The sequence below is a fragment of the Chlorocebus sabaeus genome, chromosome 2, assembly GCF_047675955.1.
Source record: "Chlorocebus sabaeus isolate Y175 chromosome 2, mChlSab1.0.hap1, whole genome shotgun sequence".
NCBI lineage: Eukaryota > Metazoa > Chordata > Mammalia > Primates > Cercopithecidae > Chlorocebus > Chlorocebus sabaeus.
In genome coordinates this window covers 25,718,321-25,774,983 of record NC_132905.1, presented here as the reverse complement: position 1 = coordinate 25,774,983, position 56,663 = coordinate 25,718,321, and the positions used below count along the sequence as shown (strand labels likewise).

General features: G+C 47.9%; 1 protein-coding gene across 1 annotated transcript; it reads left to right on the top strand.

The window, feature by feature from the left end:
* Nucleotides 1-8,006: 8,006 nt before the first annotated feature.
* LBP (lipopolysaccharide binding protein) lies at nt 8,007-44,375 on the top strand. The gene is made up of 15 exons (XM_073011679.1): nt 8,007-8,147; nt 11,364-11,478; nt 12,646-12,774; nt 16,054-16,209; nt 17,119-17,182; nt 28,435-28,498; nt 31,402-31,493; nt 32,001-32,177; nt 34,105-34,164; nt 36,311-36,478; nt 38,037-38,104; nt 38,578-38,620; nt 40,394-40,457; nt 41,263-41,339; nt 43,977-44,375. The coding sequence occupies exons 1-15, from the start codon at nt 8,024-8,026 to the stop codon at nt 44,019-44,021; spliced, it is 1,446 nt and encodes a 481-aa protein (XP_072867780.1). The 5' UTR covers nt 8,007-8,023; the 3' UTR covers nt 44,022-44,375.
* Nucleotides 44,376-56,663: the final 12,288 nt, after the last annotated feature.

Genomic DNA, 56,663 nt, shown 5'->3' with positions numbered 1-56,663 from the left:
TCATTGCAACCTCTGTCTCCCAGGTTCAAGCGATTCTCCTGCCTCAGCCTCCTGAGTAGCTGGGACTACAGGCATGTGCCATCATGCCTGGCTAATTTTTGTATTTTTAGTAGAGATGGGGTTTCATCATGTTGGCTGGGCAGGTCTCGAACTCCTGGCCTCAACTGATCTACCTGCCTTGGTCTCCCAAAGTGCTGGGATTACAGGGGTGAGCCACCAAGCCCAACTGTTCAAATGTTTTAAATTGAGTTACCCTTCCCTGATCACACAGCCAACAGGTGGCAGAACTGGAATTCCCACTTTATCTATTCCCACACATCAGAGCCCACACTCTTTTCGCTCCTCCCAGATGTCAAAATCTTGTCTGTTCTGGGGGAGTTGGCATGTTTAAAGCAGAACTTCTTTGCTCTGTGGCATAGGTCGTACACTGTGAAAAGGTACCAGGTTGAGGAAACAAAAGTCTTTCTCTAATTTGTCCACCAGGAGGATGCATCTTTTTCTCCACTAGCCAGGGGCTAGTGGAGGCCCTGAATAGAAAGAGAAGGGCAGCTGGCAAGGGTGGAAGGAAGAGAGAGAAGGGAAGCACAGTGTGGGATAGACTGGGAGGCCATGAGGACTGTTAAGGACTCTAGGTTTTGTTCCAAAAGATAAGGCAAGGCATTGGAGAGTTTTGAGCAGAAGAATGTCACGATCCAATTTTGCATTTGTAAAAGAGCCCTCTGGCTGCTGGGGAGACTTGCTGGTAAGTATGGAGACACACCTGCCATCCCCCATGCTCATTCTCTTTGGAGTTAGCCCCCTTCTACACCTGCCCTATACTTTCTGTAACATACAGGCAGCCCCTGCTCCATGCTCTATAGAAAACAAATGCAATTATTAGGTTGGTGCAAAAGTAATTGCGGTTTTTGTCACTACTTTTAATGCAAAAACCGCAATTACTTTTTTTTTTTTTTTTTTTTTTGAGACAGTGTCTCACTCTGTCACCCAGGCTGGAGTGCAGTGGTGCGATCTTGGCTCACTGCAACCTCCACCTCCCAGATTCAAGCCATTCTCCTGCCTCAGCCTCCCAAGTATCTGGGATTACAGGCGCACACCACTATGCTCAGCTAATTTTTTTGTATATACATATTTTTAAATATAGACAGGGTTTCTCCATGTTGGCCAGGCTGGTCTCAAACTGCTGACCTCAAGTGATCCACCCACCTTGGTCTCCCACGGTGCGGAGATGACAGGTGTGAGTCACGGAATCCAGTCTTGGCCGTTACTTTTAATGGCGAAAAAAAACCCATAATGACTTTTCCATCAACCTAAATATTGATGGGACCTGAAGATTGGTGCATTGTGCCTGGGAACTTCTTTCTAATGGTTGAGAAAAGACAGTTGCTTGGGGGTTAGGGTTTGAGCAGCAATCGCCAACACACTCCAAAGGTTCTGCCAAGTTGGCTATAGAACCACTATTTGAGCAGCTTCTCCCTTCAGGCTAAGCATTGTCTGCTGCAAATGACTGCAAATGTGTGTTCGGGGTTTCTTTGGGTGGTGTTGAAAATGTTCCAGAATTAAATTCTGGATTGTACACTTTAAATGGGTTAATTTTATGGTATATTAAATATATGTCAAAGTGGCAAAAAACAATTGAAGGAAAAAAAAGGAATTGCTCACTCCAAACCGCCTAAAAGCTCACCATCAGAGCAGCTTCCCTTCTGGGATAAGCATTGCCTTCTTGGGGTTCCTTTTGGAAATGCTGACTTATTAAATAAACATGAGGGAGGAGTACCCTATGCAAGGAGAGAAGGTGGGGAGGGGCACAGGAAGACTAAGCACTGTCTTCATCATTTTACCCCATCCCGCTAGCGGCCATAAGCAGCCCTGGCCCTGGGTCTGCCTCTTCAGGCTTATTATCCTATTTAATCCTCATGACAACTGCTAAAGGTAGACACATTGCCCTCCTTTTTCAGATGAGGAGCCTCTAGAAAAGTTGTGGGGCCTGCTAAGCTAACTGTTTTGAGTCGGGGCTCTGGAGTCACCTGGCAATGGTTTCAAACATAAATCCAGCCCCGCCCCAAGAGCTGTGTGACTTCACAAATGTTCCTTAACCTCTCTGGCCCTCTATTTCCTCCTTTGAAAAGGAGAGATAAAACCTTGCCCTCTTCTTTGGCATGAGGTTATTGGGAAGAATCAGAGGTATGATTGATAGGGTCATGGCACAGTGGTTAAGACTATGAACCATGATCCCAAATATCTTGGGTTTGAATTCCACCTCTGCTATTTGCCAACTGTGTGACTTTGGGCAGTATACTTAATTCTCAGGTTTTCTATTTCTCATCTATAAAGGGAACATCATAATAGTACCTACTTCATAAAGTTGTTATGAGAATCAAATATATGTCAAATCTGCAGTACAGGGGTTGACAAGAGTAATTCAAGTTTGCTCTAATTTGAATAAACACAGTTCTTCTTACTATACTGTAAAGGCTATATCTGACCAGGCGCAGGGGTTCACGCCTGTAATCCCAGCAATTTGGAAGTCTGAGGCAGGCAGATCACTTGAGCCCAGGAGTTCGAGACCAGCCTGGGCAACATGACGAAACCCTGTCTCCACTAAAAATACAGAAATTAGCCGGGCATGGTGACAGACACCTGTAGTCCCATCTTCTTGGGAGGCTGAGGCACAAGAATCACTTGAACCCAGAAGGCAGAGGTTGCAGTGAGCTGAGATCATGCCACTGCACTCCATCCAGCCTGGGTGATACAGTGAGACTCTGTCTCAAAAAAAAAAAAATACTCCGTCTGGCTTGCTACGGTAGTATTCCCAACACCTGCCACATAGTAGGTGATCAATAAGTGTTTATTTTTAAAATGATCTGGGATTTCAACCCACATCTGCATAACTCAAAACCATTATGCCAGTGATTCTCAAAGTATGATTCAGGGCTGTCTGCCTGAATGGGCCTGACCCCAAGAATCAGAGCCCCTGGCAGGCCAGAAGTCTGGGTTTATCCTCCCCAGTTCAGCAATAGGCTCACAGTGTGACCTGGGCCAGTTCTCCCTCTCTAGGTCTCAGTTTCCCCATCTGTAAAAGCAAGGCTCTCTGGGGTGAGGAGCTGTTTATCCACATGGCCAGTCCTGCTCCAGGGGGCCTCCTGGTGTCTCAAGACATGCAACCTTCAAGCCACAAAGGATCGTCACTGACATTACTACTTTTATTTTGTAAGCCTGCATGTCTCAGGGTCATGTGTGTGTGTCTGTGTGTGTGTGCACACAGGCACACATTCAGATCTGCAGGTGATGTGGCTTGGGGAGAGGCTGTCATAAATATTAAACTCCCAACTCCAAAGTACCCTGCAGAGATTCAGAACTGCAGGAATTCATAATATCGTTCTCTTTCAAGACTCAGTGTTCTCAGGAGTGTGGGCACCGTCATAGAAAACTATCGAAAAGGAGAGTGAAGAGTGAGAGAACTGCTGAGCTCGGAGGGAACTCAGAGCTCATTTAGTCCCTTGTTCCCAAAGCTTCAAGCATGATCCATGGTCAGCAGCATCACCCTCACCAGGGAGCTTGTTAAAATGCAGAGGCGTAGCCCCCAGAGGAACACGATGGATCAAGATTTGCATTTAAACAAGATCCCTGGGGGACTCGCCTGCACATCTTTGTTTCTGAAAAGTTGTCCTAGTCCCCAGCCCTCATCTGCATTTGGGGGAAATGTGAGGATCAGAGAGGGGTGGAGTTTGTTCCAGGTCCCCCAGTCCATTAGCAGCAGGGCCTTGACAAAAACCTGTGCAGACTCTGGAAAAGGATTCAAAGCTCTCTGCAACAGGCAGGCGTTTGCACAAAAGATGAGTAAGTGCAGAAGAAATGCACAGTGTTGCTAATTGTGTCCATCAGGGTTCAGGCAGGAAAAGAGAATCCAACTGCAATGGTTCTTGGGATTTGAATAAAGTGGCTATTTCTAGAGTTGGGGGACAAGCTTGAGGAAACCAACCAGGGACTGTTATCCCTAAGGCTCAAGCAGCAAAGAAAAGCATCTGGGTATCCCAGCCCAGGGAGATAATGGGAGCCACGGACAAGGGCTTATCAGGAAGGACACAGCCAACTGCCACACTTGTGATCAAGAGAAGACAGCAGGGAAAAGTGCCCTGACATCTGGCCTCCTGCCATGCCACCATCTGACTGAACCCAACTAGAGATGAGGAAACTGAGTCACAAAGTGCCCAAAGTCACCCCGTGGGGGAGTCAGGATTCAAATCCTGGCCATCTGGCCCCAGAGTCCATAAAGATAAACGTTAAGGTTTGTTTATTCCTTTGGCAATTATCTACTATTTGCTGCTCAGTATTCTAGACACTACGGATTCCAAATTCTGGGTTTTTCAAAATCTTTTCAGTAACACTTTTGTAGTCAGAATGGTATCGGCGGCGAGTCTGCAGCACTGCCAGCCCTTGTCTTCTCAGAGGAAAGAATTCAATTGAGAGATGGAGGCAAGTTTTAAAGCAGAGGCAAAGGTTTGTTGAAAGAAGCAAAGTTGGGCGCGGCGGCTCAAGCCTGTAATCCCAGCACTTTGGGAGGCCGAGACGGGCGGATCACGAGGTCAGGAGATCGAGACCATCCTGGCTAACACGGTGAAACCCCGTCTCTACTAAAAAATACAAAAAAAAAACTAGCCGGGCGAGGTAGCGGGCGCCTGTAGTCCCAGCTACTCGGGAGGCTGAGGCAGGAGAATGGCGTGAACCCAGGAGGTGGAGCTTGCAGTGAGCCGAGATCCGGCCACTGCCTAGGCGACAGAGCGAGACTCCGTCTCAAAAAAAAAAAAAAAGAAAGCAAAGTGCAATTGAGAGATCAAGTGCCCCGCTCAGCCTTTGGCTCGGGGTTTTTATACACTGGCTTGGTTCTGGGGTTCCTTCCTTGGGCGGGCTGTTACGCCATCCCTGCGTGCGCAGTGACCTGCCAACCCTTGGGAGGGGCCGCACGCGCAGTGTGTTTACTAAGGTTGTGCGCATGCTCACTTGGGGCGATTTTCCCCTACCGGTCTGCCGCAGCAAGAGAAAGATCATATACAAGTCAGACTCCTCCATTTGCCCTTCTGCTCATGGTTAAGACCTTACCAGGGAATTGTGGTTTGCTGGCTCCAGATGACGTCAACTATTTGTTAGGGAACTCCTCTCCCTCTCTGCGCCATTCGTGGCCACTTATGTCAAAGGGACAGTTTTATGATTGCCTGTCCATCATTTGATGCACTGCCATTTCTGGGGACCCTCTCCTGCACAAGAACACAATAAACATCCTTGTTAAAAGAGTCCCTATTTCACTGCAACAAGACTGAGTGGTGGCCAGAGTGGTAGCAGCTGTTGCTTTTGTGGAATTGGATGGACAGCCTGATAGGAGAAAGGCCCAGGGGTTCTGACCAGCACTGGGGTCATGCTGCTCTCTGAGGTCTCTGCTGGGTCCTGGGCCATCCGCAGGGACCTTAGCCAGGACTGGGAACCTGCAGGGGTGGAGGCTGGGCCTGGGCCACTTGGCAACTCTAAGGTGGCTGCTGTGGGAAATTCCCAACCCTGCAAATGACCCCTAGCCAGGGACATCCTTAAACTGTGGCCAGAGGAAGAGTGACATCTATGTCCCCATAAGATCCTTATGCTCCAGAATGTCCTCCCCCACTCTCCTCCGCTCCTGGGCAGGCTGAGGTCCAGGAAGCAAAAGCCCCTAGGCACACTGGGGATGCACCTGTGAGCCCTTCCCTGCTCCAAAGCCTCCCAAAGTCTGGCTCCTCACCCTGAGGCCTCTGCTCAGTTTGTTGCCTCCCAAAAGAAGCCTGCCCTGACCAGCATTTTGGAATGGCATCCCGCAGACCTGGACTTAAATTCCTGCTGGATGACTGCGGCCTACATCACTTCACCCTGCCAAACCTCAATTTCTTCATCTCAAGACAAGACTAAAATATGCACCTGGGGTTGCTGATGCAGGGATGAGAGGAGACGTGCAGCTTAACCAGCGCAGCACCTGCACATAGTAGGTGCTCAATAAATATCAGTTTCTTTTCAATTCCTGCCAGGTGCTGCAAGGATCTCAGGAAATGGAAGACTCAGCCCTGCCTGCAAGGAGCCACCAGACTGGTGGGGTGGGGGCTGAGGGGAGGGACAGAAGAGGACCCTAATAAACCTCAGCCCCAGTGACAGGAACAACACAGTACAAAGGAACAGAGAGGCCTGGACTGTGGGGTTCCCTGGGCTTAATGTGGGACGTCCTGATCTTAACCTCAGTGCCTGCCTGTGCTGTTTGTGACCTGTTGGGACTCACCCTGTTAATCCCACCACATTCGATTGGTTGAGGCCATCATGAAGACCTGCCCAATTTCAAGGGAAGGGGACAGAAACACAACCTTTTGATGGAAGGAGTATCAAACAATTCGTGGGCATATTTTTAAAGGACCACAATTACCAAAAAGCAGAGCGGTTCATGCTGTGGTGGGGAAAGTGCGAAGGGTTCTGGGACCTCAGGGGAGACCCTTTCTAGAATCCAGAGAAGCATGGGAGTGGTCAGGGAAGGCTTCCTGGGGGTGAGGGCAGAGCAGAACTCCCAAATGTAAGCAGGGCTGGGGCAAAACTCTAAAAATTAAGCACAGTCCGTACTATAAATTTTGTTTTCCAGAATGAAATTTTAGTATCTTTACTTACGACAAATATATGCCAGAGACCATACCCCCAAGAAAATAAAAATTTTAGAGGCTGGGCATGGTGGCCCAAGTCTATAATCCCAGTATTTTGGAAGGCCAAGCAGGAGGCTCACTTGAGCTCAGGAGTTCGACACCAGCCTGGGCAACATAGCAAGACCTCTTCTCTACTAAAATACAAAAAATTAGCTGGACATGGTGGCTCACGCCTGTAGTGCCAGCTACTCAGGGGGCTGTGGTGGGAGGATCACTTGAGCCGAGGGAGTTGAGGTTGCAGCGAGCGATGATCGTGCCACTGCACTTCTGCCTGAGCAACAGAGTAGACTTTGTCTCAAAAAATGAAAAAAGAAAAAAAATTTACATATCAACAAGCAAAACCTTTTTTTTTTTAACACTTATAATTCTACCTCCTAACCAGAGACAAGGCCTCATGACTCCTTTCTAAATATTTTCCAGATTGTTGAATATGGAAGCCTATTTTGAACCCCCCAAAATAGAACCTTACTCTATGGTGCCATTGGAAATGGATGCCTCATGAGACCCCTTTCCTTGCCAAGAAATACCTTTATTTCTGCAGCCTCACTTTAAAGTGTGTGTCATAATTCATTTAACCAATGACCTTCTGTTGGATACATGAGGTTGGGTCTCACTTCTCCTGTTTCACACAGCATAGCAATGGTATCTTAGAGCAGTGATTTACTGGCACACTGACGCAATTATGTGCTTAGGGGCAAGTCCTTGAAATTGAATTCCTGGGTCACAGGGCATGTAGCTGTTTAAACATTTGCCAATTGCCTTCCAGAAAATTTTATCACCAGCAAGGTTTGAGAGAGGCTTTTTCCCATGGGGGAAAACATTTATTTTTTAAATAAACAGAGCCGGTATATTAAAAAAAAAAAGAGAGAGAGAGAGAGTTTGGATGGCGCCAGACGTGGCTTCACTCTCAACCCTGCCGTCTGCTGGGTGTAAGATCTTAAGGGGACTATGTGGCTTCTTTGAGCCTCAGTTTCCTCATCTGCAAAACCAAGCCTTCCTAGCCGAGCTCTTAAGAGACTGGCTGAGATGAGGCAAGATGAATGGTGATGAATGTGGGTCTTTCTGTGGGGAGGGTGGACAGGGATGATCATAGAAGCCAGGCTTCCTCATCCACTGATCTGGGCAGTGAAAACTGGCTTCTAAGTATGACCTTATGACTTCAGTGATGTCGCAAGCAGGTTCCAGTCCCTGTGCCTCCCCTTCCCGCTCCCAGGAGCCCACCCACCCTCAGGAGCTGCCCCCAGCCATCAGACCTTGGCCACTTAAGGGACCTGGGCCCAATCCACAGCTGGGACAGTCCCAGCCCACTGCACTGGGAATCTAGGATGGGGGCCTTGGCCGGGGCCCTGCCGTCCATACTGCTGGCATTGCTGCTCACGTCCACCCCAGAGGCTCTGGGTGCCAACCCCGGCCTGGTCGCCAGGATCACCGACAAGGGACTGGAGTATGGTAAGAAGCCATGTCTGCTGGCTGGACTTGGCAAACCCAGGCCCCAGGCTGCTCTGTGTACAGTGGAGACAGGGAGTGGGGACACAGACCAGACCCTCTCCCTGGGGCAGTGCCACCTTCTGGGTCAGGCAGCTCTGGCTCCAATTCTGGCCTCACTGCCCACCAGCTGAGTGCCCTAGGCACGTTATTTGTGGTAATGAGGTCCACCACCAGCCAACAGAACACAGCTTTGCGTGCAAGTGGTTGATTTGAGAAATGATTCCAGGAAAAACTGTAGGGAATCGGTACTAAGATGAGGAAGGGAGGGCAGCCAGGAGAGAGTGTGCAATTAAACCAGCCACCACCTCTGACGATGGGAACCACCAAGCTGGGAAAATTCTGCATAAAGTTTGGAAACACATGCCTCTGAACTAGAAGTCAGAATTGTGGTCACCTCTAGAAGCAGGCAGAGACCCTGAAGGGCATGAGGGAGGGGAGCCTGCCGAGGTACTAGAAGGTGCCATATCTTGATCCAGGTGGTGATCACAGGGCTGTATAAACATTAAAAGCTGGGCATGGTGGTTCACACCTGTAATCCCAGCACTTTGGGAGGCCAAGGCGGGCAGAACACAAGGTCAGGAGATCAAGACCATCCTGACTAATACAGTGAAACCCCATCTCTACTAAAAGTAAAAATAAAAATAAATTAGCCAGGCGTGCTGGCGGGCACCTGTAGTCCCAGCTACTCGGGAGGCTGAGGCAGGAGAATGGCGTGAACCCATGAGGTGGAGCTTGCAGTGAGCTGAGATTGCACCACTGCACTCCAGCCTGGGCGACAGAGCGAGACTCTGTCTCAAAAAAAAAAAAATAAACAAAATAAACATTAAAAATTATTTAGCGATACCTTTAAAATTTGTGCCCGTTAGGTACTTTATGTATATTATTCCTCAGTTTTAAAGAATGGGCAGGCCAGGCGCAGTGGCTCACACCTATAATCCCAACACTTTGGGAGGCCGAGGTGGGTGAATAGCTTGAGGCCAGGAGTTCAAGGCAAGCCTGGCCAACATGGTGAAACCTCACCTCTACTAAAAATACAAAAATTAGCCAGTCATGATGACGGGCACCTGTAATCCCAGCTACTTGGGAGGCTGAGGCAGGAGAATCACTTGAACCTGGGAGGCAGAGGTTGTGGTGAGCCGAGATCATGCCACTGCGTTGCAGCCTGGGCAACAGAGGGAGACCGTCTCAAAAAAATAAATAAATAAAAATAAAACAAAGAATGAGCAAAAGTAGGAATATTTCTTTTAAAATGTTGAAACAAAGCCTCCAGACTATCCAGGTGGCAAGGGAACTGGGATATTTATACACCACAGTGATTCATTGAGGGTTTCTGGGCCGGGGGTTTGTCAGTGCCCCAGCACTTCTGTTGCATGTACCTGCTTTCTGCAGTTCCAGGACAAAGAGCCTCAGGACACACAGGCTCAGGGAGGCAGACACTGGCAGCTGGGAGTCAACTGTCACTTACTGGAAAGACTCAAGGATATGGACAGGCACTGACCACCTGTCTTCTCACATTCCTAGAGCCTGAATTGCCTTACCTATTAAATGAGATAACAACGTTCCCTTAAGTAGGGTTGTTGGGAGCCCAGAGTGGCTCGAGGCAGGGAGAGGGAAATCAGGGAAGGATCCAGGATAAAGTAAAATGGAAAAGACAGTGGGAATTACCCAGGGACAAGGGGTAGTGTTCCAGGCGGAGGGACTCCAACATTGGCGTTTGCTAGAGGGAGAAGAGCAAATTGGAAAGAGGTGAAAGGGGAGGCCGCTGGCCATCTGCGTACCCATGCCTGCCTTAGGGGCAGAAACGTGGGTCCCTCAGATCTCGGAACAGTGGGACCTGGTAACTGCTACTTGCATTGAAACCGTAAATCAGGAGAGTTTGTCTTTTGTTCCTTTGCACTGTGCACACACAGCATGTTTATGTAACCTGTCCTCTGAGGTTGGGCATTTTAGTCCTTTCCTTTTTTATGTTTATTTTTTATTTATTTATTTTTATTTATTTATTTTTTTGAAACGGGATCTCACTCTGTCACCAGGCTGGAGTGCAATGGCGCAATCTCAGCTCACTGCAACCTCCAACTCCCTGGTTCAAGTGATTATCCTGTCTCAGCCTCCCGAGTAGCTGGAATTACAGGCACGAGCCACCACACCCAGATAATTTTTGTATTTTTAATAGAGACAGGGTTTCACCATGTGAGCCAGGATGGTCTTGATGATCTGCCTGCCTCAGCCTCCCAAAGTCCTGGGATTACAGGCGTGAGCCACTGCACCCGGACCCTTTCCATATTTTTAATAATATAAACCCTGTTTGCTGTTCCAGGCATTTACTGAGTGCCTGCTGTATGCCAGGCACAAGTTAGGAATGCTTGTTATCCTCCCAGCCCTCTTCTTGCTTTGCAGTTTCGATGCCAACCCAATGAGGAAAGTTTTGTTTTGTTTTGTTTTGTTTGAGATGGAGTCTCACTCTGTCGCCCAGGCTGGAGTGTGGTGCGATCTCGGCTCACTGCAATCTCTGCCTCCTGGGTTCAAGCGATTCTCCTGCCTCAGCCTCCCAAGTAGCTGGGACTACAGGCGTGTGCCACCACACCAGGCTAATTTTTGTATTTTTTAGTAGAGATGGAGTTTCACCATATTGGCCGGGCTGGTCTCGAACTCCTGACCTCCGGTGATCCCCCTGCCTCAGCCTCCCAAAGTGCTGGGATTACAAGCGTGAGCCACCACGCCTAGCAAATGTATTGTTGTCATTGCTCTTTGACAGATGAACAAAGTGAAGGTTGTTTGGGGACTTTGTCAAAGTCACCCAGCTAGAAAGATGCCCGCTTTCTCTAGCCCCCAAATCCTTCCAATTTCTTCTACACAGACCAGATGCCATGGAGGACAAGAAGGAGGACCACCTGTCCAAGCGCACCGAACTTTTGCCCTCAGGGAGTTGTTGGCAAAGGCATTCCATTTCCTTGTCAGTAAAATGGGTATGAACCTAACAATGCCACAGAAATGCAGGGACGCCTCTGAGTGTCCCTCACGCTACCTGGCACGCAGAGGGGCTCATATCCTGTCAGTGTACTTAATGCTAATAACGATGTTGACCTCTCTCTTCAGGGCAGGTGGGAGCCACCGTAGGGGAGAGCAGGGGAGGAGGCAGGCAGATCAAGCTGACTCCCAGCTATTTCCTGTCCACAGCGGCCCAGGAGGGACTATTGGCTCTGCAGAGTGAGCTGCTCAGGATCACGCTGCCTGACTTCACCGGGGACGTCAGGATCCCCCACGCCGGCCGTGGGAGCTATGAGTTCCGCAGGTGGGGCTCTCCCTTCTGCTGGGGCTCCGAGGTGGCTGGAGCTGGCTGTGAGGGCAAATTGGAGAGTGAGGAAGAGAGAGCCTCAGGATTGGGCTGCGGAGGGACCTCTCTGGGGCAGACAGTGGGATAGTTCCCTGAAGAGTTCAGAAGGAAATTCTGGGAAGGAATTGAGCTCCTCCACTCATTCATGCAGCAAATATTAAGGAAGACCTTAATATCTGGCTGTGTGACCTGAGCCTTGGTTTCCTTACCTGTAAAATGGGGTTTATCTGCTTCCTCCTTCAGAGTGCTAATCCAAGATCCAATCTGGCCACTGGATGTAGTTTGGAAGAGAAGATAGACCTTACACTTTAAATCTAGTAGCCCAATGGTTAGAGCTGAAGTTTGTACTTGGGGGAGTCAGGGAAGGCTTCCCAGAGAAGATGGCATTTGAGCCAAGACTTCAAAAGATCACTAGACTTGAGCAGTTGATACTTTAAAATGGCGTCAACTGCTTTTCGAGGGTTGGGCAGTGAAGAAAGTACCATCAGGCCCGTAGCACATTGTACCCCTCCCCGCTCACTGCTACTGAGTGTTTCCTTCATTCCTGCCTTCTTTTATTCAGTCCATCAGCAAACATCTATTGAGCACCTACTATGTGCCAGGCAAATAAAACAGAACTTGACCATTCTTTTCCCACTGTTGGCAACCTTGCTGACCCTTTTGGGTCTTCTCTTAAGGCTGCCACCATATTCCCTGAATCTGTTTCCCGCCTACCTGGATGTATTGGGAGAGGGGAGGGTTAGCAGGAGCTGCGAACCCAAAGAGATATGTCTACGGACCTCCTGAGGATGCCACCTGGGGTCATTAGATTCATGGTTTCTGATGCTGACTGCAAAACTGCGGGTAATTGCATCCTTTCCTCAAGGTTCTATTTCCCCTTCTGTGGAAAAGAAACAGGAACAGTCCTGACTCCCTCAGTGTGGCCCAGATGGCATGAAGAATGTAATGTGCTTAGCATGGACACATGGTCGGTGCCTGGGACACACCTGGTGCTCACCTGGAGCAGATCCTGCTGATCTAGTCCCCACTGTGGAGAGGGGAGGCCTGCAAAGGTGGGAGCAAGGTCCCTGGTGAGGCTGGGTCCAGGCCCAGGGCTGACACCTCCTTCCATGTCTCTCCCTTCAGCCTGAACATCCACAGCTGTGAGCTGCGTCACTCTGCACTGAGGCCTGTCCCTGGCCAGGGCCTGAGTCTCAGCATCTCCGACTCCTTCATCCGGGTCCAGGGCAGGTGGAAGGTGCGCAAGTCATTCTTGTAAGTTAGCCCTGCTCCCAGGCCCTGGAGCTCTTGGCCTTGGCCTTCGCCCCATCCTTCTTAGGTCCAAGGTGTTCCTAGCTCATCAGAAAGGCCACGTGGTGGACAGATGGAGTCCAAGCCCAGAGGTGGCCTGGGGATTGAGTCCTGGCTCTTGGATGAGCGTCTTTCCCTCTCTGAGTCTCTACTTCCTCATCTCCCAAGGGGGACGGGCCTGCTTCCTTGATGGAGTCACGGGAGGGCTAAGTGCGATAATATCATGTCTCCTTGGTTTGCTTCCCACAGAAGCAGACCTTAGGGCAAGAATTCCAGTGCAATACTTTATCCTGGAAGTGATCTGAGGAAATCCACAGGGGAGTGGGGAAGTGAGGAAGGGAAGGGAAGGAAGTCAGCCTGGTGGGCAAGTGAAGCTCTGTCTAGCTGGGGGACTCAGGGACAGCAGAGAACACACCTCTGAGTTACTCCAGCCCCGCCCTGTCACCCTTCCTCCTGTTTGTCATTGGCCAAAAGCTGCTTCCAGGGGCTCTGGCTCTCAGGCACTTTGAACAGATCTCTGACCTCAGAGGCACTTGGATGGAAGGGGTATTCATGTGCTAGGGCTGCCATAACAAACATAGACTGGGTGGCTTAAGCAGAAATGTGTTTTCTCACAGTTCTGGAGGCTGGGGGCCAAGGTCAAGGTTTTGGCAGGCCTGGTTTCTTCTGAGGCCACTCTCCTTGGCTTGCAGATGGTTGCCCTTTGGCAATTGTCCTCACGTGGTCTTTCCTTTGTGCTTAAGAAATCCCATTTCTGAGGCCATGCACATTGGTTCACCCCTGTAATCCCAGCACTTTGGAAGGCTGAGGTGGGAAGATCACTTGAGGTCAGGAGTTCGAGATCAGCCTGGCCAACATGGCGAAACTCAGTCTCTACTAAAAATAAAAAATAAATTAAAACTTTAAAAACTAGCCAGGTGTGGTGGCAGGTACCTATAATCCCAATTACTCAGGAGGCTGAGACAGAAGAATTGTTTGAACCCTGGAGGCAGAGGTTGCAGTGAGCTGAGATCACGCCACTGCACTCCAGTCTGGGGGACAGAGCGAGACTTCATCTCTTTAAAAAAAAAAAAAAAAAGAAAAGGAAAAAGAAAAGAAACCCCGTTTCTCTCTGTATGTCTTAATCTCTTTTTATAAATACACCAGGCAGATTGGATTAGGGACCACCCTAATGGCCTCATTTAAATGTAATCACCTCTTCAAGGGGCCTATCTCCAAATACTGTGACATTCTCAGGTACTGGGGATCAGAGCTTCAACATTTGAATTTGGGAGGCAGGTGGTGACACAGAGCAGCCCATAACAGAAGGAACAGCCCAAATATGGTTGACATGGCCATATTTATACTTCAGACCTGCACTGCCCAAAATAGTAGCCACCAGCCATGCCTTTACTGAGTACTTGCAAAGTGCCTGGTAAAAGTTGAGATCTACTCTAAGTATGCAACACTGAATTTGAAGATTTAGTATTTAAAAAAAGAACAACAACAACAACAACAAAAAACACACACACAAACAAAAAAAAACACCGGCCAAGCATGGTGGCTCATGCCTGTAATCCCAGCACTTTGGGAGGCTGAGGCAGGTGGATCATTTGAGGTCAGGAGTGCAAGACCACCCTGGTCAACATGGTGAAACCCCATCTCTACTAAAAATACAAAAATTAGCTGGGCATAGTGGTACACACCTGTAATCTCAGCTACTTGGGAGGATGAGGCAGGAGAATTGCTTTAGCCTGGGAGGTGGAGGTTGTGGTGAGCCAAGATCACGCCACTGCACTCCAGTCTGGGCAAAAGAGTGAGACCCTGTCTCAAAATAGATAAATAAATAAATCTCATTAATAATTTTTATATTGATGACATGTTGAAATGATACTATGTATTACTAAAACCAATCTCAGCTCTTTCTTTTTATCTTTTTAATGTATCTTCTGGAAAATTTAAAATTACACGTGTGGCTCACATTCTATTGCTTTAGAAAGATGCCCAGTTTATATGTCACCTACACACGCACATTCTTTCTAGTTCCATGAAAGGAACCGGCCACACTCTCCTACCCTGTCTTTTGTCAGTGAAATATCTTAAATATCTCTTTATATGGGCATATGACAATCTACCTCAATTTCTTTTCACTTTTTTGAATGTGCTTTTAAAAATTGATATGAAATTCACAGAACATAAAATTGATTATTTGAAAGTATACCTTCAGTGGCATTTAATACATTCACAATATTGTGCAACATCCACCCCTATCTAACTCCAAAACATTTTCATCATCCCAAGAGAAAACTCCTTACCCATTAAACAATCATTCCCCATTTCCCTTCCCCCAGCTCCAGACAACCACCATTAGGGTTGGAGACCCCTGGAATAGACCACATTTTGACCTATTGTTTTCAAAGTCTGCATAACATGGGTGCCTACAACTTATTCAACCTGTCGCTGCTGGTGGACATGTCGGTTGCTTCCTTTTTTTTTTTCTACTGCCCATGATGCTTCAGTGAGCTGTCCCACACCTCACATATATCTTGGCAGGAAGAGCCACGGGATAAAGGCTTAGAAGTTAAATTACTGGGCCAAAGAGTATGTGTGTTAGAACGAGGACAGATCTCACTGATTTGTGTTTCAGAAAGCTTGAGCCAATGTACTCTCCCAGCCACAGTGTCTGGGACTTCTTTTTACTCATACATTCAATAGCCTTGGGTATTAAAACTTCAAAAGTTTTTTTGAATCTGATAAGTGAGAACTGGTGTCATTGCTATTTTAATGACTTTTATATGCTTATTTTATACTGCATTTCCTGTTCGTATCTTTTTTTTCCTTTTGAGTTGTTTTTCCTTTCCTTGTTGATTTGTATTGGCTTGCTCTTTGTGTATTAAGGAAATTAGCTCATATATTAAGGAAATTGGCTCTTTGGATGTCTCATACTGCAGTTTTGTTTTTTACTTTACATATGGCATTTTTTTTGGTCCACTGAAGTTTTAGTTTTCTATGCCGACAAGTTTATCAAGGATTTCCTTTATGGCTTATGAGTCTTGGATCTTGCCTAGAAAGGCCTTCGTCCAGCCCTGACTGTAAATACTGGATCCAGGTTTTCTTCTAGATCTTTTATGGCTTTATTTGTTATTCTTACATCTCTGCTCAGTTCCATCCATTTGGAGGTAAGAACTGAGACTTCTATTTTCCCCACAAATAGTGGCAGACCCTGGTCTAGGAACCAATCATGGCTTCTCTTATCTCCTCCAGGAAACTACAAGGCTCCTTTGATGTGAGTGTCAAGGGCATCAGCATTTCAGTCAACCTTCTGTTGGGCAGTGAGTCCTCAGGGAGGCCCACAGTTACTGCCTCCAGCTGCAGCAGCGACATCGATGACGTGGAGGTGGACATGTCGGGAGACTTGGGGTAGGTCTCCATCGGGGCACTGCCAGCTGGACTCCTGGTTGCAGCTCCTGGCCAATCCGGTGCTCAGCCTGGCCTCTGGTAATTGTAATGATCCAGGTGGCTTGCACAGGCACTTGAAGATCATTCTCTGGCAACGATGTTGAGATGAACAGACTTAAGCCAGGAATATTGGTGCATCATTGTCATTAAAAAAATAAACTTTCATTCACCTGACAAGGGGATCCCTGTCAGGTGAATGAAATCTGGCTATTGGAGGAACACCAAAACTTTGGTTGAAGGAGAGTTTGCGAAAAATATACAAGTCCTTGGACGAGTCATTTCATCCCTTCTAGTCTCTGTTTCCTCGATTAGAAAAGTGTGACCAGGTGTGGTGGCTCACGCCTGTAATCCTAGCAATTTGAGAGGCCAAGGCAGAAAATCACTTGAGCTCAGGAATTCAAGACCAGCCTGGGCAACATGATAACACCTGTCTCCACAAAAAATACAAACATTAGCCAGACGTGATGGCACATGCCTGTAGTCTCAGCTACTTCAGGGGCTGAGTTGGGAGGATGGCTTGAGGCCAGGCGACAGAGGTCGCAGTGAGCTGAGATTGTGCCACTGCACTCCAGCCTGGGTGACAGAGTGAGATCCTGTCCCTCGCTCCCTCCCAAAAAAGAAGAGAAAAATGTGGATTCTCAAGCTGCTTCCCCAAATCTACTGAATGTGATCATGCGATGATTGGGGTGCCACAGGGGCTGGGAAGCCAGACACACCGAATCAGGCTGGATGTACTGGGACACAGCAGGGCGCCAGGAGGGGGTGGAGAGGGCTTCCTTTGTGGACTAGCGTGGCCAGGGACCCGGGCCCAGCTTTCCCAGGAACCCGGCTGTCCCCATGTTCAGTGGCAGGCTGTGCTTCTCTCCGCAGGTGGCTGTTGAATCTCTTCCACAACCAGATCGAATCCAAGTTCCAGAAAATACTGAAGAGCAGGGTAAGAAGGTCCAAGCTTCTGGCCTCCCCCAAGCTTGGCGAGGGCTGAATGGAAGACCTCACTGACCACTGGCCCTGGACCAGGCCATGGGGGTTGGTTTGGATGTACTTGGGCCCAAGGCTGAGGGAGGACAAATCATTTGCCCAGGTCATGGAGCTGTTGTGGGGCACGCTGGGGGCAAAGCTCCAAGTCCATTCAGTCAGGGCAGAAAATGGTCAACTTCTTGGCCAAGAGTTAAACAGCAGGGGCTAAACAGAGACTCCAGCCCCTCTCTCTGCTCAGCCTTGCTCAGTGTCCCACACTGCCCTACATTCCACCAAGGTCCCAAAGGAAACCATTCCTCAGGTGCCTGCAGGAGACCAGGCAGGAAAGCTCAGCGAGGGCGTGGGCCAGGTGGGAACTGGGCAAGCTCGTGGGCACCAGCCCTGGATGGGGAGGCAGCAACACTGTCAGACTGGCCTGTTAAAAAAGAATATGTGAAATCTTCGGAGTTTGTCATCTTTAACTAAATCAAAAAGATGTTGTGTTAACTTTCAGTTCCTCTAAACACTCATTCATCCCCAAATCCCATTTCTGAGATACTAGCCAAAGGGTATCTGTAGCAATGACTGTGGGAAAGGAGAAAGTGATGAAGGAAGAAAGGGAAAAATACACACAAACACACACACACCCCACACACCACACCCCCACACACACCACACACACACCCTACACACTCCCCCTTCCACCACACACACACACCATACACACACTGTACATACACACACCACACAACTCCACACACACCCCCACACACCACCCACACACACTACACACATCCTACACACACACCCCACACAACACCCCCATACACACACCATATACACACCCTACACATATACCCCACACACCACACCCCCACACACACCCCTCATACACCACACACGCCTACACACTACCCCCTGACACTCTCCCCCCACACACACCTGCCACATACTCCCCTACACACACCCCACACACACCCACACACCACACCCTCCACATACCCACACATACCTACACACACACCCCACACACACACCCCACACACACCCACACACCACACCCTCCACATACCCACACACACATCCCCACACACCACACCCTCCACATACCCACACACACATCCCCACACTCACACCCCACACACACACCACCCTCCACATACCCACACACACATCCCCACACACCACACCCTCCACATACCCACACACACATCCCCACACACCACACCCTCCACATACCCACACACACCCACACACCACACCCTCCACATACCCACACATACCCACACTCACATCCCCACACACACACCCCACACACACCCACACACCACACCCTCCACATACCCACACATACCTACACACACACCCCACACACACACCCCACACACACCCACACACCACACCCTCCACATACCCACACACACATCCCCACACACCACACCCTCCACATACCCACACACACATCCCCACACTCACACCCCACACACACACCACCCTCCACATACCCACACACACATCCCCACACACCACACCCTCCACATACCCACACACACATCCCCACACACCACACCCTCCACATACCCACACACACCCACACACCACACCCTCCACATACCCACACATACCCACACTCACATCCCCACACACACACCCCACACACACCCACACACCACACCCTCCACATACCCACACACACATCCCCACACACCACACCCTCCACATACCCACACACACATCCCCACACACACCCACACACCACACCCTCCACATACCCACACATCCCCACACACACATCCCCACACTCACACCACCCTCCACATACCCACACATCCCCACACACACATCCCCACACACACCCACACACCACACCCTCCACATACCCACACATCCCCACACACACATCCCCACACACACCCACACACCACACCCTCCACATACCCACACATCCCCACACACACATCCTCACACTCACACCCCACACACACACCACCCTCCACATACCCACACATACCCACACACACATCCCCACACTCACACCCCACACACACACCACCCTCCACATACCCACACATCCCCACACACACATCCTCACACTCACACCCCACACACACACCACCCTCCACATACCCACACATACCCACACTCACATCCCACACACACACATCCCACACACACACCACCCTCCACATACCCACACATCCCCACACACACATCCCCACACTCACCCACACACCACACCCTCCACATACCCACACATCCCCACACACACATCCCCACACTCACACCACCCTTCACATACCCACACACACCCACACACCACACCCTCCACATCCCCACACACACATCCCCACACTCACACCACCCTTCACATCCCCACACACACCCACACACCACACCCTCCACATACCCACACATACCCACACACACATCCCCACACTCACACCACCCTCCACATACCCACACATCCCCACACACACATCCCCACACTCACCCACACACCACACCCTCCACATACCCACACATCCCCACACACCACACCCTCCACATACCCACACATACCCACACACCACACCCTCCACATACCCACACATACCCACACACACATCCCCACACTCACACCACCCTCCACATACCCACACATCCCCACACACACATCCCCACACTCACCCACACACCACACCCTCCACATACCCACACATCCCCACACACACATCCCCACACTCACCCACACACCACACCCTCCACATACCCACACATCCCCACACTCACATCCCCACACTCACCCACACACCACACCCTCCACATACCCACACATCCCCACACACACATCCTCACACTCACACCACCCTCCACATACCCACACATACCCACACTCACATCCCACACACACACATCCCACACACACACCACCCTCCACATACCCACACATCCCCACACACACATCCCCACACACACCCACACACACACCACCCTCCACATACCCACACATCCCCACACACACATCCCCACACTCACACCACCCTCCACATACCCACACATCCCCACACACACATCCCCACACTCACCCACACACCACACCCTCCACATACCCACACATCCCCACACACACATCCCCACACTCACCCACACACCACACCCTCCACATACCCACACATCCCCACACTCACATCCCCACACTCACCCACACACCACACCCTCCACATACCCACACATCCCCACACACACATCCTCACACTCACACCACCCTCCACATACCCACACATACCCACACTCACATCCCACACACACACATCCCACACACACACCACCCTCCACATACCCACACATCCCCACACACACATCCCCACACTCACACCCCACACACACACCACCCTCCACATACCCACACATACCCACACACACATCCCCACACTCACACCACCCTCCACATACCCACACATCCCCACACACACATCCCCACACTCACCCACACACCACACCCTCCACATACCCACACATCCCCACACTCACATCCCCACACTCACCCACACACCACACCCTCCACATACCCACACATCCCCACACACACATCCTCACACTCACACCACCCTCCACATACCCACACATACCCACACTCACATCCCACACACACACATCCCACACACACACCACCCTCCACATACCCACACATCCCCACACACACATCCCCACACTCACACCCCACACACACCCACACACCACACCCTCCACATACCCACACATACCCACACTCACACCCCCACACTCACACCCCACACACACACCACCCTCCACATACCCACACATACCCACACACACATCCCCACACTCACACCCCACACACACACCACCCTCCACATACCCACACATCCCCACACACACATCCCCACACACACCCCACACACACACCACCCTCCACATACCCACACATCCCCACACACACATCCCCACACACACATCCCCACACACACCCACACACCACACCCTCCACATACCCACACATACCCACACACACATCCCCACACTCACACCCCACACACACACCACCCTCCACATACCCACACATCCCCACACACACACCCCCACACTCACCCACACACCACACCCTCCACATACCCACACATACCCACACTCACATCCCCACACTCACACCCCACACACACACCACCCTCCACATACCCACACATACCCACACACACATCCCCACACTCACACCCCACACACACACCACCCTCCACATACCACACATACCCACACACACATCCCCACACACACACCCCACACACACACCACCCTCCACATACCCACACATACCCACACACACATCCCCACACTCACACCCCACACACACACCACCCTCCACATACCCACACATACCCACACACACATCCCCACACACACACCCCACACACACACCACCCTCCACATACCCACACATACCCACACACACATCCCCACACTCACACCCCACACACACACCACCCTCCACATACCCACACATCCCCACACACACATCCCCACACTCACACCCCACACACACACCACCCTTCACATACCCACACATACCCACACACACATCCCCACACTCACACCCCACACACACACCACCCTCCACATACCCACACATCCCCACACACACCCACACACCACACCCTCCACATACCCACACATACCCACACTCACATCCCCACACTCACACCCCACACACACACCACCCTCCACATACCACAACCCCACACACACATCCCCACACTCACACCCCACACACACACCACCCTCCACATACCCACACATACCCACACACACATCCCCACACACACCCACACACACACCACCCTCCACATACCCACACATACCCACACACACATCCCCACACTCACACCCCACACACACACCACCCTCCACATACCCACACATACCCACACACACATCCCCACACTCACACCCCACACACACACCACCCTCCACATACCCACACATCCCCACACTCACACCCCACACACACACCACCCTCCACATACCACAACCCCACACACACATCCCCACACTCACACCCCACACACACACCACCCTCCACATACCCACACATACCCACACACACATCCCCACACACACCCACACACACACCACCCTCCACATACCCACACATACCCACACACACATCCCCACACTCACACCCCACACACACACCACCCTCCACATACCCACACATACCCACACACACATCCCCACACTCACACCCCACACACACACCACCCTCCACATACCCACACATCCCCACACTCACACCCCACACACACACCACCCTCCACATACCACAACCCCACACACACATCCCCACACTCACACCCCACACACACACCACCCTCCACATACCCACACATACCCACACACACATCCCCACACACACCCACACACACACCACCCTCCACATACCCACACATACCCACACACACATCCCCACACTCACACCCCACACACACACCACCCTCCACATACCCACACATACCCACACACACATCCCCACACTCACACCCCACACACACACCACCCTCCACATACCACAACCCCACACACACATCCCCACACTCACACCCCACACACACACCACCCTCCACATACCCACACATACCCACACACACATCCCCACACTCACACCCCACACACACACCACCCTCCACATACCCACACATACCCACACACACATCCCCACACTCACACCCCACACACACACCACCCTCCACATACCACAACCCCACACACACATCCCCACACTCACACCCCACACACACACCACCCTCCACATACCCACACATACCCACACACACATCCCCACACTCACACCCCACACACACACCACCCTCCACATACCCACACATCCCCACACACACACCCCCACACTCACCCACACACCACACCCTCCACATACCCACACATACCCACACACACATCCCCACACTCACACCCCACACACACACCACCCTCCACATACCCACACATACCCACACACACATCCCCACACCCACACCCCACACACACACCACCCTCCACATACCCACACATACCCACACACACATCCCCACACTCACACCCCACACACACACCACCCTCCACATACCACAACCCCACACACACATCCCCACACTCACACCCCACACACACACCACCCTCCACATACCCACACATACCCACACACACATCCCCACACTCACACCCCACACACACACCACCCTCCACATACCCACACATACCCACACACACATCCCCACACTCACACCCCACACACACACCACCCTCCACATACCCACACATACCCACACACACATCCCCACACTCACACCCCACACACACACCACCCTCCACATACCCACACATACCCACACCACACATCCCCACACTCACACCCCACACACACACCACCCTCCACATACCACAACCCCACACACGTCCCACACACTCCCACACACCCCACACACACCCTCCCACACACACCTAACACACCACATCCCCCTACACACATCTCCACACACACCACACACCCCACACACACACCCTCCCACACACACCTAACACACCACAACCCCTACGCACATCCCCACACACACGGCACACACCACCTACACACACCCTACACATACACACCACACACACCCACCCCCCACACACACAACCCACACACCCTGCATCCCCCCGCCACACTCACCCCTCACACACCACACCTCCCCCCAACACACACCCCCACACACCCTCACACATGTACCACACCCCACACAAACACACACACCCCACATACCACACACACACCCTACACACACACCCCTACACACACACCACACACACCCTACACACACCCCCTACACACACACCACACACACACAAACACACCACCCACACACCCCCACACGCACACACCACACACACCACAGGCACCACACACATCCTACACACACAAACACACCACCCACACACACCACACACACACCACACACACATGCACACACACCCCCACCCCCGAAGTCTGTAGGTCCAACCTCTGGTTTGGCTTTGAGTGCGCCCTCGTGGTTGAAGCAGGAACCGCAGGCAAACCCTGCACTTTGGATGTGGCCAGTTGTGCTGTTTCTTTTCTGGTTCTGGGTCCCTGGGATTAAGTGACCTTAAGAAATATGCCAACCTACTCAGACACCCTGTTGCCATATTGCTGTGCCTAACAATAGTAATGTAGTACAATTATAATTATCATAGTAATCACGTACCATGATAATTATTGTTTTGATAAATGAATATAATTAATGCTGTACAGAATATATTATTGTATAACTATTCTGATTTATAACAAAAATGGCTGCTATTTCTTGAGGCTGTGGCCAGGGATAACAGGCTCAGCACTTCATGTGCACAGTCCCATTGGATTTTTTTTTTTTTTTGAGACAAGAGTCTCACTCTGCTGCCCAGACTGGAGTGTGGTGGCACGACCTTGGCTCACTGCAACCTCCACCTCCCGGGTTCAAGCAATTCTTCTGCCTCAGCCTCCCGAGTAGCTGGGACCACGGGCATGTGCCACCACACCCAGTTAGTTTGTTGTATTTTTAGTAGAGACAGGTCTTCACCATATTGACCAGGCTGGTCTTGAACTCCTGACCTCGTGATCCACCCACCTCAGTGTCCCAAAGTGCTGGGATTTCAAGTGTGAGCCACCACACCCGACCAGTCCCATTGGATCTTAACCTCAACCTTGGAAGGAGGCGCCATTTTCCACATGGACAGAGGAGGCTGAGGGGTGGAGTAGCTTTCCCAGTGTCACCTTGCTGGTGAGAGGCTGAATCAGGAATGGAGCTTTCTAGGATGTGGAGCAGCTCATATCAAACACCTTCTGGGGCTGGGTATCTTGGGAAAGATGGAGATCTTACCTGACCCCTGATCCTTAGAGATCTTCAAATTCTCTTCCCTCCAGAAAAACTAAGAGCCTGGTGCAGGCCTTTCTAATTCCCCACTCGGGGTGGGATGTGGCACCTGGACCAGCAGGGCTAAGGAGAACAAGCGCTCACAAATGCTTGCTCTCTGGGTGATATATACTCACTACCTCATTCCCCAGCTTCCCAAAATATTACCAGAAAGGGGTCCCGATCCGGAACCTCAAGAGAGGATTCTTGGATTTCGTGCAAGAAAGAATTTGGGGTGAGTTCATAAAGTGAAAGCAAGTTTATTAGAGAAGTAACAACAGAAAAGAATGGCTACTCCACAGGCAGAGCAGCTGCATGGGCCGCTCAGCGTATACTTGTGGTTATTTCTTGAGTCTGTGCTAAACAAGGAGTGGATTATTCATGAGTTTTCCTGGAAAGGGGCGAGGACTTCCCAGAACTGAGGGTTCCTTCCCCTTTTAGACCATATAGGGTAACTTCTGGACGTTGCCATGGCATTTGTAAACTGTCATGGCGCTGGTGGTCATGTCTTTTAGCATGCCAATGCATTTTAATTAACATATAATGAGCGGTGAGGATGACCAGAGGGCATCTTGGTTTTGGTTGGTTTGGCCAGCTTCATTACCACCTCCTGTTTTATCAGCAGGGTCTTTATGACCTGTATCTTGTGATACCAGTCCTGCTGACCTCCTAGCTCATCCTGTGACTAAGAATGCCTAACCTGGGAACGCAGCCCAGCAGGTCTCAGTCTCATTTTGCCCCTGTTCAAGATGGAGTCACTCTAGTTTGAACACCACTGACAAAAACACCCTGGGAAGCACTTGGCCTTGCCCTTGTATCTTGTGGGTAAGAACCAAAAAGCAGAGAGAGGTTCTGCAAAGGTCAAACAACCATTGGGGACTGGGCAGGATTTGAACCCAAGTTTACCTGGCTCTCCTGCTGCACCCCTAACCACTACCCCAGCTGCCTCCCCAGGAGGCCCTGCTGTGTGTCTGTGACTCAGGCATCCCATGCCTCCCCTCCCCAGTCCTTCGGGTCCCTAGAGACTGGGGCATCCAGGTTCCAGGCTTTTGGGATGGTCTAATGGGCTGTTGTCTGAAAGAAAGGCAAGAAAGGAGCGGTCTTCAGGGAGATGGGTGGAGTTTCTTGGTTCCCTTGCAATCAACCACGAATGTTCCTCACCACACTTGACCTTGCTTTCTGGCAGCTCCTCGCTGCTAAACTCCTCTCCCAGAAAGTGCAGTTGTGAAGACAGGTTAAGATATAGAGCCCTTTGCCTTCCCAGCCCCCAGCATCGCCCTTCCATCAGCAACCCAGTGCCTGATGGATGGTGCCTGCTCACCCTTTAGCACAGAAGCCATCTGTGACCCCTGCACTAGACCAGGACCCTGCATGTCCCTCTCCTTCACTGTATATGTGGATTTGTTGAACAATAGGTGGTAGCTGGCTGACAACAAGAGCTGTTTAAAGTGAGGACTTTCTCATCGCACATAAAGAAAATATTGACGTATGAACCCAAATGTTTTAATGGTGGAGTTTCCGACAGCGTCTCCAATGCCCCCTCTTCGAGCTGTGTCAGTGAATGCCCACAGATTTTCTTTGAAAATGGTCTCTTGATTGAAATTCCCTTGGTCTTTCCTGCATAAAACATTAACCTGCTACAAATTCCATCCGAGGTTTCTTTAACTACAATGAGAATTTAAAGATACTTGCAAAGCCGTCCCAGTGTAGAATCCTTCTTGATCTTTATGATTTTTTTTCCCTCCTAAGATTTTCTGTTGTCTGGTCCAAATTTAACCATGTTTTTAGAGGGTTGTTGTTTTTTTTTTTTAAAGCATCTCCACTTTCCAGAGGATTTATCTTAGGTTTTCATAGAAAGAACACTTTTAGCTGGGGCCAGGCACAGTGGCTCATGCCTGTAATCCCAGCACTTTGGGAGGCCGAGGGGGTGGATCATTTGATGTCAGGAGTTCCAGACCAGCTTGGCCAACATGGTGAGATCCTGTCTCTACCAAAAATACAAAAATTACCAGGGTGTGGTGCACATGCCTGTAATCCCAGCTACTTAGGAAGCTGAGGTAGGAGAGTCACTTGAACCTGGGAGGCGGAAGTTGCAGTGAGCTGAGGTTGTGCCATTGCACTCTAGCCTGGATAACAGAGCGAGACTGTGTCTCAAAAAAAAAACAAAAAACAAAATAACAACAACAACAACAAAAACCTTTTTTCTCAATGATATTGCATTAGTATACATAAAAAATAATTCAAGTGATTACAAAAGCAAGTACAGCAAACAGGTGGTAGGCTTTCATGTGGGCCCCAGTAGGGCTCAGTTGGACTTTTCAAAGTCTATCCCAAGGCTGCATAATAAATAATTGCGGTGATTACAGTGGCAAGTACAGCAAACAAGTTTGGAAATGCACATTTCCTTGTCTTGAGAAGCAGGCCGCACAACTGGTGGCAACTGTGTGTGAGTAACCTACAGACCCCAGCATTCAGTCTTCCAGGAGTACCAGCGGGAATGGGGGATACTGATCAATCCAGCCAATCTGTTCAGGATGACCATGAAGAACTATCTTTGGCTGGGCGCGCTGGCTCACGCCTGTAATCCCAGCACTTTGGGAGGCCAAGGCAGGTGGATCACCTGAGGTCAGGAGTTCAAGACCACCCTGGCCAACACGGTGAAACCCTGTCTCCACTAAATATATAACAATTAGCTGGGCATGGTGGTACGCGCCTGTAATCCCAGCTACTTGGGAGACTGAGGCAGGAGAATCGCTTGAACCTGGAAGGCAGAGGTTGCAGTGAGCCGAAATCGCGCCACTGCATTCCAGCCTGGGTGATAAGAGTGAACCTCCGTCTCAAAAAAAAAAAAAAAAAAAAAAAAAAAAAGAGCTATCTACATTAACTGTATGCTTATTTGTGTGACTATTTCTAGTTAGTGTCTAGTTCTGCTATTAAACTCTAAATTCGGAGAGGCCAGGACCTCCCAAAGGAAAACTTGGTGATGGTGGAGTTTCAGGCACTGTCTCTAGCTGGCGCCCTCCTCGGGCTGGGTCAGTGACTCCCTAGCTCAGGTGTCCAGCCTTGGGACAGACTGAAAAGTCCAATTGGACCGTAGTGGAGTCCACACGGGAGCCTACATATTTTTATTGTTTCTATTTCCTTGGTACCTGGCTCATGACAAGCACTTATAAATATTTGTAAACCAATGATCACTGAGCATACATGTGAAATAATGTGGCTGCAGTGATCCGCACGGGGCCAGACCAGAGCTGAGGAACTCACTCAGGCATTCTCTTCCCGTGGTTTTCAGATTTGCAAAATGATCCAGAAATCGGTGTCCTCCGATCTACAGCCTTATCTCCAAACTCTGCCAGGTAGGACACCCCATCCACCCCTGGGACATTTTATTTCTGTTTATTTCTATAAGAGCATATAGATACCTTATAAAATAGTAAATGGAGCAAAAATATAGAAAGTAAAAATTAAGGGCCAGGCGCAGCAGCTCACACCTGTAATCCCAGCGCTCTGGGAGGCTGAGGCAGGTAGATCACCTGAGGTCGGGAGTTCGAGACCAGCCTGGCCTACATGGTGAAACCCCATCTCTACTAAAAATACAAAATTAGCTGGGCATGGTGGCACATGCCTGTAATCCCAGTGACTCGGGAGGCTGAGGCGGGAGAATCACTTGAATCCAGGAGGTGGAGGTTGCAGTGAGCCGAGATTGCGCCATTGCACTCCAGCCTAGGCAACAAAGACCAACACTCTGTCTCAAAAAAAAAAGAAAAAAGAAAAGAGAAAAAGAAAGTAGAAATTAAAAGTTCATTTTTCTCCCCAACTTTTCTTCCAAGAAGTAACCTCTGCTTTGGGTGTATCTTTTCAGATATTTTCTTTGCATGTACAAATATAAATACATGTAAGCATACGAACAGACATTCTTATATGTATTATTTTGCTCATGAATCTATGTGTATATGCATAATTTAAAATATGTATGTTCATATACACATAATATAGGCATTGTTCTAGATTTCTTTTTTTGAGAGGGGGGTCTCACTCTGTGTCCCAGGCTGGAGTGCAGTGGTGTGATCTCGGCTCAGTGTAGCCTCAACCCCTTGAGCTCAAGTGATCCTCCTGCCTCAGCCACCTGAGTAGCTGGGACCACAGATGCATGCTACCACACCTGGCTACTTTTTGTATATTTTGTAGAGACAGGGTTTCTTTATGTTGCCCAGGCTGGTCTCCAACTCCTGGGCTCAAGTGATCTGCCCACCTCAGCCTCCCAAAGTACTGGGATGACAGGCGCGAGCCACTGTGCCAATTTGATTTCATTTTTAAAAACTTTTTATTGAAGTATATTTATAGAGAAAAGTGCTCTAATCATAAGTGTGCTGTGAAAGAGTTTTTACATGCATGTAACCAGCTCCCAACCAAGAAACAGAACATGGCTGGTTTTTCAAAGCCCCTGGTGTCCCCCTCGGTCACTGCCCAGCCCTCCAGGGTCACCACCATCCCAACTTCCAGCAGCAGAGATTAGTTTTGCACTTTGCACGTGAGTGGAATCAGACAATATTTTCAGTATCTTTTCAAAAGCCAGAAGGTTTTCTTTGTTCAGCTTTAAAATATGAGGTCAGGGTTGGGCGCAGTAGCTCACGCCTTTAATCCCAGCGCTTAGGGAGACCAAGGCGAGTGGATTACCCGAGGTCAGGAGTTTAAGACCAGCCTGGTCAACATGGTGAAACCCTGTCTCTACTAAAGATACAAAAATTAGCCAGGTGCTGTGGTAGATGCCTATAATCCCAGCTACTCGGGAGGCTGAGGCAGGAGAATTGCTTGAACCTGGGAGGCGGAGGTTGCAGTGAGCCGAGATTGCGCCACTGCACTCCAGCCTGGGCAACAGAATGAGACTCTGTCTCGACAAAGAAAAAAAATAAATAATAAATAAACAAAATAAAATATGAGGTCAGGTCAGGCGTGGTGGTGCACACCTATAATTCCAGCACTTTGGGAGGCCAAGGAGGGAGGATCACTTGAGTTCAGGAGTTCAAGGCCAGCCTGGGCAACATGGCGAAACCCCATCTCTACAATAAATACAAAAATTAGCCAGGCATGGTGGTGTGCACCTGTAGTCCCAGCTACTTGGGAGGCCAAGGTGGGATGATCGCTTGAGCCCGGGAGGTCAAGGCAGCAGTGGGCTGAAATTGTGCCACTGCACTCCAGCCTGGGCCACAGAGTGAAATCCTGTCTCAAAAAAAAAATGAAATAAAATAAAACATGAGGTCAATGCATATCGTTGCATGCACCTGTAGTGTAGCTGGTTTATTCTCCTTGCTGCGTAGCATACCACCATGTCGATGCTTCCCATTTATTTGTCCATTCTACTGTTGAAGGCCATCTTGGGGGGGTGTTCAGTTTTAGGCCATTATCCATAGTGCTGCTATGAATGTCCTAGTACCTATGGTCGCATGTCTTTGGGTATATACCTGGGAGTGAATTTGCAAGCTCATGTGATATGCCCAGATTCAGCATTATCAGATCCTGCCAAACAGTTTTCCAAAGTGGTTGTAACAGCCCTTATTATGTTAGCAGCCATGTAGTATTCCATCACGTGGATGTGTCCTCATTTATTTAATAAGTCCCCCACTGATGAACATTTGGGTGTTTTCCTGTCCCTTGCTGTTGCCAACAGGGCTGCAGGGAGCCATCAACAAGTGGAGTCCCTGGGTCCAGGGTGCACACATTAAGGTTGAAGGGGGAGACCCTGATAAATTATCTGAGATGTTCTCTGATGCCTTGGCTCCCAAGCCCCTACGCGGTTACTTGCTGACATCAACTTTACCAGAAGTCCAGGTCGGCAACCCAATACTGGGACTTGGAACATTGGTTCATTCAGGGTTTTGGAGGGGAGTGTCTGGGTCCTCTGGGCATACCATGCCTGACCTTCCTGGCTATTGGCTCAGCATTAAGCTCCAGGTGTGGCTGGAGAGATGAAGCCTGGACTCATGGTGTGTGTGTGTGTGTGTGTGTGTGTGTGTGTGTGTGCGCTTGTCTGGGAACTACTTAGGCCCTAGGCTGAGCATACACCCCCACCACTGTAAACTCATCCTAGGGAACCCATGTAGTCTCTTTCCTGAAGAAGCAATTCTTTGCCTCAGGGCCGGGCTGGTAGGGACATTCTGAAAAAAGTCACAGAGAACGCGAGTCAGCCAGAGCCCTTGCCCCTCCTCCAGCAGCTGAAAGTGGCACCTGGCCCCTAATTCTGCCCTGTCATCATTCACAGTTACAACAGAGATTGACAGTTTCGCTGGCATTGATTATAGCTTAGTGGAAGCCCCTCGGGCAACAGCCCAGATGCTGGAGGTGATGTTTAAGGTAAGGGTCCTGGGGCCGGGCTCGGTGGGTGAGGGTTTCCCTCAGGGTCAGCCATTCCCTGGGCCACCTGTCCCCCCAACTTCAGATCTGTCCTCATCTTCCCAGTGGTTCCCGCTGTGTCGAGGGCCAGGTGATATGGAGTGGTGGGATGTGCTCCCAGAGCTAGGATTCTCCACGGCTGTCTTACACCTCTCAGGTCTTAACCCTTCCCTCCTCCTTCTTCCCCTACTTTGCCTTGCCCATCATGCAGAAGAGACCAATCAGAGCGGGCCTAGGGAGTGTAGATGGGCCTAGGGCATATAGAGGGGCTGGCCAGGACGTCCTGTGGGTTAATACAGCAAAGCTTCTGGGGAGCTTTTCATTAAAAGACATAACACTGCCTTTAATGGTGGAGTTTCAGGCAGTGCTCCAGCCAGCGTCCCTTCATCAGACTGTGTAGGGAAATACCTGGCCCCAGCCCCGGGACGGGCTTTGAAAAGTCCAACTGGACCCTATTTCCCTCTCCAGGGTGAAATCTTTCATCGTAACCACCGTTCCCCAGTTACCCTCCTTGCTCCAGTCATAAACCTTCCCGAGGAACACAACAAAATGGTCTACTTCGCCCTCTCAGATTATGTCTTCAACACAGCCAGCCTGGTTTATCACGAGGAAGGGTATCTGAACTTCTCCATCACAGATGACATGGTGAGGATGGTGGCAAACAGCTCTCTCAAATGAACACGTAACCTCCCGCTCCTTCCTCCTTTCCTTTTCACCCCTGCGGACATCAGTCAAATAGTAAGTTATTGCTAAGAGAAAAATCAAGACCAAGAAAAATATGTTAGCACAATCTCCCTTTTTACTTTGGTAACCAAGAAACTCAAAGTCAAAGTTCTTTCTCCCATGGCCGGGTGCGGTGGCTCATGCCTGTAATTCCAGCGCTTTGGGAGCCTGAGGTGGGCAGATGACTTGAGGTCAGGAGCTCGAGACCAGCCTGGCCAACATGGCAAAACCCTGTCTTTACTAAAAATACAAAAATTAGCCAGGTGTGGTGGTGGGCGCCTGTAATCCCAGCTACTCGGGAGGCTGAGGTGGGAGAATCGCTTGAACCCAGGAGGCAGAGGTTGCAGTGAGCCAAGATCGTGCCACTGCACTCCAGGCTGAGCAAAAGAGTGAGACCCTGTCTCCAAAAAAAAAAAAAGCTCTTTCTCCCTTATAACAACCGTGGAAGACTTTGCAGCTTGCTTATCTGTGTTTTGGTCTTCTATACCTGTTTACTAGTCTAGACTTGTTAGTCTAATTCATATTTTCTCTCATCCTGATGATTTCTGGAGGTTTATTCAAAAATATTTTAGTGAATGAGGCCAGGTGAGGTGGCTCATGCCTGTAATCCTAGCACTTTGGGAGGCCAAGGTGGGCGGATCACCTGAGGTCAGGAGTTCAAGACCAGCCTGACCAATATGGCAAAACCTCATCTCTACTAAAAGTACAAAAATTAGCCAGGCATGGTGGCACATGCCTGTAGTCCCAGCTACATGGAGGCTGAGGCAGGAGAATTGCTTGAACCCAGGAGGCAGAGGTTGCAGTGAGCTGTGATCTCACCACTGCACTGCAGCATGGACAACAGAGTGAGACTGCATGTCAAAAAAAGAAAAAATTACGTATTATATATATATCAGTGAATCATATAGTTGCATATAGTTTCAGAGAAAAGGAAATAAAGATCAAGTGAAAACAAAGCACAATTATAAAGACACTGAGCCCATAAATTAATTTCTTTAACGTCTCAAACTTGTCTGGGAGCTTCCTTGTAGCTAAAGTGATAAGGATACATGATTTCATGATTCATGGTGAAAAGGAGAGACAGCCTTCCTCACACCCCCAAAACAACTGTTTCCAATGCGGCTTTGTATAAGGGAGACTGAATTTTATAGTGGATCACACCTTTAATGGTTCTCTAGTTTCTCTAATATTTCTGGGTTTCAGAAAGTTGTTTCTTGAAGCACTTCATAAAAGTTGAGGCCTCATGAATGATGTCAGGATGGTGGGAGAAAGAGTGTGGTTCGGCTCGGATGGTCCAGCTTACCCTGGTGTAAGTCAGGGGCCGTCTGGTAGATGGAGGGTCGTTTTGTCCTTCGAATGGCCTCCTACACCAGTACAGGCCTTTGCTTTTGGCATCGTGTTTGGTTTACCCATTCTACCTGCAGCACAGGCCTCTCTTTCAGTGGGATGATAATAGCTACGTTTTATGGAGCACTCACCATGTGCTGGGCCTTGTGCTAGGTGCTCGTTTAGCCCTCACAATGACTTGAAGGTGGGGACTATTGTTATCCCCATTTTATGGATAAGGAAGTTGAGGTTCAGGGAGATAAAAGGGCTGGCCTGAGATCACAAAGTCAGGACACAAACCGAGGTCTGTGTGACTGCAACCCTCACCCTCGCAGACCCACACATCAGCTACACCCATGGGAGAGCAGTCAGGATGCTGGGGACCCATGTGCTCTGCTTGGCTGAATGCAGGACAAGCATCTCATCCCTGCCAGGGTAACCCAGGTCGTGGAGAAGCGACAGTCTTGCACATCCCCCCGCCTCCCCAGTCACCCTAAAACTTCGTCGTGTCTCTTTGCCGCAGATACCGCCTGACTCTAACATCCGACTGACCACCAAGTCCTTCCGACCCATCGTCCCACGGGTAAGGAGTCCCTTAGTGCCCCGTGAGTGCAGACCCAGCCTACGAGACGCCAGAGGTTTCTCTTTAAAACCTCCTCATTACTCTCAGTTTGACCACGAGTCAGAAGACCAGGATGAGACTCCCATGAAAGGCTGGGGTGCTGCTCCCTTCAAAGCCTAAATAACGGAGGCTGAGCCCCATAACTTGGGGGACCACAGCTTGTCCAGTCTTTTATTGGTGTTATCTAAGAATCCCAAGGCATGCTGGCATAGTCCCTAAAACGTACCCTAATGAATAGCAGCTAACAATTACAGAGGGCTTCCTAGGTGCCGGGCATGCTCTTGATGCTTTAAAAAATTAGTTTTTGGCCAGGCATGGTGGCTCATACCTGTAATCCCAGCACTGTGGGAGGCCAAGGTAGGCAGATTGCTTGAGCCCAGGAGTTCAAGACCAGCCTGGGCAACATGACGAAACCCCATCTTTACAAAAAATACAAAAATTAGCCAAGCATGGTGGCATACAGCTGTAGTCCCAGGCGCCAGGGAGGCTGAGGTGGGAAGATCACCTGAGGCTGGGAGGTTGAGGCTGCAGGGAGCTGTGACTGCACCACTGCACTCCAGCCTGGGCAACAGAGTGAGACCTTGTCTCAAAAAAAATTATTAAAAGATTAGTTTTTGAACGGATAATAGATTCTCAAGGTTCAACATTCAAAAGATCTAAAAGGTTGTAGAGTAGAAAGTCTCACATCCACTCCTATCCCTTAACCACCCAGTTCCCATCTGAAGTTTGCCAATATTACCAGATTATGCATATCTTTCTGATGATAGTCTATGTATATACAGGTTCAGTATCTCTTATAATGCTTGGAAAAGCAACTCTGCCCACCTTCTTAGTGAAGCATTTTACCCCCTCAGCCTTCCAAACGTCTCCGTTCTAAAAGAGGATGTAGGTTTTACATATCCATAACCAAAAGGCTCATGGGAGTACTGTTTTTCCACGAATATCCTCCTAAAAAGGAAGAGTCTTGCCCCAAATTAAACTCTATACCTATCTCTAGTTACACAGAAAATTAAGAGCACCTTTGAAATGGTGGAGTCTAGGGCTGGTCGTGGTGGCTCATGCCTGTAATCCTAGCACTCTGGGAGGCCAAAGCAGGAAGATTGCTTGAGGCCAGGAGTTTAACACCAACCTGGACAACATAGCAAGACCCTGACTCTATTTTAGAAAGAAAAGCTAAAGAAAAAGAGAGAGAGAAAAGAAAAAAGAAGTATTCTGCGGAATATCATATTAAAAGAATAATAAGAGAAAAGTAAATCGTTTTTTAAAAAAGAGACGGTGGGATCTAGCTATGTCATATTTCGAAAACACTGGCAATCTAACCTCAGCATGCCCAATTAGCAGAGTGTAATGAGGGGATGGAGAAACCTTGGGAGAGGTAGGGAGGGAGAAAAAATGGGCCCAACTTTTCTGGAGGACAATTTGGCAATACCTGCCGAAAGCTTTAAAAGCATTGCTGGCCAGGCGCGGTGGCTCACACCTGTAATCCCAAGACTTTGGCGGGCAGATCACCTCAGGTCAGAAGTTTGAGGCCAGCCTGGCCAACATGGTGAAATCCCGTCTCTACTAAAAATACAAAATTAGCTGGGTGTGGTGGTGCACACCCGTAATCCCAGCTACTTGGGAGGCTGAGGAAGGAGAAATGCTTGAACCCCAGAGGCAGAGGTTGCTGTGAGCCAAGATGGCACCATTGCATTCCAGCCTGGGTGACAAGAGTGAAATTCTGTCTCAAAAAAAAAAAAAAAAAAAAAAGCATTGCTGTTCTTCAATTCAGCAATTCCACCTCTAGGAATGTTTTCCTGAAAATAATAGCCAAGGTGGTCATTATAATGGCAAAACCTTGAAGACAACTTGATGCTTGATAGAGTTTCATCCATCACAAGACCTGTACACAATGAAGTACAATGCAGCCATGAAATAGATGGCGCCGACTCTGTGTCTGACATGGAGAGATGGCCAGTTTTGCCGTTAGGAGAAAAGGGCACAGAGAATTTCATGGGCAATAAAATCAATCAAAAGCAATTCCCAGCTTTATCTGACTCCCTCAGGCCTCTCCTGGCAGACTTGTATATTTTCTTCTCTTGACGTGATCTCCTAATTCTGCTCCCAGTTAGCCAGGCTCCACCCCAACATGAACTTGGAGCTCCAGGGATCAGTGCCTTCTGCTCCGCTCCTGAACTTCAGCCCTGGGAATCTGTCTGTGGACCCCTATATGGAGATAGACGCCTTTGTGCTCCTGCCCAGCTCCAGCAAGGAGCCTGTCTTCCGACTCACTGTGGTAAGGTTCAGAGCCTTTGCAAATGCTGTTCCCTTTTCCCCACATGCTTTTCTCCCCACTCACCACCTGGATAATTCCTCCAGGTCTCAACTTAAATATTACTTCCCGGAAGGGCTTTCTTGCTGGCCCTTACCCCTAATCTACCTATGCCCTTTGCCACTTTTTCTTGTAACACCCTACCATCTTTCTTCTCAGCATTTACTACCAAGGTACTTTGTAGCTGTCTGCACGTGTATTTGTTTAATGCATGTATCTCTCACTATGTTAGTCTGGGCTATTGTGAGGAGAAATGTAGACAGATCTTTGTCTATTTGCTTTGTTCTTTGTCTGTATTTGACCCTGGAAGACTACATTTCCCGTGCTTCTTTGCACTCTGATTTCCACCAGGTCAGCCAATGGGAGGTACTGTCAGGAGAATGAATTTGGGGAGGAAGGATGAAGCCAGAGTACTATTTCCTCTTTCTTTACCACGGCAGAGGCTCAGACTGTGACTCTGTCTCCTCTGTGGTGACTTCCATAATTCCGCCTCCACTCATTGTTCCCCTAGTCCTGGGGAACTGTGGATACAGCCTCCTGTCTCTGCTAATCTCTGGATGGCCTCACCAATGCTTTACTAGCTTCTCAACAATTCCATCACTTGTATAACCAATTCCCTATATTAAATTCCCTCTGCATTAAACATCGAGAGTGAGTTTTCCTTTTTTTGATGGACTCTGTCTAATAGGGAAGGGATGCCGTGTCCTTTGGGGGCCCTGCTCGCTGGATGGAGAACTCTGCTCTCTTGTTTCTTGACTTTTGAAATCAATAAGTCAAATCTCTGCCAGGGTAATTCTTCCTAGAGGCTGTATCTGCAATTTTAATATTGTTGTTATTGTTATCAAAAGTATCATTATTAATATATTTTAAATTAAAATATAATTTATTGTCTGGGTTGGTGACTTACACCTGTAATCTCAGCACTTTGGGAGGTCAAGGCAGGAGAATCACATGAGGTCAGGGGTTTGAGACCAGCCTGGGCAACATAGCAAGACTCCATTGCTACAAAAAACAAAAAAATAAAAGCCGGGCCTGGTAGCATGCACCTGTAGTCCTGTCTACTCAGGAGGCTGATGCGGGAGGATCACTTGAGCCCAGGAGATCAAGGCTGCAGTGAGCCATGATTGCACCACCGCACTCCAGCCAGGTGACAGAGAGACACTCCATCTCTAAAATAATAACAATAATAATTTATTATTGTTGTTGTTACTAGGGCTGAATCTTGACCTGAGATAACTAGAAATGATCCTTTTTAGAGCTTTCCAAGAGTAGGTACTCTATACCTTATCTTAGTCGTCTGTTCAAAGTTTAACTGTTATCATGGACAACAATTTCAAGTAAAAATGTTCAAGTCCAAGTTCAAATATTGATTGAGCACCTACAGTGAGCCTTCTGGGAGGGGCAAATTTCCTGCTTTAGCTCATTGAGCTGTTTATTGAGAGGAGACAGTCCCTTGTCATCATCCTTCCTATACATACAACCTTCATCACTTACACCTGCTTCCTTCTACTGGCATTTCCAGGCCACTAATGTGTCCGCCATCTTGACCTTCAATACCAGCAAGATCACTGGGTTCCTGCAGCCAGGAAAGTAAGTTGGCCTCCTGCCCACATGCGGGTGCCCAGCTGGACTCCATCTGTATACTGTAGCTGCTTCTCTGTAGCTGGTGGGAGGGGGGAAACCATTTGGAAAGGACACTTACATTTCACCCCAATTGGCCCAATTCTTCTGCCCCACTGGTCCTGCCCCCACAAATCTCAAATTGTTAAAGAATTCACTAAGACTGTTATTTCTTAATGTATGAATTTTAGGCCCCACCTATATTAACTTCCTGAAATGATAAAGAGTGAGCTTTTTGACACTATTTCATCTGCCCTCTGACAGTCTTCCCGATGTCATTGTATCACTGCTTTTAGTTCCTCAGTCATCTTTTCCACTCCTGCTCCCGCCCTACCTTTGGCCCTTTGCCTTCTCAAGCCCATCCTTTCTCGCTTCTGGGGACCCCCACATTGCTTAGACTTGCATAAAGCTCACACCTTTGAATCTTCTCTGATTCATTACAGGATAAAAGTGGAACTGAAAGAATCCAAAGTTGGACTATTCAATGTAAGTTGTTCTTTTTATTGATGACATGATTAGAATGTTAATTAATTTGGGGTGTTTCCTAAGCAATTGCTATGACATCTATAATAGGAAATACAAAAGGAGAAGAGTTGATTTTTTGCCCTGGAGAAGTGTAAAAGTCTTGAAAACACAAGACATAGGGCCAAGGAACAGTTATATCCTAATATAAAACAATATGTAATTAAGTCATCTACTGAACAGAATTCTTTTAACTGCAAGAGACAGAAAGCCAATTGAAATTGTCTTAAGCAAAGAGGAGAAATATATATGATTATATAACTGAAAAGCAAAAATAAATGAAAAAACAAAGATCAGAGGTTTCAGGCATAGCTGGATTCAGGTGTTCAAATTAGTGCATCAAGAATCTCTCTCCCATCTCTCTGTTCTGTTTTCATTTGTGTTAGCTTCACTCTCAGGCAGGCTCTTCCAATTGGTAGCAAGCCCCAGAGTTTCCTACCGTTTCAGTTTCTTTAAAAATTTACAAAAAAACAAACAAAAAAACTCCCTGCTAACTCTCATTGGACTAATCTTAGGCACCCAGTCTTAAGCCAAGCACTATGGCCAGAAGTTGGGCAAGGCCAATCAGCCCAGCATGGATCTCATCTACACTCCAGGAGGCAGGATTTGCAGTCACCTACATCCAAATCATATGGACTAAGACTGGCCAGGAGGGTTGTTCCCTGGGGGGAAACAGACTCTGTTATCAAAACAAGAGGGATTGAGTGCTGAGCAGGTAAAACCAAGAAGTGATTTCCATAAAGTAGAAAAAGTAGTGAAGTAGACGGCCCCATATAAAAGGAGGAAAGAGAATGTGAAAATCAGTGTGGGCCGAAGTGATGGAGAAGAGCTTTCTGGAAAGAGGGAAGGAGGAGCTGGGCAGACTTTAACGTGCAGTCGTTGGCTTCTCTTTTACCATTCCATGATGCTGGCCTCCACTGACCACCTCCACCTGTGCCCTGCCTCCCAGACTTTCCCAAAGCACTTATGAAGTGGAAGCAAACACAGAAGCTGTGGGGAGAGATGCAGGGACCCTGAGGCTGACTCCTTTCAGAGAATAAAGGGTGGAGTGAATAATGGTACACTCATATTGTATCTGTGCATGTTTACTGCAAAGTAAAACATTCGAGTAAAAAGTTTCACAAAAATCCATCCTATTGGGTTTTCAGAGCATGAAATGTAAAAACAAGAACTATAGATTCAGATAAATTTAGATTCAAATCCTGATGCTGCTGCCCAGTTGGTAGTAAGTCCCTTTCATTCTGTAGGCCTCGGTTTCCTGATATGTGAAATAGGGACATTAATATGAACGTTGAGGTACTGTTGTAAAGATTGAATCAGACACACACACAAAGCTCGGAGCTCTCTGCTTGGCATATAGTTAGGGTTAAAAGTTGTGTTTCATGATTTTGGTAGAGCAGCTTATTTTGTTTTTATTAAATTTTTAAAATTATACAGGTGGTTCAGGAAAAACATTCTCACTGTAAATAAAATTGAACACTAAAGATAAGGCTAAGGACAAGTCAAACGTTAATGTTCTTCCTTTAGAGGAAAGACATTTGGGTGTGTAACTTTCCAAAATTTTTCTATTCACTTGCATAATAAATGCTCATCTCAAAAGAGTTTTATCTTATAAAATAGTAACATGATGTAATAATAGTTTGCTTTTTCCAAGCGTTTTGCTATCTATGTTGGCACACACAGAACCACCGTGTGGCCATGTGGCGATGTAAGTGTACTTCTCCTGTTCTCCTCCAGGCGGAGCTGTTGGAAGCACTCCTCAACTACTACATCCTCAACACCCTCTACCCCAAATTCAACGGTAAGAACCACTGTGGATTTTTCCAAGTCAAAAGCGGACACTGCCGTCTGGAGGAAAGAGAGCTGGACTTGGAAAACAGGGCTCTCCTGGGGGCTGTATGACCATGGACAAGTCACTTCTCTCTGAGCTTAGCGACCTTCCTGTGACATGGGATGGTTGAAGTTGGCCTCATCTCCTTCCAGGGCTCTAATGAGGGTTGGGGGCTGGCACAGCTCTTTGGAGCACGGGAAACCTCCTTATAAGCGGCATAGAGGGACACATGGAAGTGCCCCACGTTCTGAAGAGGCAAGTCAAAGACTGAGGACCAAGTTAATATAGAAGGCACAAGGCAGCCGCCTCTGGACTCACATCTCCCAGTCAATTGCCCAACTGCCTAGTCAAAAAAGAAAGCAAAAGACTTAAACTCTGTTTCCATGAAGCTTTGCTTCTTTTGGCTGCAACAGAGAGCAGGACAAGGCAAAGGGCAGGGAGTGGATGCCCTGTTCCTTATCTTATCGTGAATGTGTTCTTCCTCCAGACAGCACCATGCCTGACAGCTTAGGCTTCCAAGCCAGCTTCCCTGGGTTTAAATTCCCTTTCTGCCACTTCCTAACTGTGTGACCTAGAACAAGTTATTTGACCACTCTGTGCCTCAGTTTCCTTATCTGTAAAATGGAAAGAATAATCACACCTACCTCATAGTCTTGGAAATCATTAAATGGAAATATAGCGAATATAGAGTTTGCAGAGAACATTTTCGGTAAAAATCTGTCTCTAATTATTATATATTCACCAATCTCTCTCAATGCTATGCTTCAACCTCCAGATAAGTTGGCTGAAGGCTTCCCCCTTCCTCTGCTGAAGCGTGTTCAGCTCTACGACCTCGGACTCCAGATCCATAAGGTTGGTGGGTTCAGGGGGCTCTGAGGATGTGTGAGGGAGGAGGTGGTTTATATGCTAGCTTCAGAGGCCATGACTCATGGGTGACACCCAGCCCAGCCCTGCAGCTGGGAATGTCTGGCCAGGCAGAGGACGGGTGCTCCTGGGCCTCACCATATGCCACAAAACCATCCATGTGTCCTTCAGAAGTGGCACCTCTGCTGGTGCAGGCGGCATTTCACATAGCCTTATGCCACCACCACCTCCCATCCCTACCATGAGGGGCCTGAGGGAAGTTCAAGACCAACTCGTTTTGAAAACACTGCAGGCTGGTGCGGTGGCTCACGCCTGGAATCCCAGCACTTTGGGAGGCCGGGGCGGGCAGATCACTAGGTCAGGCGTTTGAGACCAGCCTGGCCAACATGGTGAAACCCTGTCTCTACTAAAAATACAAAAATTAGCTGGCCATGGTAGCAGGTGCCTATAATCCCGGCTACTCAGGAGGCTGAGGCAGAATTGCTTGAATCCAGGAGGTGGAGGTTGCAGTGAGTCGAGATCACGCCACTGCACTCCAGCCTGTGCAACAGAGCAAGACTCCATCAAAAAAAAAAAAAAGAAAGAAAGAAAGAAAGAAAAAGAAAAGAAAAGAAAAGAAAGAAAATACTGTTAGTCTTAGACATAGCATTAGGTCAGGTTCTAAAAGTCATTTGTAAGGTTTAAGCTTTTCTTCTAAATTTTTAGGTTGAAGAGCTTTATTATAAATATATGTTTGGCATGCCTCCCCATTTAAACAAGTACTACAACCACACGTACTTTTTTTTTTTTTTTTTTTTTGAGACAGAGTCTGGCTCTGTCACCCAGGCTGGAGTGCAGTGGCGCAATCTTGGCTCACTGCAACCTCTGCCTCCCGGGTTCAGGAGATTCTTGTGCCTGAGCCTCTGGAGTAGCTGGAACTACAGTCTCCCACCACGACTCCCAGCTAATTTTTTTTTTTTTTTTTTTTTTTTTTTAATTTTTGATAGAGACAAGGTTTCACAATGCTGGCCAGGCTGGTCTCAAACTCCTGGCCTCAAGTGATAGGCTCACCTCGGCCTCCCAAAGTGCTGGGATTACAGGCATGAGCCACCATGTCCAGCCAACACTATATACACTTTTTAAAATTATTCATAAACCTATTGCTCCACTAGAACCACAGTTTGAATTTTGGTGTACTTCTAGTGCTTTTTGTTTTAAGGTTTTTTTTAAGTTTGTTTGCTTGTTCTGCACAGTTGCATTACTAGTGCTCCTGCCTGTTTTCTTTCTTTCCCTTTTTTTTTAAACTTAAAATTTTTTTTTTTTTAGGCCAGGAGCAGTGGTTCACGCCTGTAATCCCAGCACTTTGGGAGGCCAAGGCAGGCGGATCATGAGGTCAAAAGTTTGAAGCCAGCCTGGCCAACATGCTGAAACCCCATCTCTACTAAAAATACAAACATTAGCTGGGCATGGTGATGTGTGCCTGTAATCCCAGCTACTCAGGAGGCTGAGGCAGGAGAATCGCTTGAACCCAGGAGGCGGAGGCTGCAGCGAGCTGAGATCATGCCACTGCACTCCAGCCTGGGTGACAGAGCAAGACTCCGTCTCAAAAAAAATTTTTTAAATTAACTTAAGATTCTTTTTTAAGCTTAACTTAAAAACTATTTTAATATCAAGTGAAATAGTGAAAAACTATTATCACTACTCAAACTATGATTCTGACCAAGCATTTTGTGGTCTATCTGTGCTTGCAATTTTCAGGTTATCTTTTGAGGTGAGATGAACTGGGTTGGCAGACTCATTAGCAGGAGGGAGATGCTGCACTGTGCCTGGTACATTGTTAACATCAGAAAATAATAGTCATTAAAGGGAATGAAGGGCAGGGGGGGATGATTAGGAACCTAGAAACACTGACCAACTGTTCTATCTAAAAAACAAACGTCCAAAGCTCTTTTGGTCTCTGAGATACTCAACACTTAACTGCTCTTGAGCATTTGTAAGTAGTCAGACAGATCATTGTTCAAATCAAAGATTGAGTGGCAGTTCATCTCATCGGCCTTAGTTTTCTTCTCTCTAAAATGGGACGTAACCTAAACGTCATTGAACTTTTGTGATGATTAGAGGGCAAGTATGATAGCTTCTAGCTCAATGTTTGACACGTGGAAAGTAATTAGATTTATTATATATTATAGTATTCATTAGAATTTTGAGGTCAACTCTGTCCATGTGTCTAACCATCTAAAATAAAGGATGGATCCCTGTGGGAAAGAATTGAACTTGGTCTTTGGTTCAGAATTCCTGCCCCTCCGGGTGATGGAAACATAAGAAAAGCAGAAGAGTACAACCTAGCAGTTCACAATTTTTCATTATTTGCCAAGGAGAGAAAATTTAGGTGACACAAAGGACACTTAGAGGCCTGTCAGGCAGCAGCAGCTCGGGGAATGACAGATCGATCTCCACCTTGGAGAAGGAGGCTGGGAAAAGCTATGCTTTATGGAGAGTTTGGGGACTGAGGCACACTCGCGATTTATGCACTGACCTGGATTCTGGCAGAGCTTGTGTTTCACAAGACGTGGGCGCCCTTTCAATCACAGATGCATCTTTTTGGAGTAGAGGATACTCTTTACCATCCTGTCCTGTTTTTCCTAGGACTTCCTGTTCTTGGGTGCCAACGTCCAATACATGAGAGTTTGAGGACAAGAAAGATGAAGCTTGGAGGCCACATCTGGATCTGCGTGTTGCATTTCCAGCTGTGCAGCACATCTCAGAGATTCTTGAAGAATGAAGACATTTCTGCTCTCAGCTCCGGGGATGAGGTCTGCCTGGCCTCTGCCTCCACCCTCCTCCTCTTCACCAGGTGCATGCATGCTGTCTCTGAGTCTGGACTTTGCTTTTCCCCTCCAGGAGGGACCACCCGCCCCGACTGGCCTGGGATATCTTTACAAGCAGGCACTGTAATTTTTTTTTTTTTTTTTTTTTTGGCCATCTGATCCCCATGCCTAGCAGAGTGCTGGCACTTAGTAGGTCCTCAATAAATATTTATTAGATGATGAGATGATGGAATCACTTGGCAGGCCTCATCACTGCCTGCCCTCTTCTGACCTCAGGGGTCTTTGGATAGTCAATCCCATCTATGGTCTCCAAGGCTCCTTTCTCATCGCCGCTGCTGTGGGAGCCTCAATGAGAGAACCAGGGATTCTGTACATCACTTAGCCCTGGACCTGGTGCCAGTGCTCGTCTCTAAGGCCCTTGTCCTGTCTCAGGCAGGGGCTCACTTCAACATCGCTCCCTCCCTCATTTCTTGCCTGCTACAGCCAGGGGAGCCAATGATCTCCTGGAGCAAAAGCTCAGCCTCCCGCTGCTTTTCCCCCATTGAAGCAGGTGTAAATTAGGAGGAAATGGATCTGTCTAAGTTTTTGGTCCAACCCCAATAAATAGCTCATCCAACTGTTGTTTATGAGCCCCAAGCCTGGAGGGAGAGACCATGATTTCTAATTACTGAACAATGAGCCTTTGATCAGACTAATAAAGAGTCGTTTCCAAGTTATGTAGTTGGGCTCCCAGGGACTGGGAGTCAGAAGACTCGTTTGATAATTTTTTTATTGTGTTAATGAGCAGATGGATGGAGCTTCAGGCTAGCAGATAATTCACAGGGAATAGTCCCATTTACCGTGTGTGTGACAGAGATGTGTTCCAAGATGGGACGACGTGTTGTCGCCCAGCTGGTGACAGGGTAAGCTGTGGCTTCGTGTCCTCTCTCCTCTCTACTTTTGTTCATTTGTTTTCCACCACTGTCCATCCCTATGGCCGACTGGTGAAGGACACAGACTTCATCCAGTACTAGCCGTGTGGCCTTGGGAAGGTCACTTTCCCCCTGGGGTCCTTATCTATGAAATGATGATGATGATTATAGTAGTCACTTTCTGGGACTGCTATAATGACTGTATTGGGTAATCCATGTGGAAGGATTTATTTAGCCACAATAGGGATTCCATATTTATTGGCTGGGTGTGCTTACTAAGCACCTCCTATTTGCCAGGCTTTGGGGTCCTCATGGGGAGAAATACATGCAGCACAGGCTCCATTCCTGTTCCTGCTTTTAAGAGTGATACTTAGGTATGCTGAAAAGAGCCAGTATTGATTCCAGCCTACCTGTTTTGGGTCCCTGGGCAAGATATCTCCAAGCCTCAGTGTCCTCTCCTGTCAAATGAGGCCGGAAAGAGCTCCCAGCAGGATTACTTTGGAACTTGATGGATTCACGTTAAGCTTCCGTGGGTGCCCAGGGAATAACCAGCTGGTGGTCAATGGATGACACAATTAGATCACCTGTCATACTTTGGTGTCCCCAGAAGCAGACCCTGAAACAAAGAGATGAGTACAAGTATTAGGGTGGTGCAAAAGTAATTGCGGTTTTTGCCGTGTGTGTGTGTGTGTGTGTGTGTGTGTGTGTGTGTGTGTGTGTGTGTTTGAGACAGAGTCTTGCTCTGTCGCCCAGGCTGGAATGCAGTGGTGCAATCTTGGCTCACTGCAAGCTCCGCCTCCCGGGTTCACGCCATTCTCCTGCCTCAGCCTCCTGAGTAGCTGGGACTATAGGTGTCGCCACCACGCCCAGTTAATTTTTTGCATTTTTAGTAAAGACAGGGTTTCACCATGTTAGCCAGGATGGTCTCGATCTCCTGACCTCATGATCTGCCTGCCTCAGCCTCCCAAAGTGCTGGGATTACAGGCGTGAGCCACCGCGCCTGGCCTTTGCCATTACTTTCAATCGCAAAAACCGTGATTACTTTTGCACCAACCTAATAGTTTATTTGGAAGAAGTTCCCAGGCAGTACCAACAGGGACTGGAAAATGAGATGGAGAAGGCAGCCTATAAATGGTGAGTGATGAAACCAATTACTACCATAGGTGACTGGAGTTAATCCCACTGGAGAAACTCTGAGACTCAATGTACAGCACATCTCATGGTATCCCAAGAGCAAGGGGAGCTGAAGTATATATACACCACTTCCCATCAGTCATAGGTTGAGGGGAACTCCTAGGGGTTATTAGTTCTCTGGTTCTTCTAGTCTGGGGAGTGGGCTATAGGAGCCATAGAAATCTCTCAGGCAAAGAAATGCAAGCACTGGTGATTAGAAGTCAGATTGGTGTGCACTGATGTGGTAAGGTCTGGGAATCTGGGTGGGGCACTGATGTGGTCTATTCATGACCTTACAATAGGGTAGCAGCTCAGCTGGTCAAAACCCCAGCTGTACAATTAAAATGTTTGCCACGTTGCCTGGAAAAATTGTGATTTGTTCTCTGCATATTTTTTTAAAACTGAGATTTAGTTTGCAGGCAAGCTTGCATTCCAGAACATTCTAGGACATTCCCAGGGATAGCTCCAAGAAAAGGCTCAGGGAAGCTCAGGCAAGTCCTTGATGGGTATGAGGCAACAAGGTTTGCTATAAGACGAGGGAAAAAATACTTATTTGTGACAAAGGCAAAAGGTTTGTTATTCATAAAGCAGGGAAAGGGTATTCTTATTCTGTGAAACTAAACATTTTCATTTTGTAACAAGTGCCATAGGGGCCAAGAGAAAGTCTCCCCCTTTGCCCTCTGATAATTTGCTGAAAATAAAAGGACAATAGATACATTAATAGAAGAAAAAGGCATACAAAATTTATTTAACATAGACAGCATGGGGGAATCACATAAGAATCATTACCCAGGCTGGGTGCAGTGGCACATGCCTATAATCCCAGCAATTTGGGAGTCTAAAGTGGGTGGATCACTTGAACTCAGGAGTTTGAGACCAGCCTGAGCAACATGGTGAAACTCCATCTCTATAAAAAATACAAAAATATATATATATAGCAAGGCATAAGGGCATGCCCCTGTAGTCTCAGCTACCCGTGAGGCTGAGATCGCTTGAGCCTCATGGGAGGATTGCTTGAGCCCAGGAAGCAGAGGTTGCAGTGAGCCAATATTGCACCACTGCACTCCAGCCCAGGTACCAGAGGAGTGAGACCCTGTCTCAAAAAAAGAAAAGAATAATTACCCAAGAAGCCAATGGGCACAGACGCTTCTCTACCCTTCTTCATAGGGAAGGGCATAGATTAAGGTGGGAGTAAGTGATTTTCAGGAGAAATGATTGAGCCCAAAGAAGAATGGCCTGGAAGAAGAAGTTCCTCTGTGCACTGGGGGAGGTGGCAGCAAGGTGAGGGGCAGAACTTCACAATGAACAAAGGTTGCCTTGTTATGCAGATGAAGGGCCCCAGGTAATCTCTGAGCTGCACTAAAAGGATAGATGAAGAAGCCTGTCTGGGCAAGATGATGATTCCCAGTCTTTTCTCCAGTTAATCTTTCTTGGCTCTTTGATGAGATTCCTAGGAAGGGGGTCTTAAAATAATTGCATTTCTTTTGGAAAGAAGTTTTTTTATTCAGAGAAGGAAATTCCAGACAGAGTCCCTGTTGGTGCTTCAGAAAAGAGGATCAGAGAGCTAAGGGGGTGAGGGAAGATCAGAGGGAGACCTTGAGGCTGCTTTTTTAGTTCAGCATATCAATGTGCCATGTATTGGCATATAGTTTTCTGAGCCCCAACAGTGTTATATCTTGATGGGGTAGTACAGGACAATGCAGCTGACCCTAGAGTCCCATTGCAGGTTCTGACACCCTGAAATCTGGCTGTAAACATATGAGTATCCTGGACAGCTCCAACCTGTAGAGAAGGACTGACCTTGGGACGGGAGGTTCTGATCTCAATGACCAGAAGAACTGGACTGTCAAAGAACTTTCAAGAGACCACAGTCTCATTGCTGTGTAGAACTCATTCTCACACAAAACCAAGATGCCACCTTGGAGTGCCTCCTCTTGACTACAACCTGTTCCTCCCTTCTGCCCTTCACTGATTTCCCCTCTCCTCTCCTCAACCTGATCAGAACATCTAGCCCCACCAGTCTTCCAGGCCACTACTCTGATTTAATTTGTCTCCATACCTAAGCACAATTCATCATCTCTAACAGAATCCTTTCATCTCCTGACAATCCTACTTTCCACATCCCCAGCCTGGGGCCTAGGCTTAGGTAAGAGAATTAAATCACTGGAGGAAAAGGCAGGCAGGCTATAGCCAGTTGAGGTCTCCTTCCATCACCAAAACCACAGCTCTGTCTGAATGGCCTAAGCAGCAGGAACAGCCTAGAAAATGGAATACATGATATTTCTAATGAGAATCTCAGGTAAGGTCTCAGAACCCACTCAGTCTCAAGACATGCTTTTTTTTTTTTTTTTTTTTTTTTTTGAGACAAGGTCTGGCTCTGTCTCCCAGGCTGGAGAGCAGTGGCACAATCTTGGTGAACTACAACCTTCACCACCCGGACTCAAGCCATCCTCCCACCTCAGCCTCCAAAGTAGTGGGACTACAGGCATGCACCACCATGCCCAGCTATTTGTGTGTGTGTGTGTGTGTGTATTTGTTGTAGAGACAGGGTTCTGCCATGTTGCCCAGGCAAGCCCCGAACTTGTGAGCTCAAGTGATCCACCGATCTCAGCCTCCCAAAGTGCTGAGATTACAGGCATGAGCCACCATTCCCAGCTGCATTTCTTCTTTCTTTTTATTTATTTATTTATTTTTGAGATGGAGTTTCTCTCTTGTCGCCCAAGCTGGAGTGCAATGGCATGATCTCAGCTCACTGCAACCTCAGCCTCCCTGGTTGAAGTGATTCTCCAGCCTCAGCCTCCTGAGTAGCTGGAATTATAGGCGCCCACCACCACGCCCAGATAATTTTGTATTTTTAGTAGAGACTGGGTTTTACCATGTTGGCCAGGCTAGTCTCGAACTCCTGACCTCAGGTGATCTACCTGCCTTGGTCTCCCAAAGTGTTGGGATTACAGGCATGAGCCACTGTGCCCAGCCTGCATTTCTTCTTTCTAAGGAGCCCGAGATGCAGCTTAGAAGAAAAGACGCTAGCATGCCAGGATAGTCCATATTGTGCTGTAAGTGAAGGCAGTATGGAGAAGTCCTGGCAATGTAGGTAACAAGGTCAGGGGCAGCCACAGGTCTGAATAGGTGGAAAGATGAGAGCTGTGGGGTATAATATCAAAGGGTTAGGCAAACAATAGAATCAATAAGTGTGCATGTGTGGAAAGGGCAGGAGAAGAAAACAAAACAAACAAAACCAAAACCAAGTACAGCATTGGGCCCCAGGGATTAGAAAGTCTGGCAGCAGCTAGCACAGCCAATGTACTTTGTTTCTTTCACAGGAAAAGTCTAAAATGTATTTCCCTATTAGTACAGAGATCTTCTGCATTTGATTTTTAAAACTTAACACAGCTTCATAATATTCCACATTTGTGTGTGTACAAAAGAACTTCTTCATTCTTATTTAAAGATGAATAGGATCTCCTGGTGAAAGGTACAATTTATTTAGCCAATTCCTACTTATGGGTCCTCAGGTTGTTTTAAAACTTTGCTTTTGTAAGTAATGTTTCAGTGAATACCTGTATTCATACGCCAATTCATACATGTGGAGGTACATTGTAGAATAAATGCCCAGAAATCAAATCCCATAACTCTGACTCTTCAGTTAATTTAGCAAATTGTCATTTGCTCACTTTCTCCTCTTTCCAGACTTTCCCCTTCTCTTGAGGTAGTGCCTGGGTATACAGGGATGTTGAAGGGGTCCATATGGTATCCTGGCAGTGGAGTGAAGCAGGACATAGTAAAGAATTTAACCTTGCTCAAAGAGAGACATGGCTTTTGTCCTTGGCCCCTGGAAGGTAATCTCTAAGCTGTTGGAATGCTTGCCTGGTAAGAGTGTCTTTGTTTACCTGGGGGCATTGGTCCATAACAGATAGTTTAACAAGGGGAGCCATGGCAGGGCTTTTGGTCACATCATATCAACTTAACCTCTGAAGATACTGAAGACTGAGCCCAGCCACATGGGCAGCCACAGAATTTTCCGTGGTCTGGAGCCCAGGAAAGAAAACTGGAAATTTCCCAAAAGCCAAATAGTGACAGGAAATGATTCAGTCGCTGATATGATTTGGCTGCGTCCCCACCCAAATCTCATTCTGAATTGTAGTTCCCATAATCCCCAAGTATTGTGGGAGAGACCCAGTGGAAAGTGATTGAATCATGGGGGTGGTTACCCCCATGCTGTTCTTGCAATAATGAGTGAGTTCTCATGAGATTTGATGGGTTTTTTGTCTGTCTGTTTTTTTTAGATGGAGTCTTGCTCTGTCGCCCAGCCTGGAGTCCAGTGGCACAATCTTGGCTCACTGCAACCTCTGCCTTCCAGGCTCAAGTGGTTCTCCTGCCTTGGCCTCCCGAGTAGCTGGGATTACAGGCACCTGCCACCATACCCGGCTAACTGTTTGTATGTTTAGTAGAGACAAGGGTTTCACCATGTTGATCAGGCTGGTCTTGAACTCCTGACCTCAAGTGATCCACCCGGCTCAGCCTCCCAAAGTGCTGGTATTACAGGCGTGAGCCACCGCACCCGGCTGAGATCTGGTGGTTGTATAAGGGGTTTTTCCCCTTTTGCTCAGCAGTTCTCCTTACTGCTGCCCTGTGAAGAAGATAACTTTCTCCTCCTCATCCTTCCGCGATGATTGTAAGTTTCCTGAGGTCTTCCCAGCTATGCGGAACTGTGAATCAATTAAACCTACTTACCCAGTCTTGGGTGTGTCTGCATAGCAGTGTGAAAACAGACGAATACAGTCACCTTGTTGAGGTCAAGTGGCCAATTTTTGCAACATTGCTAGATCAGGGTCTCAATGAAAAACCCCCTTTTAGGGAGAAGGCACAAATTTCCCATATAGAAAAATTCTAAGTAACGTATGTAAACACTGCCCTGCAAGAATTGGGGAGCATGACTCTCTGTCCCTTAAGTATGGCCTACACTTAGTGACTTGCTTCCAAAGAATAGAGTATGGAAGGGTGGTGGGGAGTAAATTTATCAAGAAACCTGACAAATACTACATTAGCCAGGTGATCAAGGTTAAGATACTCAGTGATAAGTCATGTTGATAGTAGGCGTCTTAGTTCAGGCTGCTCTAACGAATTACCATAGACTGGGGGACTTCAACCATAAACCTTAGTTCTCACAGTTCTAGAGGCTGGAAGTCTGGGATTGGGATGCCAGCATGGCCGGCGAGGGCCCTCCTCTGTGTGGCAGGTTACTGACTTCCCACTGTCTCTTCACATGGTGGGGAGCAAAGAGAGGGAAGCAAGCTCTGTCATGTCTTGTCTTCTGATGGCACTGTTTAATCCAGGTTAGCATAAAGCTGCCCTACATATTTTGAAGTTCAGCCTAAAGATTCCTCTGTACATCATGAACTATAACCTAAATGGAGTTGTAAACAGACCATACCCTACTCTTGTGCCAATCACCAAGTTTTGGCCAATCAAAAGTGGCCAACTGTTTAAACCGTTCAAATAAGGCAAACATAGAGCTGTAACCAATCTGGCTGTTTCTGCACCTCACTTCCGTTTTCTGTACATCACCTTCCTTTTTCTGTCCATAAATCTACCACCATGTGCTGTGCTGGATGGGTTCTCTTGAGCCTGCTCTGGTTCAGGAGGCTGCCAATTCGCGAATTGTTCTTGTTCCAGTAAACTCTTTTAAATTTAGTTTAGCTTAAGTTTTTCTTTTGGCTGGATGCAGTGGCTCACACTTGTAATCCCAGCACTTTGGAAGGCCAAGGCGGGCAGATCCCTTGAGGTCAGGAGTTGGAGACCAGCCTGGCCAGTGTGGCAAATCCTGGTCTCTACTAAAAATACAAAAGTTAGTCGGGCGTGGTGGTGTACATTTGTAATCCCAGCTACTCAGGAGGCTGAGGCAGGAGAATCACTTGAACCCAGGAGGCGGAGGTTGCAGTGAGAATGAGAAGAGATCATACCATTGCACTCCAGCCTGGGCGACAGAGCGAGACTCCATCTCAAAAAATAATAATAATAATAAATTAAAAATAAATAAATAAATAAAATAAAGTTTTTACTTTAACAGTGCTAATTCTATTCATGAGGGCTCCACCTTCATGATCTAATTACCTCCCACAGGCCCTACCTCCAGATGTTATCCTACTGAGGATTTAGATATCAACATATGAATTTGAGCAGGACACATATATTCAGTCCATAACAGTAGGTGTGTTTGACATGCTGAGATGAGAATGGCATTCAGTGGTCTTCCTCCCCAAAACCCATAGTAAAAAACATCAGAAAAATCCAAATTCAATGGCATTCTACAAAAACTCTTGGCCAGTTCTCAAAACTGTCGAGGTCATCAAAAACAAGGACAGTGTGAGAAACTGGCACAGCCCAGGGGAGCCTCAGGAGACTTGAGGACTAAATTCAGTGTAGCATCCTGGGTGGGACCCTGGAAAATGAAAAGAACATTAGGGAGAAAAATAATAAAATGTGGATAAAGTTGTGGAGTTAATAAGAATATGTCAATCATTAACTGTAATAAATGTAATACTAATATAAGATGCTAACAATAGAGGAACCGAGGACAGGATATATGGGAATTCTCTTTATGATCTTTACAAATCTAAAATTATTTTTAAAATTTTTTGTAAAGAAATTGAAAATTATTTTTTGTTTATTTACTGAGACAAGGTCTTGCTCTGTCGCCCAGGCTGGAGTGCAATAGTATGATCACAGCTCACTGCAGCTTCCACCTCCCAGGCTCAAGCAATCCTCCCACCTCAGCCTCCCAAGTAGCTAGGACCACAGGTGCTTGCCACATGTCTAGCTAGTTTTTGCGTTCTTTGTAGAGACTGGGTTTCACCATGTTGCTCATGCTGGTCTCAAACTCCTAGGTTTAAGCAATCCACACGCCTTAGCTTCCCAAAGTGCTGGGAGCCACTGCACCTGGTCTGCTTTAGTTTTTTAAATCTAAAACTATTAAATCCTTTTCTGCAAATCTAAAACTATTCCAAAATGAAAAGTTCATTTAAATCTTTGTTTAGGCTGGGCATGGTGGCTCACACCTGTAATCCCAGCACTTTGGGAGGCCAAGGTGGGTGGATCACCTGAGGTCAGGAGTTAGAGACCAACCTGGCCAACATGGTGAAACCTTGTCTCTACTTAAAAATTCAAAAATGTGGCTGAGCGCAGTGGCTCAAGCCTGTAATCCCAGCACTTTGGGAGGCCGAGATGGGCGGATCACGAGGTCAGGAGATCGAGACCATCCTGGCTAACACGGTGAAACCCCATCTCTACTAAAAAATACCAAAAAAACAAAACTAGCCGGGCGAGGTGGTGGGCGCCTGTAGCCCAGCTACTCGGGAGGCTGAGGCAGAAGAATGGCATAAACCCGGGAGGCAGAGCTTGCAGTGAGCTGAGATCCGGCCACTGCACTCCAGCCTGGGCGACAGAGCGAGACTCCGTCTCAAAAAAAAAAAAAAAAAAAATTCAAAAATGTGCCAGGTATTGTGGTAGGTGCCTGTAATCCCAGCTATGTGGGAGGCTGAGGCAGGAGAATTGCTTGAACCTGGGAGGCGGAGGTTGAAGTGAGCCAGGGTCACACCAGTGCACTCCAGCCTGGGCGACAGAGAGAGATTCCATCTCAAAAAAAAAAAAAAAGTTTCTTTTAAACTTAGAAAACGTTTTTCATCCATTGGTAGAAGGCAGATGATCAGAAGTCACCAATTATCTACAGAGGAAATCGTGGGCCAGAAAGAAAGGCCATCAGCTCAGTCCTCCCCAATAGATGGTGATAGCAGTTAATTTGTTGGTGGCTACTTTGAACTTGGAAGCCAACAGAATCTACATAATAGGGTTTCAAATGCCTTTCAGAACCGATCTTGTATCACAGATGCAGGAAGACAGCTTAGGTTTTCCTCTTTAGTGTGTCTTCTTTAGGAATGAAATCCTCATTGACACATTAGTGGGTGACTGGTATTTAATGAGAGGCATCAGAATGCTGTGATTGAAGAATTTAAATTCTCCATCAGGGCCGGGAGCAGTGGCTCACACCTATAACTCCCAGCACTTTGGGAGCCCGAGGCAGAAGGATTGCTTGAGCCCAGGAGTTCAAGACCAGTCTGAGCAATACAGCAAAACCCTGACTCTTTAAAAAAAAAAAAAAAAAAAAAAAAGGCCACATCAGGAAAATGCATGCCCAGCTCAGACTCCTCACACAATAAAAATAACACCAGGACTGATCCCCACACTCCTCCAACTTTGCTCCCAAAGGCCGCTTCCTGTCTTCTAATCGACTTCACTCTGCTCCTGAACCCAGGGCTCTGTGAACTTTCCTCGGGCTCAAACCTGGGCCCTCGTCTCTTTTTCTGCCCTCTGGCTATTTTTAAAAACATGTTCTCACATTCCTAGGGGATGTCCACCTCCAACACTTTGAAGACTATCCCCAATTGTCCTGTTTCCGGTCCAGCCTTCTCTTCTGAGATGCCGGCCTGTCCCCTAACGGCAGGCTTGATGTCCCCTTCAGACTAGCTGGATTCAGGGAGCTGCACCCAGCTGGTGTGCCAGGGGAAAGGTAGAGGCATCCTGGGGATTTCTCCTGGAGTCTGGCGCATAAATTCCCCCACAGCGCATCCAGCTGGGCCTGCATCTCCCAGCCCGCAGAGGAATGCTGGTAGTGAAACACAGCAGAACAGACGGCTGCTTTATGGGCCAGAAGAAAACGATTTCCCACCTGAAGCCACTAAAGAATCTAGGGCTCAATTCTCTACTTTCCCTTAGAGAAGGCTTTCCTCCCATCTCAAGTGATCTCATGGGGCCATTAGTACAGACAGAGCAGAGAAATCCCAGGGCCAGGTGGGCTGTTTTTAAAAGAATGTTCTCACCATCTCACCTTGGAATGCAGGGTTCGGCCCAGAGCTACCACCTGCATCCTCCAGATCCCATCAAGCCCAGATTTCAGTCCCACCCTTCCACCCCACAGCTAGCCTTCTAGGACCTGCAGTTCAATCAAAAGTAGCTCTCACCCTGGAGGTGGAGGTTGCAGTGCACCGAGATCACACCACTGCATTCCAGCCTGAGTGACAGAGCAAGACTCCATCTCAAAAAAAAAAAAAAAAAAGTAATTGTCTAAGAACTGCCCCTGCACACTGCCATGTTAAGAGTCAATATCAAATGGCTGAAATGAAAAACACAGATAAAATCAAAGTGTTGGCAAGAACATGGAATAAATGGAAAGTGTGTGCCCTGTTGGTGGGAGTGTTTCTTCATCAGTTTGGGCTGCTATAACAAATTACCATAGACTGGGTGGCTTAAACAACCAACATTTATTTCTGATAGTTCTAGAGGCTGGGAAGTTCAAAATCAAGGTGCTGGCAGATCTGGTGTGTGGTAAAAGCCATCTTCCTGATTTTCTGGTCACCATCTTCTCATGGTACCTTTCCATGTCAGAGAGCAGAGAGAAAGGAAGCAAGTTCTCTTGTGTCTCTCCTTATAAGGGCACTAATCCCATCATGAGGGCCCCATCCTCATGACCTCATTACCTTCCAAAGGACACATCTCCAAATACCATCACATAGGGGGTGAGGGTTTCCACATGTGAATTTTGGCTAGAGTCTCAGATACTCAGGAGGCTAAGGCAGGAGGATCATTTGAGCCCAAGTGTTCAAGTCCAACCTTGGTAACATAGTGAGACCTTGTCTCTTAAAAAAAAAAAAGCACTGCATAATATTCCATTGGATGACTATTTCCCAGTTTGTTCAACTATCCCCCATTGATAGACATTCAGTTCTTCACCACTACAAACTTATGAATTGAAACATAAACATAAACACTTAGTCCACAGCATATTTATAATTTACATAGTAGAGTGCAAAGTGGTACAACCATTTGGAGGACTGTTTGGCAAGCTGTATCTGCTAAAGTTGAACATGCATGATGAGCCCCATGATCCAGAAACTCCACTTTTCAATATATACTCAACAGAAATGCCTACATCTATTTAACAAAAGATGCATACAGGTATGTTCATAAAGCAGTTTTCATAATAGCCCCAAGTGGAAATAACCCAAACGTTCAGCAACAGTAGATGGATAAATGGTGGCACATTCACATAATGGAATACTAAACAGCAATGAGCATGAATGAACTACAACCACATGCCACCACGTGGGTGAATCCTGCAAACAGGATGCTAAGTGAAAGATGCCTGGCATAATTTCATTGACACAAAATTCAAAAGAAGGCAAATCTAATTTATGGAAGCAAAAGTTCAACAAGTGGTCAGACTTAAAGGTGGGGAGGGGGATAGTAACTAGAAAAGGATGTGAGGAAGCTCCTGGGGTTTTGGTGATATTCTGCTTCTTGATCCGTGTGCTGGCTACATTGGTGAGCTCACTTTGAGAACATCTGTCTCTCCGTATACTTGTCTG

What these genes read in the sequence shown, in the direction of transcription:
- LBP (XM_073011679.1), top strand. Translation starts at nt 8,024, where the DNA reads ATGGGGGCCTTGGCCGGGGCCCTGCCGTCCATACTGCTGGCATTGCTG. An exon ending in TCCGACCCATCGTCCCACGG is followed by an intron (nt 34,165 to 36,310) that starts GTAAGGAGTCCC and finishes TTCTGCTCCCAG; the next exon opens with TTAGCCAGGCTCCACCCCAA. An exon ending in CCAAAGTTGGACTATTCAAT is followed by an intron (nt 38,621 to 40,393) that starts GTAAGTTGTTCT and finishes GTTCTCCTCCAG; the next exon opens with GCGGAGCTGTTGGAAGCACT.